This window comes from Lactuca saligna, chromosome 9, assembly GCF_052625555.1.
Source record: "Lactuca saligna cultivar CGN05327 chromosome 9, ASM5262555v1, whole genome shotgun sequence".
Taxonomy (NCBI): Eukaryota; Viridiplantae; Streptophyta; class Magnoliopsida; order Asterales; family Asteraceae; genus Lactuca; species Lactuca saligna.
Window position 1 is genome coordinate 68,417,110 of NC_136425.1, and position 72,089 is coordinate 68,489,198.

Sequence of the window (72,089 nt, forward strand, 5' to 3'; positions counted from 1 at the left end):
TTATGAATTATGATGCGGTTTTTATAAATATGGTTTTAGTAATGTTTTTTTACATGAACTTTTTAGTTGTGATTTTTGGGTCGTTATAGAGCTGCTGGGGTTTCAGTCAAAACCCTAATTGGATAGCTTAGGCCTTAAGCAGTCCAATGGAACCTTCTGGAATAAGGCCTTGAACGATTTCAAGGTGGGCTTCCACCCTAATTTCATCCACCCCTTTATCCATATAATCCACAACCTAAAATCCAATTATCTTATAATTGCAATTCCAGTCCCCTAAGTTTAATTAATATCTTTTGATCACAAAATTAATTTTTAGTTAATTCTTGACCGATATTAATTAATCAATATGATTTCTCTTTTAATATATTATTCATATAATGTATAGATAAACCATAATATCCTCTTTTTCCACTAATCATCCAGTCAAATTGCTCCAGTAAAGGCAACCCAAAAGGACCATGCTACAACCGGGTCAAGTACATAACAAATATAGTTATGGACTTAGACACTAATCCAACACATCCTCTACTATCAAATGGAAGGCTATGCTCTTCGCCACTGGCGCCTCAGCCTGGCCCTGAAGGCCGTTTGTAATCCTCAAAGTGGTAGAAGCAGATGCCTTGACCTATCCTGCTGATGCTAGAGTCAAACACTGGAACTTCTTGTGTCTGTTCTGATTGCATTGAAAGCAAATCAAATCAGATGATGTAATGGTGGTGGTAGTAGCAGTACAAGCCCTGCTAGCAAGTCCAGTTCGGCCGCACTTGAAGCAACCAAGAGGCATCATACTATTTTGGACAATTCCAGTGTTTCGGGCAATATCTTGTTGGGTTAGACTGAAGGGGTAGGCCGAGCACGCAGATATGCTCGACAATATTCGATTGAAATAGACCGAAGGGGAGGCCAACACCCACATATGCTTGGCATTATTAGTGTTTTAGGATTTCATGTATGGATAGGTAAGTAATTGCTTGAGTAATGCTAAGTCATTCACATTAGGATTGAATAATCTCGGAGTAAATGATTTATCCCTATTGCATAGATCTCATCTGAGTCTAACCGTTGTAGGGATGAATTTGTTATTCGAACGATTATTTGAGCTTTCTGTAGAGTATGAGTATTTTGTAGTGATATATGGTTGGTGATTTTGCTCTGTTTGAGATAGCAGGGTGAGTAAAGACTGGATGCAATTTGTGTGGTGTGATACTTTCAAAGGATGGTTTGGTGGCAAATGTGATACCGAGTTAGGCAATTAAGACTTCGGCTTCGACTTTCAGGTGAGGTAGGGTTGGTTTTATTTGAGATATTGAGGATTTGGTCTTCACCTGGTTTGAAGAATCATTCTAGGGATTTGTTGTATTATCAGGGTTGGAATGGTTATGACTGGTTTGCCATTAGTTGATACAAGGCATGGGTTGTTTCCGCATAGGCATGCTATCGGGAAGTCTGGTAATTATTGATGTCAGGTCCTAGAAGGTAGAAGTGGCTTGCAAGAGTTGAAGGTTCAGGTGTTATTTTTGTGATGGAAGTTTCAGTTTTGTTTTAGGTTACCTTGGGGGAGGATATTATATGCACAAAACTTCCAATCATGATGATCAGGTTGATTTCTTTGATATGAGTGTTAGTAAGGAGTGATTTCGAGGACGAAATCTAATTTAAGCGGGGGAGAGTTGTAACACTCAGTTTTAGATTTGCCTTGTTGCTTGGATTTGTGACCTAATCATCAGTTGGCATGGAGTTTAGGGCTTACAGAAAGGGGATTTAGCCCATTTCAGATCTATTTGCCATGGTTTAAGTCATCTATGTATTCGATTGTGTCTTTGGAAGCCAAGGATGTGACTGTAAATTGATATCTTGGTCTTTAATGTGTTTTGGGTTTTATCTGGAAGGTTTTAAGGCTTGGGTGTGTTGTTAGGAGTGTACGACTTCTCGCCACCTTTTTATGGATATATGGTTTGTTGATAACGGAATTGGGATGAGTCAGTAATGGCACTTTGAAGTTACTAATAGAATTGGCCCTTGGAGGGAAAATCTTGCATATCAGTCCCCTGCATGCAACGATGCATGCACGTGCTTGGCTTGGTACGCTCAGCGTATGAAGGTGATTGGTCGCGGGTGGTTCATGAGTATGCCGGGCGTACTCCCTTCAGACCAAAACCCTAATTTCAGGGTTTCTGCCCTATATAAGCAACATTATACCAATTCTTAGGTCAATTTAAGCCAACCACCACCCCTTTTGACGTTCATGAAACCCTAGAGTGCCTTGGATGAAGCTTGGATCTTGACAGAAGACTTTTGGTGTTTGTGCAAGAAGAAAAGGAAGGTGGCCATTGCTGAAGCATCATCAAAGGAGTAAATGCTTATAGATCTAGAACCTTATCAACATTTGGCATTCCTATACGGTATAAAGCTTTGAACATGGTGTTTATTTTGCTTAGATCTCTTGAAGTATGGATTTATGGACCCTTTTGGTCCCATTGATGAAGTGTCATGAGACCTTATAGTTTATGCAGCTTATAATTGCCATTCTCAGTGTTATTTGGGTCATTAAATCATAAAGTTCTCATATTGGGATTAAAATCCTTCCATGCTTTAGTTATGGCCATTTTCATGGAAATAAATTGCTATACTTTGAGTTTGGGTTCATTTGGATCATGTAAAGTCACCAAGCCAATAACTTTATGGATTAAGATGTTGAAGAGGACTTGGATCTATGATTTCAACTCCTAGAATAAAGTATCAAGTGCTTAATGGTATAAGTGAGTTAACAGATCAAGTGCATTGGGCATACAAGCATGTACGCATAGTGTACATGTCGTACAACCTATACGCTTAGCGTACAGAGGAGTACACCACTCTTACTCACTGGATTTGGGCCTTGTCATGTTTGGGTCCTTGGTTTCGGCCATTTCCAAGAGCTGGTGCCTTGGGACTTAGTGGGCCGTCTGGAATTGAACCTTTGGAATAGAGAAGCATTATTGGACCTTAGGCTGGGCCATGAGAAGGGATGGGGCCCAATTAGAAATTAGGCATACATTGGGCTTTGTTGGATTATGTAACTATTAGGCTATAGGGTGGCGATTTAGGGTTCCATTCTTGGACCAAGTTATGATAAGGGTAAGTTAGTCTTTTACCCAAGTAGGGATTTTGGTTAAGGATGTAAATCCCAAATGTTAACCAACTTTTGTTTGGTAATTGATAGCTTAGGGAGCTATAGAGCCATCATTCAGGGATCATTCTTTTCATTCAGCTATTCGAGGTCAGTTACCTTCCATGTATGAGTGGGTCGAAGGCACCAATGTCGGCCCACTAGTAGTTGGTTATAGTAGAGATGATTGTGTTTGTGATAATTGTATGTTATGCCACTATCTGTAGAAATTTATGTGTTTGTATGCTATGTTATTATGTGGTAGTGGTAAGAGTGAAATAGACCCCCTAATCGGTTGAAATAAACCTGAGGGTAGGTTGGGCACCCAGATATGCCTAACAATATGTTTATGCTATGTTATTATGTGGTAGTGGTAGGGGTGAAATAGACCCCATAACTAGTTGAAATAAACCGGAGGGTAGGTCAGGCACCTAGATATACCTAATAGTATGTTTATGCTATGTTATTATATGGTAGTGGTAGGGTGAAATAGACCCCGTAACCGGTTGAAATAAACCAGAGGGTAGGTCGGGCACCCATATATGCCTGACAATATGTTTATGCTATGTTATTATATGGTATTGGTAGGGGTGAAATAGACCATGTAACTGTTTGAATTAAACCGGAGCGTAGGTTGGGCACCCGAATATACCTGACAGGGTAGGACGAGCACCAAGATATGCTTGACAGGGTAGGTTGGGTACCTGGATATGCTGACAGGGTAAGCCGGGCACCCAAATATGCCTAACAGTATGTGATTATGTGGTATGATGGGTAGAACTCATTAGGTTTCGTGCATACAATTTTCAGTTTTTATTTTAGGTACTTCTTCTTCGAAAGGAAAGAAGTTAGCATGATCGCATCACATCACACCATGATTTTTACGCACATGAGATATTTGGGAGAATATACTCTGATGTTGTTTTCTTTGGTGAGGGTACCAGATTGGGATCACGGTTTTGTTCAGCTGCCAGAGATATTGGTTTCAGTTACTATTTAATCTATTTGTTATCATGTATTTAATCATATTTCATTTTATGTATTTAATCACATACAATTAATATGGACAAAGAACAACTATTGAATAGAAAACACAAAAATGAATCTTGTGCATATAAGTCATATGTGATTAGATCATATAATCACATGTGATTTAATGCACAAGAACAACTAAAGAATCGAGAATGCCGAAATGAATCATGTCTGCTTGTCTCACTAGAGAACAAACTACATTTTGCCTTTCATTGTGCAGTCTATCGGATTAGGGTATCTGTGAACAATAAATAAATCAAGTAATGTCAACATAATAGGAGAGTTAGTGTAACTCACCTCCTTAAACTTCAAAATTAGCTAGATTGCGCTAGACATATCCTTTCTTTTCTGAGAACCTACACAACAGTTATAACATTATATAGCTTGTCCTCTGTTGTATTACTCTTATAAAACTTATGTACATATTTCCTTATTTTCTCTTTGATTATAGTGCTATGTTTGGGATCTATTTTCTTACCTTCCAACCCATTCTTAAATTTTGATAAAATAATATTAGTAAAGTTCCCCCTTTATCTTTTCAGAAATATAAATATCTTGATCTAATAAATTTTGGTTGATTTTATATTAAATTTACAAGTTAGTAACTTTAAGTTGTCACTTTCTAGACAACTCAAGACTCTTGGAATAAATTGTACCCATATACTAAGAATTACGTCAGTCCCTTCATATGTGAGAGACTATACATCCATATCTAACTATAGCATTTGAAATTATGGTATTTGGAGTTCTAATGAATTTATTATGATTTTTTTGAAGACAATGCATGAAATTTGTGACAGCATCGACTAGCCTGAGAAGATTGCCAATTTTATCCATCAAGGATCTGGAATTTATAAATGTGATTCAAGGTTTGAAAAAACTAGATACACTAATATTTCCATAAAACTAAGTCTCATGATTTTTAAGTGTTCTTATTGACTTGCACGAATTTTAGAAGTCGGAGGACAGATTTGGGTAAGTTCATCATAATAGCTTTTAAATCACTTTTAGTGTTCTATTAAGGACTTAATGCTTATGACTTAATTTTATCACTTTTAACATGATTGTTGGTTACTTATTAGGCTATTTAGATGTGAAATTCAATTTAACATTAAGGCCTTAATTTTGTCTTAACGAGGGTTCAAAGTTAAGAATATTCACATAAAATGCCACTTTTATACTTAATAGGTTCTTTCATACAATATGACAAATACCTTGTGTGCATGAAATCCAACAATGATCATCAACTCTCTAATAGACTCCAATCCACCCCTTAGAGCTTACTATTTTCATTTATCATATAAACCAATTTAATCAAGAAGCAACCTAAGAGATTCCACTTCTACTTGATGATTTCTTGATTCTAAAGCCAATATCAGGCTCCTAACATGAAAAAAATAGAAGATAATAGTTTCCGAAATATGAACTTACATAGCTATAGAAAATAACTAAGTTACCTTGACAAATGGAAAGGGCAACGAAATTGGTTATTGGCCTCCAACAAAGTCCTATACAAATACAATTTCAAATAGATATACCAAATTGGTCAAACTAAATTATAAAATGAAATGTTTCTTAATGAATTTATTATAAAACTGTGTTTGAAAACCATTAATATGTTAACAAATATAAAAAATTGGAAATGGAATTACATAGGATAAGGATAAGGTTACATTTAATGTTTTATCAAAATAATATTTAAGGTTGTTTTCATAGTGTTCAGGTTATGGTGAATATGACACATAAACACACATGCCATAAAAATAAGTAAAGTAAGATGTGAAATAAAACACTCGCCATCGTATCTTACATGTAAGGCTTCATGAGATCCAATTCTACTATGAATAGTTATAAGAGGACTTTAACCAAACAGTTGGTGTGCGTTACCAAAAACTCCATATCCATGTGACCATGTGAAGTTTCACGGTATATAAATCTTGTTTTCATTCCAACACTCATTTTTTTGCAAAAATTCTATTCCAATTACATCTATTAGTAGAATAGAAGAAGAAAAATAAAAGAAAGATCTGATTTATCCAAAACAAATCAGGAACTCAAAAACCCATAATAAACTAAGATCTGGAACATCGAATCACAAACGAAGGTAGTTCCTGCAAACCGGGAATGAATTCATCAAAAAAATCTACCTTTAACATGCTAAATCCAGAATAAATAATCAAACATTATGACAACTTGAGTGAAACTCGTTACTATTTAACCTAAATTAACGATAAATTGCAACAGATGCAGTGATGAAATTGGTAACCAGGAAAGAAATCTAACCTGGAACAAGATGAATGTTGGTAGAGTGATCAATGATTGTAACATCCATAAAAATCAGGCCAAATTTAAAATTTTAAAAACATTTAGAAACCAACAATTATTACAAATTTATTTTCAAAACAATTCAATATTAGAGTATCCTAGAAACAAAGTCATAAAATGTGAGGAGTTGTACGATCACGCCTTTGCCTTCCTGCGATCATCTGAGGTACCTGAAACAAAAACTGAAACCGTAAGTCCAAAACTTAATGAGTTCCCCCAAAATACCGATACACAAGAAATAACACATATACAAATAATAGCATGTAATGGGTCCACAGCTTTACAGACTAGATTACCAATGGGCCCACAGTGTGAGTCTGGCTTGCCTTCCGGGCCCACAACTCACATCTGGCTTGCCACTGAGCCCATAGTACGAGTTTGGTATGCCCTGCTCGACCCTCAGCTCATATCTGGAATGCTCCTGAGCCCACAGTACGAGTCTAACATGCATTTCCCGACCCACAACTCGTATCTGGAATGCTCCCGAGTCCTCAGTATGACTCTGACATGCCATGCCTGGCCCTCAACGCATATCTGGAATACTCCTGGGTACTCAGTATGAGTCTGGCATGCCCTGCCCGACCCTCAGCTCATATTTGGCGTACTCTAGTGTTTGTTGGTTACCACACGGAGCAACACAACCTCATCCTATCCCACATAACATGTCGACATGTAACATAACTAACACACACATAGATAATCAGATAGTAACACAGGTAGTACTACAGATCCACCAAACCGGCATAGCAACTAGAATCCATAACTAATTCATACTCAACATAACACCAACTACTAGGATATAAGATCCAATGGGCCGACATTGGTACCTTCGACCCCTTAGTATAGTGAGGAAAACTCACCTCACAACTATCAAGCTAAAGTGATAAGATCAAACTCTCGAATCACAGCCACGAACTCCACCTCCTATATTTACCATAAAACAATTCCATAAATTTCCAATATACCAAAATACCCCCAGAAGTCAACTAGTCCATCCTTAGTCAAAGTCAAGGTCAATAGTCCCTATAGACCCAACGCGTCGAGTGTAGCTCACTGACTCGTCGAGTCCTTCAAGAACTCGAGAAGTCGTGCAACCCCCCAGTTGACTCGTCGAGTTTCCAGAAAACTCATCAAGTCCATGCGTGTTCACCAGTCGAGAAAACCTTAACTGACTCGACGAGTCTTCTTGTGGAACCTTCAACGACTAATCTTCATCGGACTCACCGAGTTCATGTGGAACCTTCAACGACTAATATTCATCGGACTCGCCGAGTTGGCCATGCAACTCGTCGAGTCGCTTCAGTCCTTTCTCTATTCAGATGATTTTAAGCCACCCCAAAGCACGATATTGTAGATCTAAGCTCCTAAGGCATACTTCCTATGTAAAGTTGCAAACTTTACATACATAAAAGGTGTTAAGGGCCAAAATCAAGCTAAAGAAGAAGTTCTAGGTGGGGAAAAGGCATTATCTTGCTAAAGGTTGAAGCTTTATGACTATAAGAACCAAGATGAGCCTAGATCTGAAGTTGCAACTTCAGATCATGCACAATACCCGAAATGAATCACTAATCATGCTAAAATGGCCTCAATCTCAAGCATGAAGAGATATAGATGGAAGGAAGTTCAAGGTAACAACTTGTTATCTCCAAGTGATGCTAAAATGGAGTAGAGTTCAGATCCTCAACTGTTCCTTGCTCCAAGCTTCTTCATCTTCAAGCTCCTCTCACCAAAATCCACCTTCCAAGCTTAATAACACACAAATATGGAGACAAATCATGATTTAGGGTTTTTGAGCTCAAAAGGGACTGTAAGGGAGGGTAAAGGAGGGTAATGACTCTTTATATTGGGTGAAAAACCTTGAAAAGTAGGGTTTCATCCTCCAGCTCCAACTCGTCGAGTCATTTCCTATGACTCGTCGAGTTGGTCACTTAAGTCACGCAGCCAAATCCGTTCCTACTCGACGAGTCAGGGCATCCAACTCGTTGAGTCGACCTTTCAAAATCAAGATAAAAGACTATAAAGTTTGTACCTGAGAGTCAGGGTGTTACAATTCTCCCCCACTTGAACTAGAATTCGTCCTGTAAATCCGCTTCAGTGCACAACTCCGGATAATGCTTCCGCATCATAGCCTCCAGCTCCCAAGTCCATTCAGATCCCCTCTAATGCTCCTATTGTACCTTTACTTAAGGTACCTCCTTGTTCCTTAGAACCTTCACTTTCCTCTTCAATACAACCACTGGCCACTCTATGTAATTCAGGCGTTCGTTGACCTGTATGTCATCCAAGGACACTACTGCCTCCTCATCTAATACGCACTTTCATAACTGTGACACATGGAAAGTGTTGTGGATCTGACTAAGATCCTATGATAGATCTAGTATGTATGCCACTTTGCCAACCCTGAAAATGATCCTGAATGGCCCGATTTATCGAGGAACGAATTTTCCCTTCCTGAAGCGGATCACACCCATCCAGGGCGAGACCTTTAGGAGTATCATGTCACCGACATGGAACTCCAACTCATATCAGTGTCTGTCAGCGTAACTCTTCTACCAACTCTATGCGGTCTGCAACCACTGTCTGATCTGCTGAATTCTCTCGGTAGTCTGTAGGACCACCTCAGTTCGAACCATCACCCTGTGACCGACCTCCCCCCAACAAACCAGGGTGCGACATCTCCGTCCATACAACAAATCATATGGTGGGGGCACCAATATTGGAATGAAAGTTGTTTTTGTAGGAGAACTCTACGAGGGCTAGATAGGAGTCCTAACTCCCACCGAAGTTAATAACACAGACTCTCAACATATCCTCGAAAGTCTGTATGGTCCGCACACTCTGGCCATCAGTTTGCGAATGGTAGGCTGTACTAAACTGCAACCGAGTGCATAGTTGCTCGTGGAACTTCTGCAAAAAATGGGAGGTGAACCGAACATCACAGTCTAAAACAATAGAGACTGGTACCCCATGGTGGGGAACGATCTTGCGGATATAGAAGTCGGCTAGCATCTCGGCCGATGAACTCTCCCGTATCGCTTTAAAGTGGGCGCTCTTGGTCAATCAATCCACGATGACCCAAATAGCATCGAAGCCCCTCGTTGTCCTTGGAAGCTTGGTGATGAAATCCATCGTGATATGTTCCCACTTCCACATGGGAATCTCCAGGGGCTGTAGCTGACCATGCAGCCTCTGATGCTCGGCCTTGACCATACGACAAGTCAAGAACCTCTCAATGTACCATGCGATCTCTCTCTTCATGCCTGGTCACTAATAACTCAAACGTAAATCCCGGGACATCTTGGTGGCCCCTGGGTCAATAGAGAAGCGAGACTTATGAGCCTCCTACAATACCGTCTGTCTGAACCCACCAGACGTTGGAATCAAGGCACGACCATAGCTGGTCAATAGCCCCCGGCTATCCTGCACAAACCGAGTGTTCTCACCCCTAATCTTCTCAAGCTTCCAGTTCTCGTAACGCATATCCTCAGCTTGAGCTTCTCCGATCAAGCCAACAAGCGGATAATCCACTAATATCCTCATACATATTTCTGGAGTGGAAGATCTAGCTGACTTGCGGCTCAGAGCGCCCCCACCACATTTTCTTTACCTAGGTGGTAAAGGATCTCATAGTCGTAGTTCTTGACTACATCTAGCCTCCTGTGTTGTCACATGTTCAGGTACGATTGATGCATGATGTGTCTTTGGCTCTTGTGGTCCATGTGAATGGTGCAACAATCCCCATAGAGGTAATGTCTCCAAATCTTGAGAGCGAATATCATTGCTCCGAACTCCAAATCATGAGTAGGGTATCTCGTCTCGTGTGGCTTCAGCTGCCGAGATGCGTAGGCTATCACCCATCCTCTCTACATTAGGACCGCTCTTAGTCCTGTGATGGAAGCATCACAGAACACCATAAAATCCTCGAGTCCTTCTGGAAGAGTCAATACTAGAGCCTCAAATAAACATTGTCGGAGGGTCTCAAATTCCCTTTGCTGCTTGGGGCCCCACCAAAAATCCACCCATTTCCTTGTCAGGCGAGTGAGGGGTACTGCAATCTTGGAGGAATCCTGTATGAATCTCTGGTAGTACCCTACCAATCCCAGAAATCTACTGATGTCTAAAGGAGATTTCGGAACCTCCCACTTCATAACCGCCTCGATTTTGGCTGGATCGACCAAAATCCCCTCCCGGTTAACGAGGTGTCCAAGGAACTGAACCTCTCGTTACCAAAACTCGCACTTTGAGAACTTGGTAGAAAGTTGTTCTCACCTCAAAACTCCCAATAAATCCCGAAGGTGCTCCTCATGTTGCTCTCGGGTCTTGCAGTATACCAAGATATCGTCAATGAATACGATGACCGAGCGATCGAGCATCGGTCTGCAGACCCTATTCATTAGGTCCATAAATACTGCATGTGTATAGGTGAGCCCAAATAGCATCACCACGAACTCATAATGTCCATAACGAGTCCTGAACACGGTCTTCTCCACGTCCTCCTCCCTAACCCTGACCTAATGATACCCGGATCTTAGGTCTATCCTGGAGAACCAAGATGCCCCCTGAAACTGATCAAAAATATAATTTATCCTTGGAAGTGGATAACGGTTCTTCACCTTCAACTTGTTCAACTTCCGGTAATCAATGCACATCCAGTGTGAAGCATCCTTCTTCCTGACGAAGAGAATCGGTGCTCCCTATGGGGAACTGCTCGAACGGATGAACTGCTTGCCCATTAGTTCTTGCAGCTGTGATGACAACTCTTGCATCTCTGGTGGTACCAACTGGTACGACCCCTTGGCAATAGGGGACACACCTGACACTATGTCGATCCTAAACTCGACCTACCTCTTCGAAGCACTCCGGGCAACTCCTCCGGAAAAATGTCAGCAAAATCCCTGACCACTAGAACCTCTAAAACTGAAATCTGATCCCTGACCTGCGTATCCACCACATATGCTAGATAACCCGCACACCTGTGCTGAATATACTGCCGACCCCTAGCATATGAACAAAACCCTGATCCCAATCTAGTACCTTCGCCATAGACAATCAACTCTCCCCCACTTGGGTTTCGAACCACTACCCGCTGACCCTTGCAGTCGATCATGGCACTGAAACGTCTAAGCCAGTCGAGACCCATAATCACACACACATCCCCTATGGGAATCAGAATCAAGTCAATCGGGAAGGACACCCCAAAGATCTCCAACTCACATCCCTGATAAACTAAAGAAGCAAAAACCCTGTGTTTGTTGGACATAGAGACTCGCAACAGACACTCTAGCTCTCCTACTGGCACACTGAACTCCCTACTAAATGTCTGGGAGATAAATGAACGACTCGCCCCGAGTCAAATAAAAATAATGCAGGCAAGGAGTTCACTAAAAATGTACCTAATCACAGGTACAAATAGATAAGCATAAACCATATATAATCAGTAAGTTAAGGGATAGAAACATACCAGCAACCACATCTGGTGTTGCCATGGCCTCCTCTGCTGTGAGCTAGAAGGCGCGTCCCTGAGCCCTTGGGGGCTCTGCTCTACCTGATCTCCTATCTGTAATCCTCAGTGTAGCCGGTACGGGAGACTGCGCCAGCTTGGCGGCAAGTAACGGATAGTTGTCCTTCAAGTGGCTAACCTGATCATAGTGGTAACATAGCCTTATACTCGGAAACAAGGCGAATGGGCCAGGATCCTTCACATAAGTCCCCTCCTTGCTACACTTGTGGCACCCACTACCTGCTCGACAAACCCCAGAATGACCCTTGTTGCACTTTCCATAAGTGCGGCCCTGCTGACCCCCGATCTTAGAATCAGTGGTCTTAGACTGCTTTGGCGCCGACTGTGATTGTGTCGGCGCCTGCCGTTGCTGCCTCAGTTGTAGCTCAATCTCCAACTTATGCCGCCTAGCAGCCTCCTACAACTCTATTAAGGTGTCACACTGCTGGGTAGAAGCAAACTGATGGATGTCGGTCTTGAGCATGCTCAGATAATGTGTCATCTGAGCCTGCTCGGAAGCAAACTCCAGGCATAACAACACCCCCTCCGTGAACATGCAGGTGATCTCCGTCACCGACTCACCATCCTATCTCAATCCCAAAAACTTTTGAACTAATTGTTCCCGCTCAACCTGCAGAATGTAACGAGAGTGAAACATATCCCTGAACTGCTCCCAAGTAACTGCAACTCTCCGATCATCCATGTACGACCCAGTTGTCAACATTCACCAGTCCTTTTCCCCGGACCTCAACAGGTTAAGGGCACATCTGACCTTCTAGTCACTAGGACATGAACATGTAAAGAAGCACCCCTCCACGTCAGAAACCCACCTCATGGATTTGATGGGGTCCTGAGTCCCATCAAAAGTAGGAAGCTTCGTGTTATCAAAGTCTCTGTACTGAAAAGCCCGACTGGCTCCTCCCCCTTTCGCCGTTACAACTAATGCAACTGCTGCGACAGCCATCTCTGCAAGGGTTGTGTTGTGCGCGTAGAAATACTCGACCATAGCGGTCTTAATAGACCCAAACATCTTTGGTAGATGTAACCAAAACAAAGTGTCAACCTCATCGTGCAGGATCTCTCGAATCCTGGTGTCTAGCTCATCTGTCCCCATCCGACCAACAACCTTGGGCGCTGTCGGTCCCTCCTGAACGCCATCTACTGATCCTGATCTAGATCCAGCCACATAGCGCCTCGTAACCACCATTCTGAAAACACACCAGGAAGATATTAGATAATCCACATAAATAACAGGGAACCAACTCCCAACTAAACCCTAGGGATTGTGACTTCCTTGCTACGCTTATGGGTCCTGTGCTTTCAGAAGTACGGGCCTATACTACCTTCCACACCTACCTATATTTGTCTCAAGTATCATCACAAAACCATTACAATATACATATGCATGGTGGTCGCTTAATCCTCACTCCTAGAGGAAGGCTAACTATCTCATAACTGACCTATCGGCCTCATATAACCCACCCATGAAACTTCCACCAACCCTGCAGCACTCGTGTATGCTAGCCACACATAACGTTGGACCCTATAGACTTTCAAATACCTGATCCTACCCTAAGCCCTTCATTAAACAATAACATGAAATAAGGCCAAACCAAACATTCTCAGGCTATAAAATCTTAATTATGTACGACCTTGATGAATACACTAAGCAACTACAATAATGATGTCAATTTCATATAAGGAAAACCCTAGGCTATCAGGCATCATAAAATCAGGAAATTCTATCATGCAATTCCTAAATATCCGTAGCCTAGTACTAGCAGGCTGTTCTAATATATCATAATATCAAATATATGTATGGTATTTTGGGGTCTACATACTGGCTCCGGTTGATCGTACCCTTTGCATCCTCCTTTGATATTTTGAAAACGATTTGAAAACCGTTTTGAAAATCATTTCCTTGATTTAAGACTGTATTCACACGAATGTTCCTCCAATTCACTCAAACCAAGGATTTAATACCAACTTGTAACATCCATAAAAATCAGGCCAAAGTTAAACTTTTAAAAACATTTAGAAACCAAAAATTATTACAATTTTGTTTTCAAAATAGTTCTATATCAGAGTAACCCATAAAAATATTTATAAAATGTGAGGAGCTATACGATCACGCCTTTGCCTTCCCGTGATCATCTGAGGTACCTGAAACAAAAACTGAAACTGTAAGCCTAAATCTTAGTGAGTTCCCCCAAAATACCGATAAATAACAAATAGCACATATACAAATAACAGAATTTAATGGGTCTACAAATTTATAGACTGGATTACCCCTGGTCCCACAACTCACATATGGATTGCCACCGAGCCCACACTACGAGTCTGGTATGCCCTGCCCGACCCTCAGCTTGTATCTGGAATGCTCCTGAGCCCATAATACAAGTCTGGAATGCCTTTCCTGACCCACAACTCGTATCTGGAATGCTGCTATGTCCTCAGTATGAGTCTGGCATGCCCTGCCTGACCCTCATCTCATATCTAGAATACTCCTGAGTCCTCAGTATGAGTCTTTCATGCCCTGCCCAACCCTCAGCTCATATCTAGAATACTCTAGGGTTTGTTGGCTACCGCACGGAGTAGTACAACCTCAACCCATCTCACATGAGATTTCAACATATAACATAACTAATGCACATTCATATAATCAGATAGTAACACAGGTAGTCCTAGACATCTACCAAACTGGCAAAGCAACTAGTATGCATAACTAATTCATACTCAACATTACACCAACTACTATGATATCAGATCTAATGGGCTGGCATTGGTGCCTTCGACACCTTAGTATAGTAAGGATAACTCACCTCACAATTGTCAAACTTAAGTGATGAGCTCAAACTCTCGAATCATAGCCCTGAACTCCACCACCTATATTTACCATAAAACCGTTCCATAAATTTCCAATTTAGCAAAATACCCCTAGAAGTCAATTAGTCTATCCCTGGTCAAAGTCAAGGTCAACAGTCCATGTTGACCCAACTCGTCGAGTCCTTCCAGAACTCGAGAGGTCGTGAAACCCCCTAGTTGACTCATCGAGTTTTCAAACAACTCGTCGAGTCCATGCGTGTTCACCAGTCAACAAAAACCCTAACTGACTTGTTGAGTCGTCTTACGGACTCGCTGAGTTCATGTAGAACCTTCAACAACTAATCTTCATCGTACGCGCTAAGTTGGTCATGCAACACGTTGAGTCGCTTCAGTCCTTTCTCCATTCAGATGATTTTAAGCCACCCATAAGCTCCATATTGCAAATCTAATCTCCTAAGGCATACATCCTACGTAAAGTTGCAAACTTTACATACATGGAAGGTGTTAAGGGCCAAAATCAAGTCAAATAAGAAATTCTAGGTGGGGAAAAGGCATTATCTTGGTAAAGGGTGAATCGTTATGACTATAAGAATCAAGATGAGCCTAGATCTTAAGTTGCAACATTAGATCATGCTCAATACCCGAAAAGAATCACCATCATGCTAAAATGGCCCTAATCTAAAGCATGAAGAGATATAGATGGAACGCAGTTTAAGGTAAGGACTTGTTACATTCAAGTGATGCTAAAATGGAGTAGAGTTCAGATACTCAGGTGTTCCTTACTCCAAGATTCTTGATCTTCAAGCTCCTCTCACGAAGATCCATCTTCCAAGCTTAATAACACACAAATGTGGAGAGAAAGCATGATTTAGGTTTCCTGAGCTCAAAAGGAGCTGTAAAGGAGGATAAGGGAGGTTAATGACCCTTTAAATAGTGTGAAAAAGCTAGGAAATTAAGGTTTCATCCTCCAGCTCCAACTCATTGACTTGTGTCCTCCGACTCGTCGAGTTGGTCACTTAAGTCATGCAGCTAAATTCTCTCCTACTTGAAAAGTCGAGGCATCCAACTCGTCGAGTCGACCTTTAAAAATAAAAATATAAGACTGTAAAGTTTATACCTGAGAGTCAGGATGTTACTGTTGGGTTTTGAGCAATCTAACACTCCTAAGTGTACATGCAACCCTAAATACCTGGGATCTATGTTTTCTCTATTATACATGCAAATATCAACTTTCCAAGGTATTGTACTATTCTAGCATACAAAACTTTGAATAACACAAGTTAGAATAACATACCTTTTGTTGGTGCTTGTCTTCATGAAGCTTGAGTGCCTAGTGCCCCAAGTGTGACACCTCAAATGGTTCACACAACACCATAAGCACTTGGAATAACTTAGAGAGAAATTAGAATACATCATGAAATCGTTTTGCCCTCACCCTCACACATAGTATACGATTTCTTGAGCCATGGGATTCTTTTATATGGTGGCTATTAGGGTTACACCATGTAACTCGTGACTTTACCCATTCCTTATGCTCCATGGATTTTAACCTCCATGGAGCATCCATGGGTCACCCCATGGACTTAGTCCAACATAAGGAATCTTGGATCACAAGCCCACATATATAAGAATGAATGATTTACACAATCAACCCATATATTTAATTAGTCTCCTTTTGATCAATTAATTAATTCCAAATTAATTCTTGATCAATACTAATTAAATAACCTTATTAATATATTAGAACTTATAATATATTAATAAACCTTAAGTGTTATTTCTCTCATTTTAGTCTATCCAAGTGCATGATGCCATGCAACCCAAATGGACTGTGCCGGGTCAGGTCAAGTTTTACCAATTATAGTTATGGACTTAGACATTAATCCAATAGTCTCCCACTTGGATAAGTCTAAAACTATTATTTCAAGTATGACTTCAAAACCTGACTAGCAATCGTAGCTCTCAAAAGCTTCTGTCGAACTCTGACCTTGTAGATGAACTCTGACCTTTGTCAATGACTTGTCCATTAGATAAGGGATCATATATTCCTCCATTCTAGATATCATATGGACTGAGACATGGACCATAATCATTCTCTCTGTCCATTTGTTGTTTCCCATTTTCTGATTTATGACGACCGACTAATTGAACAAATCAAACCAGTCCTGGCCCGGCCGAGCACTTCCATTTGTCATCATCAAATCATCGAGGGGCCCACATATATTGTTTTTATCCTGAAGGTAAAAGGAATGGATAAACTTCGACTCATATGCTTGTACTAACTATTTGTTGAATCATACACAAAGGCACGTTTTATAACATTGAGTTACCAATGCGTTTACGTGCAATCAATGTATAACCAACTCATAGTCAACAACTCATATCTCTAGGTTTGAAGAATATAAGATATTATCGTCTCATGATTCAGTCGTGATAAAATCCATGAAGTGAATCCAAATGAGCGTGGGTTGAATCCAATACTCAACCCTTATGAGTACTTATGAATGTTGTAGCAACTATTGCATTGTCTAAAGCACTTTAGACAAATCATACAAGCCAAATTCACGATAGTCTTGATTCATATCTACTTCCAACATATGACCGACTGTGGATGGTTTGAATAACTTGGTCATTCGGGAGAATGACCTAGTTATTCTGGAAGTCAAAACATGAAAAGTGAAACACAAAATAATATTAGTCCTATATGGCCTCAACACTTTGAGCGCAAATAAAACACCTTTTATCTAAGAACCATATTGATCACTCATTATTCATGTTTCGATTAATCAACTTAATACTTGAATTGAAAAAGTAGTGATGCCATGCTCCAAGAATGCATACTATGTTTCTCTAAACAATAGCTATGCCATACTACAAGTATGCACACTATGTTTACATATGGTCATCTCTTTGTAAAATGTATATCAATTGAACATGACTTCTATGATTCTCATTTCACAATCCCAATCCTTATTGTAAATGTAAGAATGCCAAGTTCTTGTCATTTACCGTAATCTATTCAATGATCCTCTTGTAATGATATTCACACAAGTCACAAAGACTTGGTAACAAACATTACAAAGTATTTCAATGGAAAGCAATTCCATGGAGATGAAGTCTCAAATTCAAAGTACATTCCTTTGAACATGCTTCTTTGCATAGATTCAAAGGATAACTTCCACCTATGGAAACAATTCCATATTCCCATCTTGACCATCACTTTTGAACAAGAGTTGCCTCTTTCCAAAATATGTCAATAAGACCCTAACTCTATACTTCCAATTGTCCATGAGTAACCAAACTTTGGAAAACCCCAAATTGTTCTCGACAATTGCTTAATCATCTTAGTCATATCCAGTTCTAATCCCTTTTCCTTTCTTAACGCCCTAAACATTAGGAAAATTTAGAATGGATGAATATTATAACACATGCAATCTATCCTATATCTGAAGCATATGGGATACGACTCATGCTATAATATTTTTATTTGCCATGTTCTCATAATTTGAACTATGAAGAGGGATGCCGTAATCATAATCGAATTTTGAGAAAGCAACATATAAAGAAATTCTTTATGTTGAACCATTCCAACATAACATTCATATATATTCTTGACTAAAGTTGATTAAAAACTCAATCTAAGCTTGTAGAATTGGAATGAAGTATAAATTTCTCTCCCTTAATTATAGTAAAACAACTTTTCAAAGCGAGTTGAAACTTTTGTTTTCTATAATTAACATTGCTAACTTGCAACATAATCATCATGCTCCCACTAGCATAATGATTATTATCTAACTAGCATAACACTTTATGTTCCCACTAGCTTTGACATGTAACTAGAAATCAATCAGATTTCAGATACTAGATTGCCTTGATAAGACTTTATCAAATCATACACCTGGAGTCTAACCCTTTCCTTAGATAGCTCACATGTGAGTCAAAACCTTTGCCATTCTCATTAGTTAGTGTGCTGGTTAACCACACACGCTCCACTAACGACATGAGAATGCAAACTTCACACTTGCTATCCACTTAAATCTACTTAGTGAAAGAGTTTCCTCACTATCATTTTCATGAATTGGAGAGAAACCTTTGACACTTAGATTTTGATGGTGTATGTGTTCCTATCCATGTAAATTTGACATAACCATAATCACACGACAAGGTTAATGACAAATCCAAATTCATATGGACTGAACTTGTGCAGTCTTAATTTCTTGCCACCTGGTAGCACAAGGGTCTGTCATTGCTTCCAAGTTGTTATGCAACCAGTTGAGAACTCTTAGAACTCCAATGCAAAACCAACTTTAACTGGAATGGGCACAAAATATGTCAACACGATAGGTTACAAACCTCAAGTCGTGGTCTAGTGATTAACAAAACTCTTGATTAGTTCTTGAATCTATCTTAAGATCCTTTTAAGGCTCCCACTGACCTCTTGACATATAAGATTCTCTTTGTCAAGAACCATTCCTTGACAAAAACGAATATTCAAGAGTTAGTGCAGATTCTTATCAAGTTAAACACTTCTCACAATTGGTCTTAGTTGGTCTTTGGTTTATCCAAAACATCACAACTTACTAATTTCAAATGTACAAGAGTAAGAACACATTTTACTCTACATTTAACAAGTGTTATAAACCTTTCTTAAGATTATGTCACTCAAGGCTTAATCTTGGAGTATGACTCTAAGATTTAATTTTGGAACGAAGTATAATTTATCTTTTGATCTAACCATTTCAACAATTCACGATTCCTCTCCTTAGTCAAACAAAATGAACTAAGGTGTCCTCAGAGGATCAATTGTGACATGGTTTCATAATCACTAAGATAATCATAACACAAAATACACAAGTACTCTCCCATCTCTTCAGATTGGAGAAACTTTTATCTTTCTGCCTTATTTGATTCTTCTTTTTCATTCTGCTATACATTGAACTTTTCCAATGTTTCAGAATTACACTTAAACTTGTAAGCATAATCATATTTACTAAACTTTAGTAAATCTTATCAACCTTTGTGGTGGACCTGACCAGCACACAACCAAGTGTACCCAATCCTTTAGTCCTTCACTTGACTCACATGCGAATGTGAACAAGGAATTAGTCTTAAGTTACCAAAGATGAAAATTCTCATTCACCACACAATACTACTTGCATGATTCCAAGTTTCTATCCAACTGAAACTTGGGTGATGAGAATCTTTCCTTATTTGGTAAACTATGACACTACCACAAATGAAAGAATCAAATCCCTTTCCTATATTGCTTATCAATGGAAACATATAATCAACAATTTTTCACAAATGCCATTGTAAGGATACTTAAAATAAATAAAATCAAAAACATTTTTCTTTTATTTTAAAACTTTTCGGAAAAATTTATCCTTACAATCCATATGGAAAACTTGTTGTTATTTATTCCTAAGCAATATATCATAACTCTTAAGTAACAACTCAAAATTCTGATCACCGAACCATGCGATCGAAATCCATCTTCGCGATCAGAATCAGCATATACTTCCTTTAAGTTTCTTCACTTTTTCTTTGATTCTTAAAACATCAACATGTGACCTCGTCACATTATGCAATAAGAATCTCAGAATAGAAACTTAATAGAGTTAGATAATGGACTTTACCTGAAGTAGAGTCAAACCTATTGACTTTACCATCCTTAAGATGTTTCAGGTAAATTTAGCAGCTTCACAACCAAAATCTTTCCTTTGGCAACAGAATCATATGGACTCTTTGGAAACGTACATGGAACTATCACAGACTCAACCTTTTTCTTTACCATTTGGTCAACCGAGTTGACTATGGCCGATCCCTTTCCATTGGGAAGAGAAAGTTTTTCCTGGACCTCCAATGTCACCATTTTCAATGTCCAAATAGGTTTGGAAAGTAGATCTTCCAATCCAATTTGCTTTACTAATGCTCCAAATCATTGCTGATTTAGCATCATCGAGCAAATAGGTAAGATCATTAAGGGTCTTGTTGCGACCTGTCATCAGGGAGTGACTGAAGAACCAAGTCAGCAGCCAGCTACCTCGAGACTTCGACACCCGACTCTCCTGACTTGTCAATATGTGGCTTAATCCCCAAGATCTAAGCACATATAAACTTTGCTTTCCAATAGGGATTGAGTGACTTAGAACTTATCAAGTCTTAAAACTTGTGGGATGGGGAGATTTATTGGAGGAGGTGGATTAAGTGAAGTATGATTTCTGGTCCCACAAATGCCCAACAAAGGGATTGATCTTTCACATTCATTGCCATTTGGGATATCATCTTCATTAGGAATCTTGTTCCTAAAGATTTGGGAAGACCATAGCTGTCTAAACTAGACATCTATAATGGGAGAAATTCAAGTTAGTTGATTTAAAGTCCTTAATACAACACCCAATATGAAGTATTAAGGCTAGGACCCAATAACCTATTTATAACTGGAAGAGGGATGCCGTAATCCAAGTTATAAAATAGTTAAAGGTAGGAAAATGACGATTTACCAATTTCCATCGTGAAAACGAAATATTTTATTATTAGGTTTTATTGGTTATGAAACTCCTAGATCTTTTGAGATACATTGAACTTTTCAATGGCATGTTTGAATCTCGATTGTGCCCTTTCAAATTTGTGACTGGGATGCCGAGGATCACAAACAATGTGTGAATAACCATACAAATTGACTTGGTACCCTTAACAATATTACCTAATCGATGTGCCGGTTAACCACACACGCTCCACCGATCTATAATAAAGTCAAGTTACCCTTTGCCACTCTTACTAGTCCATATTAGTGTGTCGGTTAACCACACACGCTCCACTAACGACTTGTTAAGGTACAAAGTGTAATTTTATGGGCTAGCACCTTTTCACATTTTCCTAAGTAACTAAGATTGAGAATTTATAAGTGTTTAGTTACTTAGTATTTTTTTCATTATACTTTTAATGAATATTTAAAGTCATATCCTACCCGTTCGGCTAACGACCCTCCACCAGTCAAGGAAGCGGTGGGTGAGAGTGGACACCCATTAAACTTCCATTTTATAGGCAGTAACCTTATACCCCCCTTATAGACCGGCTTCGTGAATGAGGCCTACTAACGGTAAGATTGACTTCCTCTTATACATATCTATATAATTAAAATTATAATAATAGTATAAGGGTTGAATTTTAAGCTTTTTAAAAATTCAATGTTCAATTTGGAATTAAAGTATACATGAGGAGTAACTTTTCAAATTCCAAAACTTGAGGGCAAGTTTTGAAACTATTTCAAGACTCTTTAAATCATAACTTATGAGTTTAATGGTTCATTAAAATGAAGACTCTTCATTTTAATGTAACCCCTTATTCTTTAAAAACACTTTAACGAAGTGCCTCTTCAACATCCATAACTTGAGGACAAGTTATGGAGTCATTAAAGTATTTAATGGAAAAAAATCTTACATTTTATGTAACCTACAAAACTTTTATGAGTTTTTAATATTCATAAATATGACTTTTCACATAACTTGAAGACAAGTTACAAAAACATATTTTATGAACTTCTTTTAGACTAATATGGATTGAAAACAACTAAAACATAATTTTTCATTATCAATCTAAACTAACTCATAAATCAAGGAAACATAAAATTCTTGAAAATTCATAACTTGAGGACAAGTTATGGAATCTATACAATTTTCAACAAGATCATGAATTATATCAACAAACAATTTGCACACAATTCCTATGATCTAGCAAAACTCATAAGCATGATTATTCATAATCAACAATTTTCAAGAATAACATGAACACATATAAACTTGAAACTTTTATTATAGCATTGAAATTGGTTTAACATAATCATTACCACATTTAAAACAAGTTTTATAAGCCCAAAACAGTCAAAGGTAATGATTCTAGACCAATTCCAGCACCAAAACTCGAAAATATGTTGTCTGGGGGTCCAACTCGTCGAGTGCATGAACAAACTCGGCGAGTTGGATGCATTTTTCCTTGGACTCGTCGAGTCCCTTCATGGACTCGGTGAGTCTGCTGGGCAGACAGCACCAAAAGTTGATTTTTTAAGCAGTTTAAGCAAGTACAACAAGAAAACAAGCCTTAGCTCTGATACCACTATTGGGTTTTGATCAATCTAACACTCCTAAGTGTACATGCAACCCTAAATACCTTGGATCTATGTTTTCTCTATTATGCATGCAAATATCAACTTTCCAAGGTATTGTACTATTCTAGCATACAAAACTTTGAATAACACAAGTTAGAATAACATACCTTTTGTTGGTGCTTGTCTTCATGAAGCTTGAGTGCCTAGTGCCCCAAGTGTGACACCTCAAATGGTTCACACAACACCATAAGCACTTGGAATAACTTAGAGAGAAATTAGAATACTTCATGAAATCATTTTGCCCTCACCCTCACACATAGTATACGATTTCTTGAGCCATGGGATTCTTTTATATGCTGGCTATTAGGGTTACACCATGTAACTCGTGACTTTACCCATTCCTTATGCTCCATGGATTTTAACCTCCATGGAGCATCCATGGGTTACCCCCATGAACTTAGTCCAACATAAGGAATCTTTGATCACAAGCCCACATATATAAGAATGAATGATTTACACAATCAACCCATATATTTAATTAGTCTCCTTTTGATCACTTAATTAATTCTTGATCAATACTAATTAAATAACCTTATTAATATATTAGAACTTATAATATATTAATAAACCTTAAGTGTTATTTCTCTCATTTTAGTCTATCCAAGTGCATGATGCCATGCAACCCAAATGGACCGTGTCGGGTCGGGTCAAGTTTTACCAATTATAGTTATGGACTTAGACATTAATCCAACAGTTAAAATGATAGAGTGAATGAGTTGGGAATGTGTGAGGATGGTGTGGAAATGGAAGTGCCGCCTAGGTATTTAAATTGTGAAATAAAGAGTCATATGATGTTAATTATAGCTGTCAGAATTGAACTCGAAATTTGTAGAAGTTGCAGATTGAAGTGAAATTTGACTATAATCTGTTGAATGAAAACCCTAATCATTGATCCAATTGACAACAACCGTTCATGAGAAATTTAAACGAATCTTCTTATAGTTGTGCGAGTAGCATCACATAAATTCCAAATAGGAAAAGTGATACTAATTTTAGTGGATATGTGTTGATATTTTCTCAATTTGTTCTCCCATATTCTACTTTAATTCCACTAGATTACTTATATAAGACGCTGATTTCAGATATTCCAATTAACAAGAACAACGATAACCAATATCTTTACAATAAGATGTTCATGGTTTTATGAATTTGATTGGCTGGAATTTGTTCTTATCTGTTCTCAAGTTAGAAAATGTTCTCGTATGAACATATATGTATTGTAGATTTTCTTGGTTTCCTTCTCGTTCCTATATATAAGTTTGTAGTCCGTCTTTATTATTCATGAAATAAAATGAATATCTTATATATATATATATATATATATATATATATATATATATATATATATATATATATATATATATATATATATATATATATAGAGAGAGAGAGAGAGAGAGAGAGAGAGAGAGAAGAAAGATCATTTGAGAACTCATAGCTTTCCGAGAACCTGAGAAGTAAAAGTGGAGTGTTAGATAAAAAAAATGAAGGGTTAAGATGCATAGTGTTGTTTTTGTAAACAAATTGAAAACTAAAGACTTAGGGGTATCTTAATTAATAAAGACAAGGGTATTATAGGACGCAAAAATATTATTAAATTGTATATTAATCTAATATTGACAAATTAATCTTGCAACAAATCTCTCTCTCTCTCTCTCTCTCTCTCTCTCTCTCTCTTACTAACTCACGATATGGTGTTCTCCTACCAAGTACCTTATTCTCTGGTTCTTCCTTCAACAACCTTCTTATCTGGTGTTGGATGATTTATGCTATTACATCGTCTTTGCCTCCTCCGTCATGATTTTCTCATCGAGTCTTCCTGTTTCCGTGAAAATCAACATCACTGCGTCCAATCCATATCTTGAATTAATCATCAGTCCACGTGAGAATGTTTTCAACAATCAATTTGTTTTTTTATGGAATATCCCATCCAACCTCCTCCGTTGATGATGCACTTACTGACTCCATCATCGATTAATCAAAACAAGATCTCTTCATCGATCTAATTTTGGAATCGATTGCTAGTTAATTACCTAAAATCGACACATTCGACTTGGACCCAAATTCCACCGTCATTGATTTATCCAGTTAATCAGAAGAGAATGAAGATTGATTCTGGAAGAGTCAAACAAGACTTTGTTTCTAGTTTCCTTTAATGCATATGATTCTGTAAGTTTCATTTTTCAATGGGAAAATGACTTACAACCCCAACTAAGTTTTCAAATCGTTCAAAAAAATCTCACTAATGTTTTGTCTGTTCAAGAAAACTCAACGAACTTAACCTTTATCTAGAAAAATCCAACGAAGTTTCCAACCATTCAAAAAATCCCAATCATTTGTTGTCTGTTCAAAATGTTAAATTCATTGGGTTTTTTTTGAATAGACAAAACATGATTAATGTTTTTTGAACGGTTTTAAAACTTCGTTGGTCTTACAAATCATTTTCCCAATATGGTGATTTCCATAGAATCGAATAAAAATATAACATAGTTGATTTTTTTTAGACAAATGTTAAGTTTGTTGGTTTTTCTGAACAGACAAAATATGATTGGGTTTTTTTGATCGGTTTGAAAACTTCATTGCGCTCCTAAGTCATTTTCCCTTTTTCATTTGATTTTAGTTAGTTGTTGAGTTGTAAGGAGTTATAATCTTCTATGTGTATGATGAATTGAAATAGTTGATATTGCATATACGAGTTTCTTCATATGTAAATTATGTATGAAGCTAAAAAGACCAGACCTAATATGTAAATCCAGAAATTAATGTAGTATATATACAATTATTTAAAATGTGTGTTGTAGATACCTTCTCTCTTGTCAATTTCAATCTCATAAATTATTAGTAAAGTTCCTCAAAAAGGATTCACGAAATAAAGAAGTTTTAAGCGAGGATTTTGATCCAGTAAGTTGTCTCTTCAATTTGATATTCTTAAATATTCATAAATCCTTGTAGATAAATGGAGATGAGGTGTCTTCATTACGTATGTAAACTCTGATAAATTTCAAATTCGTCTCTCTTTTACATTTCCCTTCCTCCATAAGCTTGCTGTCATCTTTCAAATAGTTTTTGTTTATCAATTTAGAAAAAATATTTAGGAATCTCATTGTGCTTTGTATTATCTATTGTTTAATTAAAATTACATGGAAAATGCACGTGTATGACCTTGACTTCATAATTTTCTAAATTTTCGTAATTGTTTTATAAAGTTTGATTCTTATTGAATAACATGAGTTTGCTTATTAGTAATTTTAAGTAATCATTTTTCATTCCTTAGTAATTCAAGATAGAAGAGGAAAATGAACATTCAGACTATTAACTTTTTATCTAATCAAACTTTTCTATGATTGAACCATTAAATGAATGTTTGATTTCTAATAAACTTGCAATTATTAAGCCTCCATTGTTAATAGCTATTCTCCAAACTTTTTATCTATCTATCTATTATTTATTTAAGATTAATCTTATGAGAGGTTGAAGTTGCAAAAGCTTATGAGAAAGGAGGAACAACATGCCTTAGTGTCTTAATCGATTCAAAATATTTTCACATAGATATATAAATGTTTGATTAAACATATAATCATATTGTTATTAATATTTATATTCTGATTATTTTAATATCACAATATAGAAGCTTTGAGAATCTAGAGGCAATAAGAAATGTTGGTGTTTAGGTAAAAAAAATTTTATTAAATCTTTATTTATGATTTTACGATAAAGAGTATAAATTTTAGCAAGCATTTAATGGTAGTAAAAATGCATGAAGTGTCTGTTAGAAATTTAGGGTATAGATATACTTGGATCAGTGAGAATTGTGAAACACTTTCAGATTAAAGCATTTCGAGTGTACACTCAAAATCTCTAATCAGATGAAACTCACTATTTTTCTAGAATATAGAATGAAGAAGATGTTATGAATCTGTACTCAAAAGTGAATCCGAAATTGATCATATATAACAGAAAACTAACTTTTTGTCTTAAAACTGCCATATGGTAGTTATATATATAAATAACTTCCTGTCCAAAAACGGCCATATTATCTGTCATAAACTACCATAAAACTAGGTCTATAAATGGATCACAAAACTGGGTGTTTTTTTTTTTTTTATCAAAATACGGATTAAAGCCCGACTCCAGCTAGGGGCTCTGCCCCTTGGACCACGCCAGGGGCTGCCGCCCCTTGGACCCCGCTCATAAGGACGCTGCCCACGGACCCCCGTCAGTTTAGTGGCTTCGCCTTTAAATAGCAGTATACTTTCAATAATGACAAAATCAAACAAATATGTAGTCCACATCATACTGATTTGTTCGATAATTCTCAAAGTGACATTGATCAACAAATTAACCCCATTACACTTAAATAATATTAGTGATATAAAATCACCAACAGTATCCTCTTTTGCATAATGAATTTATTATGGATGTATGACAACTTTACTATGCATTTTAAGTTGGTGAACTATTATTCCATTTTGAGTTGGTGGAGAGATATATCTAAAATGGACAACTGAAACTAATGAGTTTTAGGATACATAAGTGAATCACATAAGAATTACACATGATTCACATGAAAATCAAACGTAATTCACATATGAATCATATTTAATTCACATGTAAATCACACATGAATTACATGTGATTCACATGTAAATCTCAAGTAAATCACATATGAATTACATGTGATTCACATATAAATCACAAGTGAATCACATATGAATTATGTCTATATACACACATGCATTTTGTGTGAGTGTTCTTCGTTAATTATTTTTAAAAAATTTTCTTGTGAATTTCACATTTGAATATTAAAGGATACAGTCACATGTGAATATCGCATTATATAATCATATTTGAATATCACATTATGTAATCACATGTGAATTTTACATTATATAATTACATGTGAATCTTAAATGATATATACATATGTATATTTGTCAATATTCTTTGCATTAAACAATTTTTTTTTTTAATTTTCTTGTAGATTTGGAATAATTTGTGGAAAATATTGAAGACATGAATGTGATAAATTGAAGAAAATATGGAAATTTTGACATGAAGAAATGATAGTACTTTGAATCTTTTTACCGTTTTTTTTATATTTAATTTTATATCGAATAAAATACTTGTATTATTGTCTTTATATATTAGTAAATAAAAATGTGTTTTTATGATTTACTTATAAATATTATTGTCACACCCCCGAACCAGACGGTGGAAACGTCCGGGGGCTGTTGTGACTCAATTGAATACCATCACAATGAATATACATGAAACATAACATTATACATCACCAAGCATTGGAATGATACAACTGGTAGCGTTTACATCCATTACATTGTTTCAAAATATTACATTCCAAAATACATGGTTCATTGTTACTTAAACAACCGCAAAACAATTATAGAGTACAGTCCTTTCTTCACTTATCTGTTACCTGAGAATACAAGTATTTTGAAAAACGTCAACACGTGAAATGTTGGTGAGTTCATAAGTAATGTTTGAAATCCAAAGTTTGTAATGTTTTGAAAAACCACCAGAAAATCCGATATTTTCTGAAAATATAATAGCGTAAAAATATGTGAAGATCCGTGAGTATGCTTGTTTGAATTCTATAGATGTAAGCGTAAGAGTTGTGAAATTCGACATGTAGTTCATAAGTGTACTTGTTGAAAACCCTAGGAAAACCCGACGTTTTCCTATCACTTTGCTTTACTTAGTTTGTGTGCTGTTATTTCGTTACGTTAGAGGTGTTCGTTGAGCTCCGGAGGCATTGAGTATACAGAGAGTGGTGAATTGTTGTAACGTACGTTAATGAAAACGTCCAGTTGACAACCGTGCTAGCGATCCCTTAGGCGTCACTCGCAGTTATTCACGCAACTCAATCCTCCCGGACTTGTGTAGTCCCATGACCGAGGAGAAAAAGTGAAGGTGCGAAACCCTCGGTATTTCCCTACGTCGTTCAAGACCATTGCAATTGCGAAGGGCCCGGAGCCCAACCCACAATCGTGAGTTCCCGACTTTACTAGCAGCACTGAAGGACCCTTGGGGACCAGCATCATGTTTGCCATTGAAAGTCCTTTTACACGCGGTCGAGTCGTATTAGACCCAACTACATGTAAGCAAGTGTCCTTTGGGCCTAAAGATCATGTCATCGGGCTAGCTAGGCTCGACAAGCATGATTTGCAACTTTTGGGCCTAAGGAGTGTACGTCGACGTATTGAGTAATTCCAAGAGAGTAAAGAGTTCAAAGAGTTCCATATGTGTATTGAGCGTTGTAGTGTTAGTAGTTTTGGATTTGTTATTGATTCGAGACCGAATCAATTCGTTTGGTAACGATTGTTGGTGATATTGTGTATTGTAATCCATCGAGAGTCGTAGTATCAATCTTTGTTCACAACGAGTGTATTGAATTATTATTGAAAATTTTCTGTTTACAACCCCTCTTTATTTTGTAAATTTACTTTTTCACCCCTTTAGGTAAAATAATTTCCGGTTTAGTCCTTAAACCATTTTTTTTGACATGTTAACACCAAAAATTATTGAAATTAATATTTTTCAGCATATTTTTCATTGAAAACAGTTTAAGTCCCTGAAATTGCAGTTTTCTCGGTTGTAACCCCTCTTTTTCGCAATTTTTACATTTTTGGCCTAAATTGGAAAATTTTGCAACTTTGGTCCTTTTTAAATTTGAAAAGCATTTTAAACCTTTTAAAAGTACTTGTGACACTAGTGGTCCATTGTTTTACAGAAAAACACAGTTTTGGCCCTCCAAAACAGAAAATTTCGCATAATGGGCTCTATTGGGCCGAAATTGTCATTTTTAGCCCATTAAGCTTGAAATTTATGCTTATAATCCTCCAAATAGTATATTTTCAGAAAATACATTATGGAAACTGTTTTGACTCATCTCACCCATCAGATTTCGAAATATTTCATTTTAGGCCCTTCAACTTTGTATTTTTAACATTTTGTGTCAAAAAAAATGAGTTTTTAGCCCAAAATAAGTGTTGTCAAGCCATTTGGCTATTTTTCTTGGTATACTTTGCATGTAGTAGTATATTTTATGCTAGTATAAAATATATCTCGGTTTTTAGCAATTCATAACTAGATCTAGCATCAAATCATACAAAACATACATATAAGCATAGAATTCAACCAAAACATACACATAATGATGGATCTACACCTTTGCTTGTATTCTCCCCCACAAAAACTTATAAAAACCGAAAATAAGGGGGTATGAAGCTCACCTTGGGTGTTGATTCGGTTTTTGAAGAAAGAATGGAAGAAATGAAGTGATTTTTGGCCTTAGCACCCTTTTCTTGAAGATCTCGAGTTTGGTGACTTCTAAGGTGCATGATCACAAGTTGGAATAGATTTAGAAGAGATTTTTGATGAAATGAAGTAGCCAGATCATGGATTAGTCATCAACTTACCTTAGATGATGATTTTGGTGATGGATTCTCCTTGAAAACTCCTTAAATCTCGAAATTATGGAGGAGGAATGAGAGAGTATCTTTGAGAGAAGAATGAGTGAATTTTGTGTGTGTGTTTGAATATGGCCGAGAGCAAGAGAGAGAGGGAGAAGAAAAGAGATGCATGAAAGGATGGTGCATGGAAGTATGGGTCTCTTGCATGGAAGTCCTTTGGTTACTAGTGAGGTGGCAAGCAAATAGTCAACTCTTCCATTTCTTCTTGGACTTGGGCCTTGGGCCGAGAGTTTGGAAGGGAAAAGGAAAAATTTGGGCTTTTTTGCCCCTAAGCCCAATATGAGAGTTTGTTTGGGTATGTTTTAAGCCTAAAAGAATGTGGTAGGATTTTTGCATTTTTGTTGGACTAGTTTAGGTTATTCGTGGATCTAAGCTTTTAATTCCTTTCATTCTAGGCCCAATATGGCCCAAAATATTGAAATAAATAGATGTGGGTCCAATTAGAGCCCATTTAAGGGTTCTAAGCCCATGATAGTCATATTGGAAGCTTATTGGTCCATTTAGGTCCAATAAGGAAGTCCTAATCCAAAATGGACCTAATCAAGAACTTCTAGGGTTTCCAATTGCTTGATGTAGTGAATTGGGGTTTAATTTTCCATTGTGTAAGCATCATACATGCTCTTGAGTTTTTGAATTCAACATTTACTTGAGTATAGTGATTACAAGACACAAAATTTCTAGTTGTGACAATTATAGTATAAGAAATATACATACATGAACTTGAAAAATATGCACTTATAAATTTTAAAATTTTAAGTTTACAAACTTTAAAATATTATACTAAAATTTTTAAAATTTCAAAATTTTAAAATCTAAAATATCCAAATACTTAATTTTTTATTAAATATTAATTTTTTAAATAATTTAGGGTCCTCGATTAATCGCTGATTAATCTCCACAGAGTCTGATTAGTCGCTTATCGCCAATTGACCGGCGACCTACCGCCGAACGATTTTTATAACCTTGATATATATATATATATATATATATATATATATATATATATATATATATATATATATATATATATATATATATATTGTTTTTTTTTCTTTTTAAATATTCGTGTTTTCAAGAACAAACACATGAGCATTCCTTGGAAAGTGAATCATCTTGAACATAGGAAACATTGTTTTATAGCAACCATGTAAGCATTACACAATTATTTAGTTTGGCCTCTTAAATAGTCTCCATGTTGCAACCTTTTGTTCAAAATTTATGAAAAATAGTACAGAAGAAGCATTAAGGACAACACAATATCATCAGAAAAGCTCTATCCAAAACAATTATTGGGAAAAAGATTAAATATGTGAATCTTTAGACATGGGAACAAATCAAGGATATTCATTAATCATGAAAAAAACCCACGCGGCCCCTTCCAGGTTTGATATCACCATTGAATGTCAACTCGATCCTTCACATCATTAATCATTAATATCTTATATTTGTTGAATCAACAAAATTAAACACCCCTACTTGGTTGATATTGATGCTTCTTAGCCTTGAATGCAACCGTTTTGAAGCTTTGTCGAATCTCAACCTCAATTAATATTAATTGTTAAAAATAAGTGTAATTAACCAAAGTAACATCAAACGATAAATAAAAATAATAGCCATTCATAACCAGGAAAAAATCTCACCGTGAAGAGGTTTACAACTACATGAAAATAAAAATACAATTTATTTAATTAATTTAACATAAAAATAAGCATGCATGTGATAACTATGAACAAAACATAACCAAATTAAGGATAATCTAGCAATTCCACCATGTAAGCATATATATATATATATATATATATATATATATATATATATATATATATATATATATATATATATATATATATATATATATATATATATATATATATATATATATATATATGAACCGGCAATATATATTAAAAATGGATCAAAAACTAGTGATAAGCTACACAAGCAAAGTACAAATACGAAGAAAAACACGAAAAAAATTAAATGCAATGGAAAGGGTTAACGCATCATTCATTTCACTTCACTATCTCACCATATTTACTTTTATATTTAACCGAAAGGAATACCATTGATTTTACCATGTTGCACACTTTCAAAGAAATACCACAATAATAAACAAAGGCACTCAATATCATGACTACACCGACCGTGATTGATAATAATAAAAAGAGGCAAACTTTATCTTGAAACACTACAATAAACGTTAGCATTACCGGTGATGTCGGGCAATAGCGGCGACATGTAATTGACGCGTTACATGTTGCAGGTATTGCCCGGCGTCGCCGCTAATATTCACTTACAACGATTTGCGTCAAAATTACTCCCATCTGTCCAATTTTTTTTCAATCCAATGGTTCTAGAGGAAAGCGAAACCGTGTTGGGTTTTCCCTCCAAGTGTCGCCGTTAATGCCCTTGCAGAGAACCCATTTTCAGTTTCCCTCTCTGTGACATTTCTTTATGCACTTTCTTGTTTCTTTCTCTCGTTTTTGCGACTTAGTGGACTAGGAAGCAAAAAGTTGGTACCGGTGCTAGCCCCTCCTTCCCCCAAGACCGCCACAGCCCCCAAAAACAGCGACCTTGAGCTAAATTCCGAAATTGTTAACATTCAAGGTCGAATTCCTCCTCTTTTTTATTATTTTTCTGTTTTGGTGTTAGTTTGGATGATAAATTGTTAGTAATTTTCAATTTTGTTGAGTGATGATGTTTGTATTTTGAGATATGAAGTGGTTGTGTATTTTGTTTGATTGCATACATTTTGTTGGATTGTATGCTTTTTCAGATTTGTGGGAAGTTTTTATGCATTTTGTTGGATTGTATACATTAGCGGCAACAAACTATTAGTGGCGACGTTGGACTATTAGTGGCGACGAGTACAATAGCGGCGATGAGTAACCTTTAGTAACGACTATGTATGTATTAGCGACAAAGCATTATCTGCGACGCATCTGCAGCGACATGTCGCCGCTAAAGGTATTAGCGGCGACCTCCCCCACCATTAGCGACCACACGCGTTGCCGCTATTACCCAGACTACAAGATTATTGTTTTCCAACTCCTTTTCAAATATCCTGACTAAACCATGAAAATCAACCTTCTTTTCCAATAGCTTGCAACCCCATACACACAAATATACAAACGTACACATACCTCTGCATGAGACTTTTTTTTCTGATGTATATTGTCTCCAAGTTCCTTTAAGCCGAAGATTTCAAGTTCATTTGTTAAGTACACACAAATGTGAAATCAAAATCATAAATTCCTCCAAGATTTGTAAGTTTTAAAGGGTATGTAAAAGAAATCATGGTGTGTGTAACAAATCCAAAAAATAAAAGAAAAACAAAACTAAAATTGTGTTGTGTGTGTGCGTGTTGTTGCGGTTGTCACAAACCAGAACGAGACCTCGTAGGTGGTGCCATAAGGTTATGTCGATACATGTGAGTAAATTGCAATGAAAAACCGTATGAGAGGGACTCATATTTATAGTTTCACGCTTTTCCAATAGCGTGTAACTATAACTCCAAAATTGACGTTACCTTACCTTTTATGTTTTAAGTAGTCAAAATGAGTTTTAATAATTATATCATATGAATTTTTAAAAATTGGCGTATGTGATATGTATCGGCCCACACTCCTCAATTATGGTTTTTTTTTTTTTTTTTTTTTTTTTTTTTTTTTTTTTATCATTAATTTGTTTAATTTGTCATTTGTACTTTAATCTTATTATATTTGTACATTTAGCCTTAAAGTTTAGATTATTTAGAATTTTAATATTATTTTATTGATGTTGAATTTTAATATTATATATTATCGACTAATCAAAACTTATGGATTTTAAGTATTCATGAAATAAAACATACAACTAATATTATTGCAAAACATGTATTACTTGATCCTTACGCATATACTCATACTTATTTAACTTAAAAATCTAGTTCCATAAATAAATTATAGACTTCATTTACAAATATACCCATACTTATTTAACTTAAAAATCTAGTTCCATAAATAAATTATACACTTCGATTACAAAATGTTAGATTAAATAAAATTTTAAAATTTTATAGAGAAGCCCTCATGCAATCCTTAATTAATTTTGTTTTTGCACCTTTGGACTTTAGGTTTTCGATGAAGTATGAGGTGATGTATTAAATGGAGGGCATTTAAGGTATTTAATATTTTGACCAGAAATAATTGCAATTATGAAAATTGTAGGGGCCAATCTTAAAACCGAGACACTTCGGCATCAAGAAAGGATAGACCTAAAATTGAGCCGCAATCATGACCCTTCTGTTGCCACGTGTCAAAACTCCCAGTTTCCGGCAAGCCACGGATCCATCAAATCATGGAACACGTCATGCGTATTTCTATCCAGATATTTATTTAATTCAAAAATAAAAAAATTATTATATTACATAAATAAAACTAGAGCTATCTAGAGAAGCTTATAAATATCACAAATCTGTTTGACTCCTTCAATTTTCTTTCCAATCCTGCTTTCTACCTCCAAAAAAAACACACAGAAAAACATCGAGATTCTTTTCTGTTTATCTCAAAATCTGTCCGGATAACGACGAATTTATAGATTCTAAACAGAAGAATTGTTAATTAGAGTGAAGCGAAGTGAGGTTGCTTTTAATTTGCTGTGTATTTTCATCTACAGGTATGTTTTTCTCTCGATCTATTTAACTATCGATCTATTTACATATGTAAATGATTCCTGTTTAGTTATTAATTTCACGATCTTATGGAAACTTAAAATAATTTTGGTTATCAACATCTGCATTAGCTTTAATGGTGTAAGACTTTGGGAGCAAGAAAACTTCTGGAGTAAATAAAATTGAATTTTGCTTTTTTATTTAATACTAATAAATCGTAACAAACTTCGGCACCAAGCAAATTCTCTTCATTTGGCTTTTTCTTAACCACTTGTTTCTTCACCTATATATTAAATACCTGTGAGCTGTGCTGATTTCTTGTTTTGTATTCAGAAACACACAAATGGTTTATTCTACTCAAATTCTATCAATGGAGTCCTCCCGAAAGAGAAAATCCCGAAGTAGACGCGAAGGCCCAAAAGGGGTAGCAGAAACTCTTGCGAAATGGAAGGAATACAACAAGAAGATCGATAAATTAGATGAAAAAGCTAAACCAACACGTAAAGTCCCTGCAAAAGGGTCAAAAAAAGGTTGCATGAAAGGTAAAGGAGGACCCGAGAACTCAAGGTGTAATTTCAGAGGTGTAAGACAACGAACATGGGGTAAATGGGTAGCTGAGATTCGAGAACCCAATAGAGGTAGTCGATTATGGCTTGGAACTTTCGGGTCAGCAGTTGAAGCTGCCCTAGCTTATGATGAAGCTGCCCGAGTCATGTATGGTCCTTGTGCTCGTCTCAATCTCCCAAACTGTCGAACCATGAGTGAGTATTATTCTGAATCAATGGTGGTTCCTAATGGTGCTTCAAGTTGCGACTCCACTACAACGTGTAGCCATTCTGAAGACTCAAAAAACGGGTCGGGTAGTCAAATGGTTAAAGATGATTGTGAATCGAATAGCAACGAATCTGGTAATCCGCCATTGATGACGAATGTTAAACAAGAAGTTGAAGATCAGGAAGATGGGAAAGATGTTAAAGTTAAGGAAGAACCTGATGAGATTGATTTTCAAAACGTTCATGTTGATCATGAGTTGTTTGATATGGAAGAGCTTCTTGAATTGATGGATCAAAAAAGCCCGGGTTTGAAACCCGACCCAGGAAACCAAGTGCATGATCAAGGTGGTGAAGTTGATCGGCGGAGTTTACCAGACTGGCGGCAGCAAGAGTTGCCGGAGGTTGGCAACCGGAGCAAGGATGAAGACGGTGGTGGTGATTATGGGTTTGATTTTTTGATGCCCGGAAGACCCGAAGATTATAATTTTACATTAGATGATCTAGGGTTTGATTTAGGAGGTGATTTGGGTTTATCAGCGCTGTGAAATTAATTGTTAGATCGGTAAGTAGTATTTATCAGGGAAAACATGTTCGTTCTGCTGACGTCATTTGGAATTTTAGGGTAGTTGTAAGTTAAAGATTTGTAGATAACCCCGTATGTACTCTAATTAAGCAAAAACAGTAATATAATTAACTAGAGTTTTTTTTTTTTTTTCTTTTCTGTATTATATTTTGTCTCCATTTATTGTGATCGGTTGACTGCAGATGATCTTGAGTTATTGACAAATACAATTAATTAAGTGGATAAAGAACAATTTGTTTCCACTAAGCAAATGGGTATGAAGTGTCGACTTTTATCATATTGGTGTCGATTCTTGTTGTGGTGTTGTTGATCATGTTCATTTGATGTAAACTTTGTTGATTTTATAAATATAAGTGTCATTGGTGCACCGGTACTTACGCATTTCAGGTTGATGGAATGATTATGGACTGTATAGAAATTGGAAGCACGTTAATGTGCTCATGCAGTCGTTTGTAAAATAAAAAATAATAAAAATAGGAAAAAGGAAAAAACATTGTCTAAATGGATAAATATAAACACAGTCATTTGTAAAATAAAAAATTAAAAAAGAAAAGTAGAAGAAAAACGTTGTCTAGATAAAGTATAAGCACGTTAATATACTCGCTTCTAAAACAAAAAGTAAAATAAAAATAAAAGATAAAAAATAAAATAAAATACAATGTTGTCTAACCGGATAAAGTATAAATATATTAATGTGATAGTAATTTGTTAAAAATAAATAAAAAAAAAACACTAAAGTAAAAGAATGATAATGTCAGATAATGTCCAGTTTTTGTTTGTAGATTTGCGTGGTCTTTTCTGTCTGCACCGTGCAGACATTAGTCTTAAACTGTTTGTTTTTTTGAAGATTGCAGACTTAAAAATGTCTGCGCTCCCTCTTTTTGGCGTAGATTTGAACCAGAGTCTTCTAACATATTCAAACATCTTCTAGTCTAAAAAAACATATATATCTTTATTTTTTTTAAGTTTTTTTTTTAATTTATATTTTTTCTAACTTTATTAATGATAAACAATTTGAAAAAAAAAATTATTAATGATAAACAATTTGAAAAAAAAAATTACAAAACTTAAAAGAAAACGTTCGACGATACGAATATGAGATTTTTGATAAATTTTTAAATAAAATTTTATTACAATAATAATCGTTGAAGTTGTTTATATAAATATGAAAAAAATATCATAATATATTATTATATTTTTTGGCCAAATTTTATAAAATATTATTTAATACAGTATCGTCAGTTTCTCGAGAAAATATTTATGGTACGTTTTTAATGGATTTAACTGAAAAATCGAAATTTATTTCCATCCATTTATGTATCAAATTCTTTGATCACTAATTATAATGTTTAGTTATAACTTTGCAACAAAAGTTGTTGGTTTTTATCAAATATGTATGTTAATTATTACCCATTTTTTTTAATAAATACATAAAAGTTGATCTAGATTCATTAATTATTTATAACAAAGTCATAAAATATTAAAAAAAATCACTTTGAAGTTTAAAAAAATCATTTTATTTAGATTTTAGTTTATTTTAGTAGCCTGCATATATTAAAAAAACAAACAGTTTTCTTTTTTCAGTCTGCAGACGTTTGGTCTACTTCTTCTACTACAGAGATCTACAGATGTGATCCGCAGACTGTAAACATTTTGCCTCAGAAAAAACAAACAACACATAAGTGTTTTTTTTACTAAGTCGCGTGGAACACTTCCTTACGATGTACTAATGACTAGGATAGCAAGAGATGCAATAAAGAATGCTACGAAGTAAGAAATAAAGCTTTTATTATAGACCCAAGTACTTTACAATGTAATTTCCCAATGATTCCTACAAATGAGACATCATTCCTATTTATAGGTACCTTAGACCTCCTCAAATGGAAGTTTCTAGGTACCGATCATTCTTGAGTAATCTAGACTCTTCTAATTATATACATGGCCTTTATAAGACTCTAGAATATGGTATACTTGTCTACGATGCTCTAGAAATCTCTAGGTCGTCCTGACATTATCCAAATCGCTCTTGTATGAACTAACATGTTCTAGATCGTTCCAAAGTCTTCCGGGTCGTTCTAGCTTCTTCTAGTGCCCTCTTGATTATTCTAGATCGTTCTCATTTGTTTCACAGACATCTATAATATTCTAGCATCTTCCAGGGTCTCGCAGAGCATTCTTGATCTCTCCGGAGACTTCTCGAGCATACTTGATCATGTTGGATTTTTCTAGACGAAAGTGGAATTTTCTAGAAACTTGGTTCGTGACACCCTCCCCCACTTAAACCCTTGATGTCCATGTCAAGTATTCTTGTATAGCGATCTTTCAAGTGAGGTGTCACTTGTGTTCTTACTTCCTTGCCTGTTATGGGTCTTCTTGTAGCCTCATGGAATATCAAACAAATTCACAAGGTTGATCGCCACCCTATCTTGCATTGGCATGTGTCAATACCTTGAACAACATTGTTTGGTTTCACGTACTTATTGATTCGATCATTATGATTACTAGTCGCTTGTCAATTTTGTTTTTTCTTCCAACTTAGGGTATTGTTCCGTATCTTCACGACTTCTTTAAGGTCTTTATTAAACTTCATAGTCGATAACGTTCGAGACCTTGTTCTACTCCTTTCCAGAGGTACGATGTGAATGATTGCGCCTTTAGTAATACACATAGTGTCATCACTTTCGAATGACCATGGACGTACTTTGTCTAGGAATTCCATTCCTAATAGCATGTTGTAGTCGTCTATGGGTACGACTACCAAGTCAATGGTGCCTTCCTATTTTGGTATTTTCATGTGTACTCTATGTGAAACTCCTAGGATAGGATTGGATGGAGAATTGACAACCTTCAAGTGGCCTTCTTCTTTCGTGTAGTGGATCCCCAATCTCTTTGCTTCGTTTTTAGAAAGGAAGTTGTGAGTCGTACCTGGATCTATTAGTGCGTTGGTATTTCCTTCATTCATCTTGGCTTCAACTAGCATGAGACTTCCTACCTTAGAACCACTCCATTTCGATTCCTTTGTCTCGTCTTTTGCCATAGAGTTTAGAAGTCACATGGAACTCATGTGAGATTCTTTTTCTTCTTCTTCTTCTCCTTGCAACACCATCGCATAAAATATCTTTTTCTTCGGACAATCTCAAATCAAGTGAGGACCATCAAACAAGTAGCACTTGATCTCCTCCCGTTCTTCTCTTCGGTATGTTCCTTCGATTGATTTTCATTTCGTATTCAAAGGTTGGGATGTGTCTTCTTTTGGTTCCGGTTTTGACATAGTTTGTTCTCCCTCACTATTCTTCTTAACCGTGCTTTCTCTTCGAAATTCCATTAGATCTCCTGCCACAGTGATAGCTTCGTCGATGTCTCTGACAGCTCTCCACTTGAGCTCATTATAAGCCCAAGATTGTAGTCCATCCATGAAATAAAAAAGTTTGTATTTCTCGTGCATGTCGGGTAACTCTAGCATCAAGCTCGTGAACTCGACTATATAGTCTCGGATGGATCCACTATGCTTTAGCCCACAAAGTTTCTTCATCGCTATGTCTTCTGTATTATGTATTAAAAATTGTCTCTTAAGTTGCCTCTTGAACTCCCCCCCAGGTGTCTAATAGTGTATAAGCCTTTCTCAATGTCTCCATGCTTCCTTCTCCACTATAGAGTTGCGCTTTCGCATAGATAAAGGACAACCATATCGACCTTCATCTTGTTGTCTGTCACTCGACTAGCATTGAAGTAACAATCCATCGACCAAAAACATTCGTCAAGTTCTTTGGGTCCGAGTTTACCTCGATACTTTAATGGTTTGGGTCCCTCTGTGTATGGTGTCATCTTCGCAAAAACTCCTCTAACTATAGTTGCTTTACATAGGTTTACTTCAGGTTTAAATGTGGCTACCTTCTCACGATATTCGTTTTGCCATGTGTTGATCATTTCAAGGACTTTTTCTTTAGTGACACTGATGGACTTCTTCATTCCATCACTTGTGTCCCTTATGTTGTTAATAGATTGATCCACGATATCCTTCCACTCAAGGATCTAACCGACGCTAATCTTAACCTTGGTAATCTTGTTCTCCAAGTTCGCCAAGGTATCTATTGATTGGTCCCTCTTCTTGGACTTCCTTCCTTTCTCCTCAACAATACGGGAAATGTTAGCTACATCACTTCCTCCTTCCATTGCTACGATCTATTGTTCGTACGAACTCTGGATCTGATACCACGTGTCACGGGATGACTCAATCATCATGTGCCACTTAGTGTTTATGCGACTAATTCAAGCTTGGATCATTTCCTTACGATGTACTAATGACTAAGACAACGAGAGATGCGATAAGGAATGGTACGAAGTAAGAAAGAAAGCTTCTATTATAGACTAAACTACTTTACAAGGTAACTTCCTAATGATTCCTACAAATGAGACATCCTTCCTATTTATAGGTACCTTACAACTCCTTAAATGGAAGTTTCTAGGTATCGATCATTCTTGAATAATCTAGATTTTTCTTATTACATACATGCTTTTATAAGACTCTAGAATATAGTATACTTGTCTACGATGGTCTAGAAATCTCTAGGTCATCCTGACATTATCCAAATCGCTCTTGTATTATCTAACGTGTTCAAGATTGTCACACCCCGACCATCGGCGGAAACACCGGGTAGTGTAACGTCATTTTTCGTATCACAGTTATATAACATACATTGAACAATACTTAAAGAAAGTACATACCTTTATTGATGTTTGAAAGTTAGATTATTGTTTTCCTAGTATGTATTACATAATATCCGACTATGACATACTTCTTAATGAACATAAAGAAAATAGTAAAACTTCTTCTGCTCGAATACATACCAGCTTTTCAAGTTCCTGAAAACACATGCATTTTAAAATACGTCAACATAAAGTTGGTGAGTCCATAGGTTTTGACTCCATAAAATAATACATTTTTACACAATCAAAAGTATAGTTTTGAAAGTATCATTTTGACTCCCCAACATTAGGTATAATGGTATACTTATCAATTAAGTGTTATACCTAAACATTTCTTAATCTTAAGGTATAAGTAGGGGAAAACTAATACTTAACATTAATACTTGTATACGACAAGGTATAATGTTTCTAACAATGTGCTACCATGAGCCTGTAACCGCTGCTATGACATAATACCTCTGATAGAACAATATACTCATGATTTACCATGAGAACAACTACACTCATGATTTAACATGAGAAACAACATCGTACGCTTCATCGATGCCGGAATAATAACAAATAAAAGGATAGTTCATCACTTGTTTTGGTTGACTATAGCTAACAGCCACAAGTAGGGTGGTCAGCTCGTATACTAATTATACACGACTTCCTCGCTCACACGGGATTAACAGTTACAATTCAGAGGATTTCCGCTAAGATCCCCAATCTTAGTTGATGAATACAAGTACTCATGTAGACTTTGACGGCTTCCTATAGCTCTAACAACAAAAACATCTTCATGTCTAAAACCCTAAGGTACCAGACTATGCTTTTAAACATTACTCCTAACTTCATAATATTTAGGCATTATAACAGCTATATCTTGAAGTAAAAACCAGGTTTTATCTTGACCTAAAACCAATAATAACAACATATAATGTTTCTAGTTTTATCTTGACATAAAACTATCAATAACAATACCAAGTTTTATCTTGACATAAAACTAACAATAACAACATATAACATATTCAGTTTTATCTTGACATAAAACTATTAATAACAACATACTATATAACTTAACATTTAGAACTTTCGAATATTACTTCGGTATTATACCGCACACAACATATATATGGAATCCTAAGTATAACTCAAGATCTACATTAGTAAATTAACATACTGATAAGTTAATAATAGTTGTATGTATTCAAAATGTTATATTTAGAACCATCATATCTCGATTTATCATAACTATATACTATCATATAGACATAATAATAACATATATACAATGACTAACATGCGTTTTCCCCCGAAATATTAGAAAGTAGGGCTGTGAAACTCACCCTAGTAGCGTGATTTTATGATATCTAAGCAAAACGGTCATCGTGCGAAATCGTCGAGGGTCGGGATGCAAGATGGCCTCAGCAAGGGAGAGAAATGGAAGAAGTTTTGGTGTAAGAATGGTTGAAGTCGGACCTGCTATTTATAGTAGGAATTTATGACACTCACGTCGTGAGTGTCATAAGGCTCACGTCGTGAGTCTTGTCTGATCACTTCGTAGACTTGCCATTTACGTCCCTAGCTTCGGAAGGTGGCCATGTGACTCCTCACGTCGTGAGTGTCATAAAGCTCACTAGTGTTACAAAGATCGTTCCAATGTCTTCCAGGTCGTTCAAGCTTCGTCTAGTGCCCTCTTGATTATTCCGGATCATTCTTCTTTGTTCCACGGACATCTATAATATCTAGCATCGTTCAGGGTCTTGTAGAGCATTCTTGATCTCTCCAGAGATTTGTCGAGTATACTTGATCAACGCGGGAGTTTTGTAGACGATCGTGGAATTTTCTAGAAACTTGGTCCGTGACATGTGGCTTGGAATGTTGTTAAGCTGTCTGGCTTGATCTAATAATCATTTTAGGCTTTAGGTTAAGGAGAATGGTAGCACTTCTAACATTTTGTCATATTAGATTTTTTAGTGTCATTTTATTTTTGATCATTTAGAACCTAATTTTAGTAGTTGGTAGGGAATGGTAATTCTCCTAGCACTTCATTTTTTTTATTTTCTTTTGACAAAACTACAAAAAAGGTCAATGTGGTTTCTCATTTTGTGTGGTTAAGGTCCAAACCTTTGAAAAGTTGTAGATTTTGTCATTTTGAACAAGTTTTGTTGTGATTTTGGTCTTTCTTCTTTTAAATTTAACCACATGGTTGTTAATTTTTTTTTTAAATGACTTTTTTCTCCTCAGGACTATTTCTACAGCCTAACTAGAAGGACAATTCCTACATATATTCGTTTTATGTTTATTGAATTATTATATATTAATAATTTTATTTTTAATATATACTATTTATATATTAATAAATTTTATTTTTAATAGAATATTAATTTTTTTTAATTTCTTTGTTAATGGATATTTTAATTGGATTATTATATATGAATAAATATTTTTTTTACTATACAATATTTATATATTAATAAATATTATTATCTTGGATTTTTAATTTGTTTTAGTTAATATTGTTTATTGGAGTAATTATTTTTATTTGATTATTATATATTATTTTTAATTTATAATATTTATATTCTAATAAATATAACATTATCAGATTAATAATTTCTTTTAGTTAATCTTTTAACTCATTTTTTTGGATTATTTCTTTTCTATTGAAATATTACTTGTAATTTATTATTTTTTATATAATAAATATTATTTTGTTGTATTATTAGCTTATTACTTTATTTTTAATGCATACTATTTTTTTTTAATTTTATTAGTTCCACCACAAAGTTGTTGGAAAATGCAAAAGCATCGCCTATTCATCAACGAAAATCATCGGGTTCACTGTCGAAAACCTTTATCGAGGGTCCGACGTAAACTTTACTAACTTTTTTCACCCAACATCCCCGATAACCACCTACGAAAACCTCTTAAATATTCGATGGAATCCTCCATATCCCACACAACGCACAACAAACTCCTAAAACATTAAAAGTGGTGGCAGTGATCGCGTGATAATAGTGGTGTTATCGCAGGTGACTACCGTCATAATTGGTTGGAAAATGTTGATGAGTTTCTATCCGACCTCCGATGAGGATGTTTTGTGGTGATCTCGATGATTTTCGATGATGAACAACAACGCTTTTGCGTTTTCTAATGATTTTGTGGTAGAACTAATAAAATTAAAAATAATTAATAGTATCTTAAAAATAAACTAATGAACTAACAATCCAACAAAATAATATATATTATATAAAAATAATATTCAAATAAAAAAATTATCCAAAAAAAGGAGTTAAAAAAGTAACTAAAAGAAGTTAATAATCTGATAATGTTATATTTATCAGGATACAAATGTTATAAATTAAAAATAATATTTATTAATATATAATAATCCAATAAAAAAATTCTTCAATAAAGAAAATTAACTAAAACAAATTAATAACCGAATATAATAATATGGATTAATATAATATTATATATTTAAAATAATATTTATACATATATAATAATCCAATTAAAATATTCGATAACAAAGAAATTAAAAATAATTAATTAAAAGAAATTAATAATCTAATTAACAATATTTATTAATATATAAATAGTATATATGAAAAATAACATTTATTAATATATAATAATTCAATAAAATCAAGATAAAATTGCAAAAATGGTCCATGTGGTATGAATTTTTTTTTTGGGTTTTAGTCTAAATCCCGACTTTTTTGGCTTCGTGGTCCTTTTGAGCCAATTTCATTGTGGATTTGATCCCTCGGTAAACTGAAATGACTTTAATACCCTTGGGTATTTATTTTCTATTTCTAAATTCATTTTTTTAAAGTTTTAATAATTATTTATTCATTTCAATAATTAAAAAAATGAAAGGTCTCTCTCTCTCTCTCTCTCTCTCTCTCTCTCTCTTTCTCTCTTCGTTGCTTTTCATTATAAGTCACTTCGAATAAAAAATGTCATCCAAAACCCAGGTAGAAGATATTGAATTCAAATTCATTTATGACTTGGAAGTTCTCTATCTCTCTCTCTCTCTGTCTCTCTCTCTCTCTCTCTCTCTCTCTCTCTCTAGCTCCCTGTATCTCACCATATGAAGGATTTCATGGGCTTCAAATTGGTGAGTTTCAGAAGGCGATCGAAGATCGTGAAGGCAATCGAACCCCCACAGGTCTGATCAAAACCATCATCCCCTAACCCCTCTAGTTAAACCCCTTTTCAATTTAATGCCTCCCTCTTCTCTGTTCATTTTTTTTGTATCTAATCTTTTTTTTTTCATCTCGATTCAATGATTTGATGGGTCTGATGGATGCTTATGGTTGAGGTGGTGGTTTTATATCTTTGTTGCAGGTTTTCTGGTCTAGAAATGGCAAAAAAGACTAGGTGGGGAAGAGGACAGAGTGGGGCTATTTGAGGACCAAATTAAGTTCACTTCATACAGGGATAATGCATGTGAAGGTCAATGGTGATGATCCAAACAAATCTTACATTGCAGAAAGAAAAACAAGCACTGTTATTATCCTCTTTCTCATGTGAATATCAGTTTTGTTGCATCTTCTTATACCCTTAAACCATTCATGGAAATGGTTTAGCTTTAAAGTTGAAAGAAAAGGGAATTGAATGATGTAAGAAAAAAAAGGACGTGAAAGATTACTCAGTAAAGTTGCAGCCCATGTCCATGAACATAAAGTGTGGTTGATGCCCACCAAGTGTTTGATCTTTTGTGTGAATGATCTTTCCATGTTGCAACTTGTAGTTCTTAGTTATGTTTATTGATTTTCAGTACTTTGGCTTCACAAATTTCTGTTTAAGTCATCAATTTGGCATTTAAAATTCTTGAAGCAAGTCGTTAAAGTCCCTAAATCAAAAACGAGTGGTGGTGCCGTGAGAATGGCTTCCAGGAGAGAGAGAGAGAGAGAGAGAGAGAGAGAGAGAGCCTATCTTTATTTAATATATAAAAATACTTATACAAAAGATAGAAACTAATTCTAATAAGGGAATTTAGTCATTTCAATTTTACGAGGGACAAAATCTTCATACAAACATGGTCAAAAGGACTAGGAAGCCAAATAATTCGGGGTTTGGACTAAAACCCCCAAAAAATACATACCAAATGGATCATTTTTGCAGTTTTCTCTAAAATTAAAAAGAAGATATGTAGAAATGGTCCTTGTAGTTTGGTTGTAACCCCTGAGGGTCAAATAATCATTTTAAAAAGTTAACAGCCAAATTGTTAAAGTTAACAGAATAGAGATAAAAACCACAACAAAACGTGCTCAAAAGGACCAAATCTACAACATTTCAAAGGTTTGGACCTTAATCGCATATAATGAGAAACCACATGGACCATTTTTGCAGTTATGTCTTTTTTTTTTCTAATTTAATTAAATTACTTTATTTTAATATACAAACATTTTTTTGTTCACAAATATTAAACACATTTTTTTAAACACAAACAATTAATATAATATAAATTATACTTTTTAAAACACAAACATTTCATATTAAATTAAAAAAGTTACACTAAATTAAAACTTAAAATACCTAAAAACACGATTTAATAATTCAAACCACGACAAACATGACTTAACACCAACAAACACAATTTATTACCTATAAACACGACTTAATACATAAAAAACACACTAAACAATGAGTCTTCCTCCGAATATTAGCCTTCCAATTCATCTTTTGGTGACATATTTAGATCAAGATTGTCCATCATCCAAAGATGATCGGCCAAACGGTGGCGAAGATCGGTATGGATTACTGCACAGTGAATTATCCTCATTCTTTGTAACCATTCTTGACCACCATATTCTAGTGGTTGTGTCTCTGGGATGACTTCTTCTCGTCGTACACACATATCATGTATACATCACCTCTGTCATAGTAGAAATGTCACGAAACATTGATGCTTTTGCAACTATCTGCCAACGCTTTTTAAGTGCTCCAAACGCTTGTTCGATATCTTTTCTTGCTTTTTCGTGGACTCTCTTAAATCTGGACCTCTGAGGGTTATCTGGACATGACAAACTTTTAACAAAAATAGAAAGGTTAGGATAGTTCCCAACAACAATATAGTACCCACATTTGTATTCCATTCCTCGGAGTACAAATGACGAATCTGGGGCAGTACTGTTATACAACTTGTTGAATATTGGTGAGTTATTGAGAATATTAATATCATTAAGCGAACCGGCACTAACGAAAAAAGCATGTTAGATCCACAAATCCCATGAGGCTATAGCTTCAAGTACGATCATGGGATAATGATAATTTCCCTTTGTGTATTGTACTTGATATTCGGTAGGACACACATTCCATCTCCAATGCGTGCAATCTAAACTTCCTAACATCCCAGGTAACCACACACATTTCCATTATGAGCATACAAATTTTGTATGTCACTAGCAGTAGGAAGACACAAATATCATGGACCATACAAAGACATGACAGTTATGCAAAATCCGTGCATACTTTCTGGGGTGGTACTTGCGGACATCCTAAAATTCCCGTCTAGTGCATTAGGGGGTGGCATATGCTAACTTACGAAATAAATCAGTACATTTTTGAACTGGATCAAAGCCTAATGTACCTCTTACGCCTGGGCGTTGCTGCATTGAAACAATAAAGTCACACCTTCTAGATTTCGCATAAACAAATCTTTATGCATTCGGAACTGTCGATGGAAATAGTATCGGTAAAATAGAGCATTCTCGTCAAAATAATTCTCCTCAAAATAAGCTTTGGGGGTTTTTGATCGCGTTCATGTATATGTTGTTGAATTCCATTGCAGCTTATTGGCGGTCTTCCACTTCGACTAAAGTGAAACGGGGTTGTGGTTTTTCTTTTTCATGTGGTGACAAAAGTTATGCCAAACTTTTTCTCTGAAAGTTGTTGAGTCTTGGTCGTTGCCATGAATCGGCTCCCCCGACACATCTAGCCATGATTAAGCTAGAGCCCTCTCTTCATCATCCTCCCACCCTCTACATGGAGCCCTCCATTTTCCTTTTTTTTTTTACTTATGGTTCGAATTCGGGATCTTGAAATGATTTTTGAACGGGATCTTCAATGGGGCCTTCATTGGAAGAATCAGTTGACTCATCGAGTAGGAGGCATGGTTGGGATTGAAAGTTAATTTGCGGTTGAATTTGAGAAATAATTGAGTTTCTTTAACCGTATCAAACGGATCGAGATCCACATTCGTACAAGGTGTTTGTTGAGACCAATGTTATGGTAAAATCCCATTAGTTGAGAAAAGAATGGATTAAATGGAAACATTTACGGAGCCATTAGAGGAAAGTAGTAGGTAGAAAGAGAATATCTTGGTTGATCAAATGATGGTCGATAACATGGTGGTGATGGAAGGTTTGGGGAATAAGTGTTTGGAGGTGGAAGGTTTAGTGATGGAGGGTTTGAAGACATTTTTCCTTAGTGAATTGAGAGAGTTTGTGAGAGAGATATGATATTTTGTGTGTGTAAATTTTTGAGAGTGTGGTTTGATTTATATTAGTTGAATGGTAGATGAATATTTATTTATTTATTTTCATTAAAAATGTTTTTTAAATGAAAATTGTTAAATAAGTTGTTTAAATTAATATCAACAATAAATTCAACAATTCAATTTGATCGAGTCAAGAAGAGCAATCCGGTTAAACCTTACTCCCACCAATTTAATGCATTCATCAGCATCTCTCTCTCTTATCGCCAAAACTATAGCGAGTATAAGGTAGCAAGATCATTTTTAGTGAGCGCTAATGGGCGGTGTTCAACATGATTGGTGACTATAGTGGGCTTCCATGGCGAGTCGACTCCCTTTAGTTTTAGGATTTTTAGTTGATTTGAAATGAAAATAAGTAATTAGTCAATTTTGACATTTAGCAAAGTCACGGTACACCTGTGTCGATGTATTATATCCTTGTTAAAGGTAGGATTCAAAACTATGGGAGCTAAGGGAGATGTATTGTGTTGGAAATATTCTCAAGGATCCATAACACACCCCTAATATAGAAAGCCAACTGCCCACATGCTCTCTCTCTCTCTCTCTCTCTATATATATATATATATATATATATATATATATATATATATATATATATATATCCTGAAAAAGATCCATTATGATAAATTGTTACAATCAAATCTCTCATGTCTCCTTCAAATTATGTTCACACTCGTTAAAATATTAGGGTAACCCTCCCAAATTACACCCAAATTCTCTAAAGTGCTAAATATTACACTCAATAAAGGATTTCCAGAAAAAAGAGATGGGTCATAGCATACACGCTTAAGTTCTAAGTCTTTCTTATCCAGTTGCTTTCTTGGACGTTATGTAATCCTAACTTCAAATTATACCCACATTCTCTTTAGTGTTAAGTATTAAACACTGTTCGGAAGTAAAGTGGAAACAAACAAAACTAAAAAACACACACAAAACACAATATTTACGTGGTTCGTTCAAGGTGACCTATATCCATGGGCAGGAGGGGGTATTCTTTATTTTTGAGCTCTCAAACAAAGGCTACAAGTATGAATTTATAGAAATTCGCCTATCATTCTAGAACACAAGATACTTCAAATGACCAACATACATCCTTATTTATATTGAAGGGATCAGACCTAAAACCCTAATGTGCCAAGCCTATTGGCCTATAGGCTTATGATTGGTGACAATCAATCACAATCCTCCTTGAAATAGCTTCTATAACATTCATCCATGACATAAAACACATGAGCATCAATAATGTACATGATGGAGCACCATGAGTCATAGTGGAACATCATGATGCACTAGTGGCACATCATTACCACTAATGGTGCATCATCCTTAATGTGGTACTTCATGGTGTATTCCTTGATCATCTTCAATTTCCAAGAATCCTTGAACAATCTTGAGCATCATAGAGGACTTTATCCTTTCATAGCATACGTGGCTCATCACGGGATACCATGGCTCATCAGGAACATAAGTGGCACACCTTGCACCAAGATGGTGTACCAAGCATGACGATGACACATCTTGTACAAGGAATGGTGCATCAATCCTAATACGGTGCATATTGCTAATTAAAATATGATATTAATGGGTCATGCTAATAACAACTTGATATAATTGATTATTTATTAGAAATTATTTTTAACAAATATTCAATAAACTCTTATAATAAAAATGGAAATTATTCATTTCTAGGAAATAATAACTTTCATTAGCAAGTAACATAATATATATCATATGGTATGATTTAAGTCATGTACATTATTTTGGACTATAAAGACTTTTGTCTTTTTGCCAAAATCCAAGGTTTATATTTTATAAAAGAGTTTACAAGATTTATAAAGTTTATGTCTTTTTTTTATTTTTTTTTTATTTATATATATATATATATATATATATATATATATATATATATATATATATATATATATATATAAAAGATGGGAGGGACAAAAGACATGACTTTTGATTAGTTAAATCAAAAGTAAGGTATAGCTTAAAGCATGGGGAGACACTTAAGTATAGGGATCATGATGTGATGTTGGACTTTTAGCAACCATTGATGAATTTTAGCTTTCAAGAACTTCTTCAAATTTTTTGCAAGTAAATGGTGTTTAATCAATTGAGAGCTTCTACAAAAACATTACAAAAAGATTTTTGGTCCCTTAAAATATCCCTTTATGAATGGACTTGAGATTTTTTGTGTTGGCTCACAAAAAATGTTATTAGTTAGTTATGTTTATGTATATATAATTTTATGCAAGTTTGTGTTATTTATTTTATGAAATTATTATATATGGTTGATAAATTAGTTTTTCACATGCTAAAATAATTTTAGACAAAATAAACATCATATGGAATTTGGTTTTCAAAAATTATAATGTGGACATAAGATGTAACAAGTTATTGGTTTAAAATAACCTCTCATTTTATAAAATGTTAATAACGTCAAATTTTGAAATACTCAAATCTAAGTTTTAAAATGGTGATTTTTATAACTTATACAAACTCCAAATATGTAAGTAATAAAAAGAAGTTGCTTATTAAAGATATTAAAGGTTCAATTGCATTCAAACTTAATACCGGTTATTAAAATTGAATCGTGTCGAAATATAGTATTATACAAAAACTAGCTTTTTATATAGTACCTTTAAAATGTGATTTTCTTTTGAAAATTGGTAGCATGGTTTATTATATGCATGTAATAACCATGATATCATATGTTTTTAAAACTAGAATTATAAAGCATATAAAAGACCCAATTTACAAACCTCAAAGCTATGCAATCTATTTTGAGGAACACTCGTACATTTCTTGTATGCACTAGCGGGATAAAGGATACCTAGCCGCTTAGTGTTGTCTTTTGATAGAAGGGGTGTCTTTGTGATTTCTATAACCAAGTTATAGGTCGATTACACATGTTTTTTAAATTGGATGATTTAATCGGAAATCTTTTTTGATAAATGATACCTAAGCAAGAGAGTTTCAAGGCATAGATGAGATCAAACACGTCTAATTAAATTTGTTATTAGCGATCCGATAAAACTAGGAGTTATATAGTAAGAAATGATTGATAATCGATATCTATCAGGTTGAATTCAAGTGGACATGATAAATGATACCTAACCATTTATTTATTTTGCAACTTGGATCGTAGACTTTGATAATTAATGTTTTTAGAAACTAAAAGGGTATTAATTATTAAAGAGTTTAAATGTTGAAAATACTAAATAGATTTTTTCAAAAATTTGTAGTTAAATAATCCATTCTCATTGCCATAAATTGTCATTTTCTTTAATGAATTAATGAAACAATAATATACACTAGATACAACTTCAATGAATAGGTTTATGTCTTAAGAAACAATCTCATAAGATATATGAAATTGTATATGCTTAAGGTCCTAGTCCTAAACTATTTTCTTTGAGCAATAAAACTGAACATGATACCTAGTAAAGACATCACTATGATGCTAAAGATGCTTCTAACATCAAACTAGAAATAAGTTCAAGGCCAAAAGAAATCGCCTTGTGTGATACAGGAGGCCCATGTTTTATGGACTGAACACCTCAAAGCCTAATAAATCCAATAAGGCTCATATAGATGGATCTTGTTTCTTTTGTGTAGAAACTAGACACTGGAAGAGGATCTGATCCTCTCATCTAGAAAGAAAGTCTGGAAGAGACTAGTATGTCAGGTATCTACTAGATAGAACTCATACTTTTCATATAAAACTTAAGTAATTGGTAAATAAATGTTAATCTAATATTTGTAAATTGTTTGCAGATATTTACAAAAGAATAACTAGCTGAGCACAATCAATTTGGAACTACACTCTTGGAGTTTAGTTTATTAATTATGCTAGGAACATAATGTACTTGTAATATGAAACAATGTTTGTTTTGGAACAATGCATGTTTTAATTTAGCGTGCCTAAATATATGTCTTAGATTAATTTTGGAACAATGCATGTTTTATAAATAACAAGTTCTATATGCAAAATACTTTTTTACTTAAATTTGTTTTAAATCAAAATCATCTTTGACATTGTTATTTTTATTATATAAATAACATTCACGTATTCCAGCTTCAAGAAAAGGATCCTTGAAGGGAAATAATGTAGTTTATTTGACATATATAAATCTTATTTATATCTAAAAGATTCCTAACGATATTTTCACTAAGTAGTAGAGAAAATAATTATTAAGGAACTTTACACTATGGTGTATGACTTCCTTACTAATGAATGCATACGATTTATCATAAGATACCAAATCAACTTTATTAACAACTATAGTAGTCATAAATTATATTTTACATGTTAAAACATAATTGTGAAATCTTTGTTGAAGGTTTCAAATATAAAGTTGAAATATAAACTTGTGAAGACTATCTAAAGCCTTAACGATAATAAAGGATAAATTAAATCTTACTTGGTATGATTTTCTTTATAATTTGTAGAAATGTCCACCATTGATTTCCTTGGGATAACACCTAGAACACTATTAATTGTACCTTGTAACACCTAGATTTTAGGTATCTGTTTTAACCCTTTAGTTATGTTTATTTTGCAAGTTTAGTCCCCGATGGTAATTTTGTAATTTTGAAGACCTTTGGAGTACGTAGGGCATACATGTAACACTTGGAAAATGGTAAGTTTCATATTTAACCCCTAAATGAAAAAGTTTTCAAAATGGTCCTTAAGGCTAGTACGCAGGGCGTATAAGGTGGTATGCTTAGCGTACTAGCCCGATGCATGATCGCGGCTTTGGACACGTATGTGAGGAGTACCCTTGTGTATCCGGGCCATACGTGTGGATAAGTGAAACCCTAGTTTTAGGGTGTTGAACCTTATTTAAACCTTGTGATAGCCATACTAGATCATGTTTAGGCAATCTCCATCCCTTCTTGTCTAGAAAATCAAAACCTAAGTGAGATCTTGAGAGTTTAAGCCTTAAAGTATGATTTTTGGTGCATTGTGAAGTAGAAGAAGAAGTGAACTATTTGGAGTTGTGCTTGGAGCTTGAAGATCTGAGATTAGGTCTTCATTTTCTTTCCTTGTGAGGTAAAAATATTCCATCTTGCTAATCCATAATGCTATATCTAGATTGGTGCCATTTTATGCTCTTTGAGTCCATGGTTTGATTATCGAGCCCCTTGCTTCACTCCAAAAGTGATTGTTGGTAGGTAGAGAACCCTTTTGGTCCCTCCATTAAAATGCAAGATTTAGGGCATTTGTGGTCTCATGCATGTGTTAAGAAATTTGTTGAGCTATTTTGAGCTCTAACAGCCTCATTAAGCCATGCACTTTATCACGTAAATTTGGCAACTTTACATGATAAACCGCCTTAAGAAAGTTAGATCTGAGTTAGGGTTGAAGTCATAATCGATTAAGAGCTAAAAAGTGAAGGTTGGACAACAGGGTGGAGTACTTTGGGCGTACAAAGCGAGTACGTTGCGCATACAAGTCCTTAAGCGACTACGCTGAACGTACGAGCTGAGTATGCCCTACGTACTCAACAGTAGGCTTCGGTTTCGTGGGCTCTTCAGTTTTGGGCCATGGTGGACTTTAGTTTTCTTGGTCCTTATTGGGCCATCAGAATTCTATTAATGGGTTGGTAATATTCTTATTGGACTCTTGGTTGTAGGCCGATGTAAGGGATTTAGGCCTAATTTGAAAATTGGGCCAATTGGGATTTGACTTTTGAGTGATTATTATGGAAATTGGGCCTTTGGAAAATTAGATTAGGCCTTGGCCTTATGTCAAGTTAGGGAAAGGGTAACAAAGTGTTTTACCCTACTTTGCACTCTTAGTGTGTATTGGGATCCGATTCTTGATTGGATGATTATTTTGTGATTAATAGCGCGAGGATTTTAGTGGGCCAGCAGCCAAAGATTTATCTGTGAGATTTGGCAGTTTGAGGTGAGTTTCCTCACTCTACATAGTGGTTCAAAGGCGCCAATGCTGTCCCATAATTGTTTATGATATGATGCAAGATGTTTATGTGACTCTTCCATGTATTATGTGTTGATATGTATACTAAGTGAGGCTCGATGCCAGCCAAGGCCCGATGTATGTATTGTATGATATTGGTTATGGTTATGGCATGTGTTAGTATGATTATATGTTTACATGTTTATATGTTTGTTATGTGTACCGGGCGGGGGCCGATGTCAGAAAACCTAATAAATGACATATATGTAATCTGAGAGGGACCCGATGTCGGGCGGGGCCCCAAGGCCGAGAGGGACTCAATGCCGGACAGGGCCCGATGAGTGGATGGGGCCCAATAGGTATTTATCATGTATGGTATGACGTATTTTGGGGAACTCACTAAGCTTTGGGCTTAAAATTTCCAGTTTATGTTTCAAGTACCTCCAGATTGAAAGGGGAGAGCCCGTGATGATTGCAGAGGAGACACTACCTTTTTCGCATTTTTAGATGACTTTGATATGTTTTGTATGTAGTGACAAAGTATGATCTTTTGTGGATTGTATGACAATGTTTGGATAGATTTTTTTATTAAATCAAAAATGAAATTTTTTGGTCGTTACAAGTTTGTATCAGAGCCTTGGTTTGAGGGATTCAGACATACCCGCGGTTGTTTGAACTCAAAATGAGTATTTGGTTAAATTTTTCAAAAAAGAAATGCAATTTTAAGAAAAGGGTTTTCTAAGACAAAAAAGAGTGTGGTGAGTGCAATCGACCAAGCTCAAGTAAGTTTTCCCAAAATATCAATACATGTTATATATATATATATATATATATATATATATATATATATATATATATATATATATATATATATATGATTTGATTTGATTTGTAAATCGCATGCTAGTTAGGGCTAAGGATCTGCTCAATTTTGCATGATAGAATTCTAGGAGAGATGCCTTTGTATTCCTGTATAAGTTGTAGACTTGCATGCTAGTACTGATCAGTCAGTGATAGGATGAACTAATTAGGTTATGTTTGGTTTTGATTACTTGATGCTTGAATGTTGCTTGCTTTGTGCTTTTAGGAGCTTTCAGTGGTTTCTGCTAACTAGTAAGTGGATATATCAAGTTATATATCACTGAGACTAAATAATTTTAAAAGATTAGGTTTTAAATCTATTGTACAACTATTGTCCTAGTCCAACCGTTGTAGTGTGAGACCTCTCATTCGAAGAGTTATCTGGTTTTGGTGATATGTAGTTGTATTTGCGAGCTAGTTAGAGGAAGTTAGCGGGAGTAACCTATACAACTGATGGCAGAGAGTGGTGTGAAGTTTTCCCTAAGAAAACCTATGATGAGATACAGTGCTGGGAACCTTATCTTGATGAGGGTTAATTATATGGATAAGGTGACTAGGAGGATTCAAGGCAATCCTTGAGGAAAGTACGGATAGATGTGGAAGGTAGTATGGGACCACATGTAACGTCCCATTTTCACAACAAAAACTTTCCATTTTTATTAAGATAAAGCTTCCTAATTTATTAATTCATTAATTAAGAAAAACCATTTATTCTGAATTACATTTATTGAAAATTAGAGTCTTGTAGAAACGTGGAATCTTCAAGGTTGATGATGAGTGTGTACAGTCCCGCCTTTGCCTTCCCACGATAGCTGATGGTAGTTGAAACAATAAACAACTGGGTAAGCATAAAGCTTAGTGAATTTCCCCCAAAATACCACCATATAAACATATCACGTGTACAATCAAACATGTCGGGTCTAGTCAACCATCAGGTTGGAATACCCTAGACCCAGTCAACCTTCAGGTCCAGTCATCCACGAGATGGAATAACCCTGGTTGGAATGCCAATATATAACAGGTGCAATCAGCCATCAGGATGGAATACCTAGGGTTTTGTTGACCTACCGACTCAATCCTACCGCTCTTCCTGAGCCTCCGTGCCTACGGCTTACAGTCGACTCGCACTTGGTATCTTGGCCTACCGCACAAAGCAAGACCGCCTCAACCCACCCAAACACAATATGTTGACATATAAATAATCAAGATAAAGTAGGCACATAATATATGCAAACATTAATCATACAGCTCTACTACCTACTAATCTTACCACAACATTCAGTCCTGCTACTAGCTAACCCTCATAGAATACGTACCCATATGTAACTAGAGGTGAGATAGCCACCTGAATAGATGGTCCTACTCTAGAGCCACAACCAAACAAGGAACAAGTAAGAGATCCTAGACTAAGTGTTCTCAGGCTATCCTACATGACCACAGCCAGTCGCTAAGGGTACTCCATAGATGATAACCAGTAAACATAGATAAGAAATATTTCTAAAAGTTATTACCACAAAGCAACATAATCAATACCAGGAGACAAATCTAACTGATCACTACATCATAGCAACATACTCAATACCAGAACAAAGACCTAATAGATCACTACCACATAGCAACATACTAAATATCTGATAGGTCTAGTATGCTCAAGAGTCATATTAAAGTGATATTGCTAAATAACATATGATACTAATGGGTCACACTAACAGCAACTTGATCAAGAGTCCTCAGTCTAAAACCACAACCAAACAAGGAACATATAAGATAGTTTAGATCAAGAGTCCTCAGTCTATCCTACATGACTGTATATAGTCCCGAGGATATCCCTGTTTAACAGATAACCAAAATTAGTGGACTGGCATTGGTGCCTTCGACCCACGGGTACAGTGAGCCAAAACTCACCTCGATATGTGTGCAGATGACCACTGTAGCAATGAAGGACTCTACCAGCTTCAACTTACTTCCAAGAACCTACAGGAAAATAGTTGAGTCAATACCCGATGACACGCCGTAGTCACTTGCAATAGTGGCCACCTCATATGAAATGATGGTTAGGGTTTCACATAAAATGACGATTACGGTTAAGTAAGAACACTTAACCCATTAAGGACTTAATAACTTAAGGGTATGAATGATTAAGGTTTGACTTAGTAATTTTCGGGTGACATAATAACTCAATCAATAGTCTAAATACGTGCCCGATCATTGTCCAAAATAGACCTTCTTGATTCTAGGGTTTTTCACATAAAATGATAACTAGGGTTATGTTCTACACTTAACCCTTTGAGGATTTAATCTATTAAGCCCAATATTGCATTAAATTAATTGTAAGGGAATTATTAAGTATTATTTTATGTTTAATTAATAGTTTCAATTCGGGTCCCGACCAATTCCAAAATTAAGGTTTCATGACATTAGGGTTTTCCAAACCCTAGTTAGGGTTTCCAACCTAAATACTAGCAAATTAGGTTCCCGGTTTGGCTTTTAATTTAATTAGAGTTTAATAAGTTGGGAACCAACCACTAACACCCCAGGAGGTGGTGGTCAACCGTGGTTCACAACGGCAGCCAACACCTCAAGGTGGTGGTGGTTATGATTTTAGGCTAACATAGTAAAAAAAAGCATTTCAAATATCCGTCCAAATATACACATATACACACACAGCCACCCAAAGTGGCGGTTGGTGGTGGTAGAATGGCAACATGTGGTGGAAACCACCAGCTCACGGTGGTGGTGGTGGTTTTTCTTCAGTTTCCAGTCAAGCAACACCCATAACAACATTCAATTGAAACAAACACACACATAGACACCATTTCACACACATAACTACCTCTCACGGTGGCTAATGGCGGCAGAAAGAGCACTACGGGCGGTAGCCACCATGTTTGGCTACCATGGTGGTCTTTAACTCGATTTTCCGGCCAACAATACACCTGCCACGAGCATCAGCACTGAAACACACACACGCATACGTGAAACCCATATGCAAACACATTCACAACAGCCCACTTTGGGGTGGTACGACGGTCAAAGCAGCGGATGGGAGGGTTGTATGAGTGGTGGCAATGGTATCTAGCTTCTGTGGGACAGAAAAACGCAAGGGGCAATTGGAGTAGCACCAACGACTATCATGTTGCGGCTGCAGATGACGACATAAAAGAAGAAGTGGCGGAGGAATGGTGGCAGTGGTTGTTCACAGTCGATTTGGTCTCAAAAGCTTCCTTTACAATGCTAGTCATTGCCGACAGTAGGATAGCTACGTTGGCGGTTTTATGAAGGGGATGATGGTGCTGGAGATGAGAGAGATAAGGTGGAAGTGGCTAGAGCTTTTAGGGTTAGGGTTTGGTGTATGCGGCGAGGGGAAAGGGAAAGGTGGTGACAGGTTTAAACCCCCTCCATTTAAATTTTACTCCATTTGAACTAGATTAGCCCCTGAATACACAAATCCTTTTCAAATTGAATCCAATAACTACCAAACAACCCTCGCTACACGAATTTCATTACAATTTATGTCCTAATGTTACAATATAGACCCCAAATGCTAGAAATTATAACATTTAACTCATTGATGCTAACACTTATATATTATTATTGATTTAGGGCTAAAATAAAATAAAATATAAAATACATCTCGAGGCTTTAGGGCTTATTATTTATTTATTCAATTTTATTTATTATTATTATTTATTTAGTTACTTATTTATTTTATTTATTTATTTTTAACAGAATGCTACAATTCTCCCCCACTTAAATTAGATTTCGTCCTCGAAATCAGTGCTGGCTTCTACTTCATGATGCACTCCCCCACAACAACCAAGATGAATGAAAATCCGCAAAATCTATCACTCTCCAAGCGTCTCAGCCCAACGTCAACACCTCTAATCCTGCCCCAAAAGGGCATCACCACATTGAAAATTAATTGTTCTCATGTTGAACTGAACCATACTCTTACTTTGCTCTGATATCCCAGCAGAGCTACCCACTATTAACACTGGGGTTCACCCCCAATCAAAAAATAATAGACAAGCAAACCTCAACCTGAGCTCCTAATAACTTAGGGTATAAGCACAAGCGCCCTACAGATGCCACCACAACCAAGACTAACACAAATCGAAGGGAAAGTCCAACACCTGACGATAATCTTGTTGCAAAACTTGAATCTTGTCTAAGAGTCTTCCTGCTGCGAGGCTTCGCTCTCCCCCACTTGAAATATGATAGAGACTGAGAACTTCATAGTCCTTCGATACTCCGACTAAATCAAACTCTATTACTTGATCCCAATCACTGATATCCTGATACATGGTAGGATCTGAATTCACAACTTCAAATACGCACACAATCGAGGACAAAGATAAATAATCCATACACAACAAGAGATCAATTGAAACAAAGCTAAATAAGATAATTTCGTTTAACTGATCATCCAAAATTACAAATGAACCTTGAAACCCTAACATAAATGACATATAAATACAAATACTACCACATTGCTAAATAGAAGAGCTGCCAATCTCAAATCTTGGTACTCGAGACTCCGATGGTCTCTCCTAACGATCATTTGGTAATTACGATGCTAAGGGTGTAGGATCCAGACCTCACTGAGAAGAGGAAAATGATCTCTGATGTGGCCTTCCCTCTCATGGGTCTCTATCTCAATCTCTCACCTCCTCGCAACATCCTGAAGCTCAAAGAGAGAGAGAGAGAGAGAGAGAGAGAGAGAGCTATAACACTGGATGGACATGAACTGTCAAATATCTGTGTTGAGATTGCTCAAATTCTGAGTCATCTGAGCTTGCTTTGAAGCTACGAACTCATAACTGAACAAGGCCCTTTTAGTGAACATCGTAGTGATCTCCGTTACCGACTTGGTCGTCTGCCTCAGATCTAGGTACTCCTGGGCTAGTATCTCCCTCTCTACGAGGGGGACATACCTTGAACGGAACATATCCAAGAATTGTTCCCAAGTCATCGCGGCCCTCTACTCAGGAGTATAAGAACTTGTCACCAGTCTCCACCAATCCCTTGCCCTGTGCCTCAAAAGGTTGAGAGCACATTTTACCTTTTGGTTTTCTGGAAAAGAACACGTGAAGAAACAACCCTCCACTTTAGACAACCATATCATCACCATGATCGGGTCCGAGACCCCATAAAACTCTAGGGGCTTCATATGATCGAAGTCTCGATATTGGAAATCTTTCTTTCCTCGTGCTCTAATGGCAACAACAATAACCTCAGAAAGTGTAGCATACCAGTCATCGAAGTACTCCATCATAACGACCTTGACAGATTCAACCAGCTTCAGAAATCACCCCCGAACAAATGAAACAAACTCCTCACAAATGATCTCCCTAACATGGTCCTCAATCAATGCTGGCCCATCTTGTCTATCGCTACTGATCCTGATCCGGATCTGGCTTCAAATCATTTCGTAATCGCCATACTAAAAATAAACCAAGGAGATATTAGATAAAACACATATAACACAAGGGGAACCAATTCCGAACAAAACCCTAGGGGTTGTGACTTCCTTGATATGTGTACTGGTCCTGTGCTTCTAGTAGTATGGGCTCATACTACCTTCCACACCTACCCGTATTTTTCTTAGAAGATCATCACAACAAACCTAACAATGCCCATAAAATACACATGTAATCTATCCTCTCATCGTAGAGGAAGGCTAGACATTACATAATTGGTTGGCAGACCCCACACAAATCTTCCATGAAGCTTCCACCAACCCTGCAACACTCATGTATGCTAATCATACATAACGCTGGACCCTATAGATAGTTGAATACCTGATTCTACCCTACGCCCTTCATCAAACAAGAACATGAAATAAGACTAAAACAAACATTCTCAAGCAATAAAATCTTATTTATGTGTAACTATGATGTATACACTAAGCAACTACATTAATGATGCCAATTTCATACAAGAAGAACCCTAGGCTATCATGCATCGTATAATCATGCAATTCTTGAAGATCCCTAGCCTATCACTAGCATGCTTTTTTAACAAATCATGTATCAGCAAGATTAAAACTCAACAAATATAACAAGTATGAGTATTTTGGGAATGACTCTCCTGTTCGGGCTCTTGCTGAATATACACACCACATCTTCCTGAAAAATCAAATTTAAGTCAAGTTCAATGTTCCCGATCCTAAGCCAACAATGTAACAAGAACATGACAAGAGATTGTGCCCATGCCCTTAACCCAACTCTTTTATTATAAATTATTTTTCAAAAATATTTTGCAAAAACTCTCAGATCCTAGTTTGAGACTGGATTCACACAAGTGTTCATCTAATTCACTCGAACTAGGGCTCTGATACAAACTAGTAACTCACAACCAAAAATTTTCATTTTTATTAAGGTAAAGCTTCCTGATTTAGTAATTCATTAATTAACAAAAGCATTTATTCCAAATTACATTTATTGAAAATCAAAGTATTGTAGAAACATGGAATCTTCAATGTTGCTGATGAGTGTGTACAGTCCTACCTTCACCTTCCCGCCATAACCGGTGATAACTGAAACCATAAACAATTGGGTAAGCATAAAGCTTAGTGAGTTTCCCAAAAAAATACCACCATATAAACAAATCACATATACAATCAAACATTTCGGGTCCCGTCGACAATCGGGTTGGAATACTCCAGGCCCAGTCAACCTCCGGGTCCATTCATCTTCGAGATGGAATACCCCAGGTTGGAATGCCAGTATACAACAGGTGAAATCAGCCATCAGGATGGAATACCCAGGGTTCGTTGGCCTACCGCCTCAACACTACCGCTCTTCCTGAGCCTCCATGCCTACGGATTATAGCCGACTCACACCTAGTATCTTGGCTTACCGCACAAAGCAAGACCGCCTCAACCCAACTAAACACAATATGTCGACATATAAATAATCAGGATAAAGTAGGCACATAATATAGGCAAACAATAATCATACAACTCACTACTACCTACTAATCTTCCCAAAAAATTCAGTCCCGCTACCAGCTAAATCCCATAGAATATGTAACCATATGTAGCCAGAGGTGAGATAGCCACCTGAACCAGTGGTGGAACCAAGAATTTTGATATGGGGGTACAAACATTGTTGATATATATTATTTGTAGTTATCCAATATCGGACATTAAAAAACATGTTATAATCTCTTTATTTGGAGGTACAATAACATGAAAAATGTTTATAAATAATATTTTCTCTCTCTCTCTCTCTGTCTCTCTCTCTCTCTCTCTCTCTATATATATATATATATATTTATATATATATAAAATAATTTTTTGGGGGTATTGCAGTACCCCCAACGCCCCATCTAGCTCCACCACTAACCCGAACAAATGGTCCTACTCTAGAGCCACAACCAAACAAGGAACAAGTAAGAGAGCCTAGACTAAGTGTTCACAGGCTATCCTACATGACCACGGACAATCCCTAAGGGTACTCCATTGATGATAACCTGTAAACATAGATAAAAAAGAGTTCTACAAGTTATTACCACAAAGCGACATACTTAATACCAAGAGACATATCTAACTGATCACTACATCATAGCAGCATACTCAATACCATAACACAGACCTAATAGATCACTACCACATAGAAGCATACAAAATATATGATAGGTCTAGTATGCTCAAGTGTCATATTAAAGTGATATTGCTAAATAACATATGATACTAATGGGTCACACTAACAACAACTTGATACAGTTGATTATTTATTAGAATTTGATTTTAATAAATATTCAATAAAAGTCCTAGATTTAAATTAGGAATTATTTACTTTATGGAAAAAATAATTTTCATTAGCAAGTAACATAATATATCATATGGTATGATTTATTAAGTCATGTACAACATTTTGGACCAAAAGGACTTTTTGTCTTCAAGAAAGATAGCGATGGGTTTTTGACTTGTTTAATAAAAAGTACTAAGCCTAAGAAGAATTCATGGACACACTCATGAGAATAGGGAGATGTTTGTCTATAGTGGAAGTAACTAATGTTTAATAACTTCACTTTATCCATCTAAATAAGAGGGCTTGCATTTGGAAAGAGTACTTAGTCCTTCTTCCCTTCTTATGATCGAGAGCTCTCTAGGAGACTCTCCATATCTTCTTTGCTTTGAGTTCTAGCAGATTACTTGCATATCTTTTGCTCTCTTGAAGTTTATAGTGGTTATGAAATTCAAGCTTAAGAGTTTAAGAGTTTTGGACTAGCATCTACATCAAGTTGAGTCATTGTTGGTGTCTCAAAGGATCCACATTCTTCATCAACATCCAAACCTCCCAAGAGGACCCAAAGAACTACAAATGTTGTTATTTCTCACCTCTTCTTTGGTTGGTGTTTAAATCTTTATATAAATTGCAAGAAGACCCTTGGTGGGTATAAATTGTTTATGTTATTTCAAAAATTAAAGTCTTTCGTTGCCATAATTTTCTTATTTATGAAACTATTTTTGAACTAAAACCCAACAATTAGTATCAGAGTCATATCGCCAGTTTGGTTAGATTTTTTGATTTTTTGGAAATCGTAGTTTTTGGAGAATATGGATAACTTTTTTTTTTGTATAAAAATAAGTTCAAACATATTTTCTATGAACACTTTTTGTTATTTTCATGTGACAAAAGTTTCATGCATCTTTTTTCATTTAAATTTGTTTTAGAAAAATAAAGGTTGTTTGATGTGTATATTGATGTATATGATGTACGTAAACTAACCAAGGACCAATGTGTTGTTATATTATTGTGTTGGTTGTTTTGTTAAAAAATGGTTGCAATAATTATATTTATTCATATGGTATGTAATAATAAAATAGATTAGCTTTTCTTGGTTATTTTTGTAAAGTAATAGATTAGTTTTTAGAATTAATTTATTTGTACAAAGTAATAGATTAGCCTTACTTGGTTATTTTCAAGTTGGAACCATTTTTGAAGACAAAAGAGCAATTGTCAAGTCGAAAAGGTGTGAAGGATTTTCAGCGACATTTTCTGAAAGGTGTCACTAATGCTGTTCACAAAGGGCTATTGGATTTTAGCGATAGTTGCTGAATTTTAGCCTTCAAGAAGTTTTTCCAATCTTTTGCAAGCAATGGGTTCTTACTCGATTGGTAGCTTCTTCAATATCATTACAAGAAGATTTTGGTTCCCTTAAATGTCCCTTTAGGAACGGACTTGGCGTTTTTGCGTTGGCTCACAAAAATATCATTAGTTGGTTATGTTTATGCACATATCTTTTTATGCATGTTTGTGTTGTTTATTTGATGAAATTGTTATGTGTGGTTGATAAATTGGTTTTTCACATGCTAAACTAATTTTGGACAATATAAATGTCACTTGGAGTTTAGGTTTTCAAAATTGGACATAAGATGTAACAAGTTATTATTTTAAAATAAAACCTAGTTTTATAAAATCGTTAATAACAACTAATCCATTATAAGTTTTAAAATGATGATTTTTATAACTTATACAAATTACAAATATAAGTAATAAAATGACGTTTTATTAAAGATATAAAAGGTTCAAATGCATTCAAACTTAATACCTGTTATTAAAATTGAATTACGACAAATTATGTTGAAACTCGCTTTTTATATAGAACCTTTAAATGTGATTTTGTTTTGAGAATTGATACCATGGTTTATTGTATGCATGTAATAAACATGATATAATATGTTTTTAAAGTAGAATTATAAAACATGTAAAGACGGTTTCTTTACAAACCTCAGATCTATGCAATCCTTTTGAAGAACACTCGCACGTCTCTTGTATGCACTAGTGTGATAAAGGATACCTAACCTATTAGTGTTATCTTTTGATGGAGAGGGTGTATTTGTGATTTCTATAACCAAGTGTCACACCCCCAAACCGGAACGGCGGAAACGTTCGGGGGCGGATGGCTTCATGTGGTAACGTAACAAATGAAGACATAGTAAAGAAAGCAATACAACCATCATATATATATAATTGAAAGTTTACATTGTTAAAAGGTACATGTTCAAAACCAATTACAATATGATGCCAAAATAAGAATTTAAACTGGCGCCGCAACGCCCCTTCTTCAAAACCTGTTTGTTACCTATAATTACTGAATCCCTGGGACATACAAGTAGTTTTGAAAGAGTAGATCAGCATTTAAGCTGGTGAGTTTCATAAGTATTAAATGACAATGTTTGTATGAAATGAAATGTTTTGTTATTGTTTGTTTGTTCCTAGAAAATCCTATATTTTCTACTAGCATAAATGTAGCCTTCTTTCAAGACCAATGTTTGTTTCTAGAAAATGTATATATGTATAAAATTTCCAATACGTCTGAAACACCCCGTAAATCAATGTGTTTTTAATACTCCATGTGAGTTTTATAACCATGCTGTTGACTAGAGATGCCTATACACAACGTTGTTCAGGCGTTGGAATGTTCTGACGTTTGTCACCCCAAATGGTGGAATGTAGCTAACAGTCAGGGCGCGGGTTGTCAAGCCCGTATAGATCTCTACACAAACACCATTCTCCCCCTCCAAGGGATTCTGATATATAATAGAGGACTTGAAATGCATACTCGAACGTAAGTGAAGTTGATCTCTCACAAAACTTAGTATAAAACAGATTTACGTGTGAAAATGTTCGTTTGTTCTTGTATATGAAAGTAAACTTCTTGAAATAGTGTTTCTAGTATGTAAAAGTTCGTAATGTTCTCGTAAGACTATACCAATTATAGTTTTTCTAAAAATGTATCTCGTTTGCATAGTAATCCCTAGTAAAATGCTCACTTGTTATGAAAAGTATAATTTTTATAGTGTGTAAGATGGACACATATACAAATAGTATAAGTATTTGACAATATTTTACCCTTTGCTCAACACGATACAAATGGAGTAGAGTTTCGTAAACTATATATGTATATTTTTGATGTAGAAGACAAGTTTGTAAACAAAACATATATATACAAAAGGTTATATATATGCATGAATTTTAAAAGACGATTTGGTATGTTTCGTAATGGTTGTTCATATTCTTACGTTTTTATTAGAAACTCTGCATGAAATAATCCTTAAGTTTGATACTAAGACCTTTTTTGTACTTATCACTTTTGTAAAAATTGTAATTAAACATATTTAAATGATTGTGTTTTTAACTTCCTTAATGTATAAACATTTCTCAAAAATGTTAGAAAGTGTTAATAAGTCTATAAACCACTTTTGACAGTTTTACCCTTTACTGTCCCTGTTTTTAGAAAACTCATAGAGAAATCATCGGAAGTGAAAAACTGAATCCGTCACCTCTGAAAGTTATAAAATGAGTCTATGTTGTTCCTAATTTTTATTATGATTTTTAGTGGTCTCAAACTAGTGTGAAAATGAGCATATTCACAGACTGGTCCGAAATCACTTCTGAAATGACAGGCAGTTTAATAAAAATCGTCATAAATTGTAGAAAAACCGTATGAACGCGTGCGAGTAGTCCTTAGAAAGGTATAAACTTGAACTATTTTCATGTTGTACATTTTTGAAAGATATTAAGTTTAACATGGTCGAAACTGGACTCAACTTTTCTGTAGAAAGCTATCATTTAAATTTAAGTTGTATCTAGTGTTCTAACTTGTATTCCCCCTCCCCTTTAAAACTTGAAGAAAACATGAAAATGTAGGGGTATGAACACACCTTATGTGAATACTTGAAGAATGGAAGGTTGAAGATGAACTTTTGGTTGTTGGTTTGATGCTCCAAAACAACCACTCTTTTGGATATGTTGCTGTCATGAAAATTTCACAGCAAAAGAGCAAGAAAAAAGATAGTTTACTCACTATTTTGAATCAATAATTTTGAGTATCATAACAAGTAACTTCCAGGGGTATTTGGTGGTAAAAATATCAAGAAAAAGGAAGGTGTAGATTGGTGAAATGGTGGCTGAAACACAAAAGGGACAACAACCCTTTAGTTCATGGTTTTGATGGCTTTGGAATGAAGTTCTTGTGCTTGAAAATGAGATGAAGCTTGAGAATAATTCCCTGGATTATTGGCTGGTCAAATGAGGGTAAAATGAAGAGGAAATTTCATGGATATGAAGGAGGAAAGAGTGGAAGAGGATAAGGGGGCAAAACCTAGACTAGCTTGTGATGGGATGTGAGATTAAGTGATGTGATCTTCTCTAACCACTTGCTTGGGTGGTTGCTTAGAGATAGAGTTAGTTAACTAACTAACTACTAGTTATTTAGTTAGTTAGGAGTTCTAGTTAAGGAGAGGGAAGGTCTTAATCTCGAAAATTAGAAGAGGGATTAATAAGCATTCTTAGTAAAATGTCTTAAGTGATAAAGCACTTATTAGTTAAGTTGGCACATATCTCCACCAATTCTCTTATCTTAATTGATATAGAAATCATATTCCTTACATGAAATCACTTAAATCATGAGCCATAACTAGTCATTCACTAGATAATAATACATATGTACAAATACATACATGTATACTTAGTATAAAATAACAATGTAGTTTTTGTGTATTTGAACTTTAATGTTTATGTTTTATTCTTTTTATTCAAAAACACTTAAATACATTATAATTATACCTTATAATAATTCATTTTATATTTTTATTTATTTAAATATAAAATTTATTGACCAATGTATAACTTCGTGACATTTAACCGGTTAACCATATCGTTAAACACTTTTTGTCATTTTGGTTCGTATATTTTTCAAATTTAGATCCTCCACATCTATTAAGAAAACCTTTTACATAGAACCTAATTTACTTATCAACTAGAGACATGTTAATACAAAAATTAAGTTTGTTGCGTTTAAATGATGTTATATGCTAATTTCACAAACCGGTGATGGTTCGTAGTCATACATCATAACGAAATTTATCAATAGTTACTTGTTTTATATTTCACAATAACTTATTTAAATAAAAGAGGTTATATTCCTTCAACCATTCTTGATAAAATACTCATATTGCTTAATAATCAAAACATAACATCGTACGATCGTTCCTATTTTTACCAATTGTTACATTCTCCCCCCGTTAAAAGAATTTCGCCCCGAAATTCAACTTGTAGACGGGATATCACTAAACAATTGGGGGTGTTTTTTTATTTGATCCTCGCATTCCTTAGTGAATTTCGGTCCTCGCTTGGCGTTCCAACGAGCCTTCACTATGGGCATGCGACTTTGTTTTATCCTTTTGACCTCCTGATCCATGATTTCCACCGGTTCTTCGATGAAGTTTAGACTCCCGTTGATTTCAATGTCATCCAGTGGAATAACAAGAATCTCATCAGACAAGCTCTTCTTCCGATCCTCGGATGCCTTCAATCGTTCACGGGTTGAACAATCTTCTCTGTAGTTTCTCGTATGATCTGGGGGCTGGTGAGAGTATTGTTAGGAACTTGCAAGTTAGCTATTTGCGTGTCACCTACCTTATCCCATCAAAGAGGTGATCTACACATGCTTCTGTAGAGAGCTTCGAATGACGCGACTTTGATGTTAATGTAATAGTTGATGTTGTATAAGGATTCGATGAATGGTTCTTCCTCTTTGTCTTTCAGTTTGAGCGTGATAAAAAGGACTTCTTTAACGAGTATTGAAAACACGAGGCGAATCGCCTGTCCCTTATCCAAATTGATAGATAGTGGTATACTATGCAGTCTCGCAATTTTCTTGTGATATGCTCCTGTCATCTTTTCTATTTTTCTTTGTATCCTTGGTCGGTAGAAAGTGTGTGGGTTTGGTTGATTTGTCTACGATCGCTCAAGTGGTAGCATGTCCATCCAATATCATGGAGTTCATGGTATGACTCATAACTGATTCATCTATCATCTCTTTGTGTTTATAAGTCGTATATAATTAAGATTGAAAAGACAGTCGGATCGGTGATTCTATTCTAAGCCCACATCCAAACAAGGAAAAGGATTTAAAGCGGAATTACCAACCCTAAGTATGTAGAATCTTAAATATATAGGGCTCCAATATATACACTTAGTAATCATAGATTCACTAGTATGGGTCCATAGTCTCTACTTGAGTGGGGTGATTAATTTGGGTGAGATGGCATTTACAACAACCCTTTTCCTCAACTACTGCACTTAGGTTGATTTTTGAACTCGAGTTGCCGTACGGATGGTATTCCCAGGAGATCTTCTGGGAATATATAGAGAAGGTTACGTGCTTTTTTAATATCCATGATGTTTTTCTCTTCTTGTTTCTTATCCACAGCACGGGCTAGGACGGCGTGGTACCTCCTGTGTAGGTACTTCTGAGTCTTGTTGTAAAAGGTGAGTCGGGGGTTTGTATCCAGTTTTTTGCCATAGACAACGAGGGTTCTATTACTCGATGGGTTTAGGCTAATGGCCTTTTCGTAATATATGATATCGATATGGTGAGGAAACTAACTAATACGTCGTTAAAATGGAAATGTCGTAAATTTTTATTGTGACCGGTTTTAGGATGATTTGAACGAATTGGTTGATTTAGTGTTAGAGTGCACCCTATGTACACGTCTCTAGTGCTTTTGATTATTCCAATTCTACTGTAAATATTTCGTTTAAGTTTTTGAGGTTTTTGGTTGAGAAATTGATTAAATCTACGACTCACAATACTCCTCTCCGTGTTCCTATTATATAGTATCCATGCATATGTGCTATCGAGAATGAATGTACCGGAATCTCAGCGGGGTCTATTATTGCTTTCCCACGCTTTGTTGCTAAGACACTTCCGACGCTCCTGACATCATTGTTTCCGGGAACTCCTTTATGAAATGCCCTACTTCTCCACATCTGTAGCAAGTCTGACTCATCCCATCTTTTGTGTTTTGGGCAGTCTGTTGAGCCGGAAACCTACAGAAATTTGTGGTATGCCCCTTTTCATTATAGTTCTTGCAGTGCATTTCCCTGCACTTTCCTTTGTGATGAAAGCTACACTTGGTGCATTTTGGTAGGTTTCCAACATATGGTCTTGTCGGAACTGAGGTAGTAGGGATGGTGGTAGTATAGAATGTCACTGTTTGTTGTCATCTGGTAGGTTCTTGATTTGGGGCGTCATTGCAGAAACATACCCGGGGTGTCCCTGGTTGTTATTACGATTGGGACTTTCGGCGCCGTCCCCGCTTTTGTTTGTGTCGTTAGCACCGAAGTGCGCCATGAATGCTGTCACGGCGGCTCTTACAGCAATTTGAAATGTTGTAGGGTCTATTTATAGAACTTGTGTTGCACCAGTATGCTGATTACCTTCATGTGTCGGCATGATTCTATATCACGAGTGGCCTCCTCTGTTCTCAGTTCTGTGATGACTGTCTTGGTTGTAGCTATAAGGGTTCTTTGTCCTAATATGACTATCTCCTTTTCTAAGGAGTGTAGGTGATCCGTATTGTTCTCTTGATTTGCTTGCCGGTCTATGGGTGCTATGGCCCGAAGTACGGTGCAGTGAGTTTATGTCGGTTATGGATTATCGGTTGTCCTCTCCAGTCTATATGTGTGGCTTGGTAGTTAGTTGCAGGTTGCTTCCTGAAATGAGAGGTGGCGGTTCTCACACTCCTCTTGATAGGGTAAGGTTTATTGATGGTATCTCCCGAACTTCTTTCTCCATCTGGTCCCTTCTCGGAAATCTTCTTCCTCGTATTTCATCTATTGGTACTCTTCGATATCTTCTTCTGGATCCTTCTCGATCCATCTGTTGGCTTCGGTGGCAGGATAGTTGGGGTCTATGTGGAGATGAAGTCTAGCTGATATGCCTATGCGAGAATAGGGGGAAGAAGCATATGAAGAATCTAAGTGTGTGGTTCTATTGTAATGCAAAATACTCCTATAGTATTATAAATTTGTATGTTAAAGTTTTCATTGTATGGTTTGTTGGTAAGTTTTAGACTCGTCATCCACTACGACCATTCCTCGGCATACGTTGGTCACCTCTTGGATAAATATAGTTGATCATGCTATATTCATCCCAGAAATGATTACATACCTTGAGGCTTACTTGCAGTGTTTAACTTATCTTAATACATTTTGTTTTGTTGCCAATATGACTCCTTACTAGTATGTTTGTATGCACTTACATTTTTCGTGAAATCTCGGTCCATTCCTGGTCCTTCTATGGTTGCCTTGTGTATACAGGCCATATACAGTCAAGATTAAATACTCAGTCGAATAAGTGATCTTACCTTATATCCACATCCAAACAAGGAAAAGGAAGTAAAGTGAAAATCACAAATTCTAAGTCTATAAAACTTTTAGTATATACCACCTTAATGTATACACTTATCAAACATAGACTTAACAACAAAGGACCCCTAATGTTCCTGTTTTGAAATTGTTAAGTCAGACAGTTTTAGTCCCTATGTATTCATAGTTTGTATATCTTATGTGGTTTGATATACTTAGCTTACTATAAACAATGCTCTGATACCAATCTGTCACACCCCCAAACCGAAACGACGGAAACGTTCAGGGGCGGAAGACTTCATGTGGTAACGTAACAAATGAATACATAGTAAAGGAAGCAATACAGCCATATATATATATATAATTGAAAGTTTACATTGTTAAAAGGTACATGTTCAAAACCATTTACAATATGATGCCAAAATATGAATTTAAA

General features: G+C 35.7%; 1 protein-coding gene across 1 annotated transcript; it reads left to right on the plus strand.

The window, feature by feature from the left end:
* Window positions 1-34,961: 34,961 nt before the first annotated feature.
* On the plus strand, window positions 34,962-36,624 carry LOC145015582 (dehydration-responsive element-binding protein 2C-like). Its single transcript, XM_078974054.1, has 2 exons — window positions 34,962-35,144; window positions 35,473-36,624. Exon 2 carries the CDS (start codon window positions 35,483-35,485, stop codon window positions 36,455-36,457), a length of 975 nt encoding a protein of 324 aa, XP_078830180.1. The 5' UTR covers window positions 34,962-35,144; window positions 35,473-35,482; the 3' UTR covers window positions 36,458-36,624.
* Window positions 36,625-72,089: the final 35,465 nt, after the last annotated feature.

Bases quoted from the DNA above. Each gene is read 5' to 3' on its own strand.
- LOC145015582 (XM_078974054.1), top strand. From the start codon at position 35,483: ATGGTTTATTCTACTCAAATTCTATCAATGGAGTCCTCCCGAAAGAGA.